This window comes from Clytia hemisphaerica, unplaced genomic scaffold (assembly GCF_902728285.1).
Source record: "Clytia hemisphaerica strain Z4C2 unplaced genomic scaffold, Clytia hemisphaerica genome assembly, whole genome shotgun sequence".
Taxonomy (NCBI): Eukaryota; Metazoa; Cnidaria; class Hydrozoa; order Leptothecata; family Clytiidae; genus Clytia; species Clytia hemisphaerica.
This window is the reverse complement of record NW_027104551.1, coordinates 1041098-1091745: the sequence shown is the minus strand read 5'-3', so window position 1 is coordinate 1091745 and position 50648 is coordinate 1041098. Positions and strand designations below refer to the sequence as shown.

The 50648-nt window shown below is 34.8% G+C and overlaps 3 protein-coding genes across 4 annotated transcripts; 1 reads left to right on the top strand and 2 right to left on the bottom strand.

Moving 5' to 3' along the window:
• The first annotated feature begins 879 nt into the window (after positions 1-879).
• LOC136822908 (uncharacterized) lies at positions 880-35234 on the top strand. The gene is made up of 7 exons (XM_067079215.1): positions 880-932; positions 14334-14693; positions 15254-15382; positions 16761-16889; positions 30104-30205; positions 33813-34009; positions 35007-35234. The coding sequence occupies exons 1-7, from the start codon at positions 917-919 to the stop codon at positions 35232-35234; spliced, it is 1161 nt and encodes a 386-aa protein (XP_066935316.1). The 5' UTR covers positions 880-916.
• A 1210-nt stretch (positions 35235-36444) lies between these two features.
• On the bottom strand, positions 36445-40852 carry LOC136822957 (uncharacterized). The gene is made up of 7 exons (XM_067079259.1): positions 40800-40852; positions 40364-40444; positions 40126-40173; positions 39650-39772; positions 39044-39097; positions 38476-38713; positions 36445-36992 (listed from the first exon to the last, which is right to left on the bottom strand). The coding sequence occupies exons 2-7, from the start codon at positions 40413-40415 to the stop codon at positions 36752-36754; spliced, it is 756 nt and encodes a 251-aa protein (XP_066935360.1). The 5' UTR covers positions 40416-40444; positions 40800-40852; the 3' UTR covers positions 36445-36751.
• A 1-nt stretch (position 40853) lies between these two features.
• Positions 40854-49201, bottom strand: LOC136822958 (uncharacterized). 2 transcript variants are annotated; one of them, XM_067079261.1, is made up of 8 exons: positions 49091-49201; positions 48717-48791; positions 48013-48081; positions 46292-46336; positions 44553-44638; positions 44191-44267; positions 42057-42119; positions 40854-40910 (listed from the first exon to the last, which is right to left on the bottom strand). In XM_067079261.1, exons 2-7 carry the CDS (start codon positions 48774-48776, stop codon positions 42058-42060), a joined length of 399 nt encoding a protein of 132 aa, XP_066935362.1. In that variant the 5' UTR covers positions 48777-48791; positions 49091-49201; the 3' UTR covers positions 40854-40910; position 42057. The 2 variants fall into 2 exon arrangements, with proteins under 2 accessions (XP_066935362.1, XP_066935361.1); XM_067079260.1 differs by lacking the exon at positions 40854-40910 and having other exon boundaries at positions 41685-42119.
• Between the last annotated feature and the right edge of the window lie 1447 nt (positions 49202-50648).

Below are 50648 nucleotides of genomic sequence, written 5' to 3'. Positions count from 1 at the left end.
TCAATGTAATAGATCATCCTAGTATATTTTCCTCACTGCATCTGTCAGTTATAAGTTAATTTAACATTTATCTGTAGTAATACAAGAATCCACTTGGACGTTGGACATCACGCACGCGTGCCGTGCACAATTTCTCCTCGTGAATGTAAATAATCCCAGACCTAATAGTCCCAGACCTTCAATAATTCATCTCACATAATTATTAAACCAGCCTCCAGGCTTTCAATATCTTTAACACTTGGATCTTTGAATAGATACATCATTAAATATGCCTTCGGTCCATTAAAATTTGTTCTTCAAAGTTTTTTGGTGTTCATCAGAAACGTTGACTTTGGGAATCAAGTCTTTGGTTTCACCTAGCTCAAGCTTCCTTAGTTGAGAAAAATGACATCAAAGAGCTAAAAATGTCATCAGTCAGTCCAACATTTCCAAATTAAAACAGCTTTCATAGTCAAAAAAACACTGCTGACAGCCTCCAAATTTGTGTGTTTTTTAAAAATATTACTTTTTCGGTTACCATCTTTAATTACGTCATATTAGGAAATCCCGCGGAAAAAAGGCGGTATTGACTTAGACGCCCGAAAAGGGCGTAAAAAGATCTTTCGTTTGGTATGCCATGATCCTATGTTTAGATCAGCCATAAAGAAATTGGGCCCTAGCAACGGGTATGATTTTTCGTTGCTAAGGAAAATACTTCAGATCAGGGTCTAGAAAAAACCTTATATCTCAGGAAATATAAATGCTACAGCCTTAAAATTTTCAAGGTGTGTTCAGAAAGGGTATAGGGTCATGAAACGCGCAAAATCTCGAAATCGATAATTTTTTCACCAAATCTCAAAGCTTCATGTGACTCCCACCTTAATAGGGTGTATGAGAAATTTCGTCGACCGGCAGAAGCGAAAAGTTTGAAAAAAAGATGGCGGATGTTCAAGGTTAGATTTTTGTTTCATTTCAGGTTTAATTTATAGTTTTTACATCTCCATTTCATTAATGAGAACTGCTATTTAAAGAAGTCTGAAAGCTTTTTTTTAAATTACTACCACCCATCAAATTTTACGTTATACAACGGGTGAAAAATCCAGCAAACAAAGGGCTGATCATCCATTTCGCCATTTTACCCTACGCAAACGCACGTGTATGGCTGGCTGGCTGGGATTTCTGCGCTGCGGCGCGCGCTAAGGTGAGGGGAATTAGAACGAATATTTGATGCGGCAAAAGTTCATTATTCATTATTTATTATTTTCAATACACAAAATAAAGTTACACCAAAAACCTCTTACTTAAAATTTTCATCGAGTTACAGGAATTAATTCCTTGTTTGTTTTGATCTGAAATTTTCAGTAGAGGGGTGGCCAACATGGTTCCCTCGCTCATATCAAGGCAGCCTGGGACGGGGGTAAGAGAATTAAAGTTTCTAAGTAAAATCTTTTAATTATCACCCAAAAAAAGTGCCTTTTTTTGTCCATTTCTTTTAAATAGATAAGATAGCTAGCCAGACGATGTCAATCGAACGAATCGAACGCCGAATCAATTGAACGCAATTGAACACAATAGACCTTTTTTCAAAGAGGCCACCCTGTTGAATAATTATGTAGTCCAGCAGAAAAACAGTGATAAAACCATGCATAATCATTACAATATGCATGATATGATACAGTAATTATGGCTCTCTCTCTCTATAGTATTATAGGCTCTATCATTTTTTTTATGGCTGGACTACATAATTATTCAACAGGACGTCCTCTTTGAAAAAAGGTATATTGAATAATTGCAATTCGATTGTCGAACGCAATCGAATTGCAATCGAATATTACCCAGGATTTGCCGTTCGATTGCTTCAATTACGTTCGATTGTATTCAATTGCGTTCGATTGTATTCGATTATCAGGATTATGTTCGACTGATTCAATAGTACTAGATTTTATTCACGCTAAAAAGCTCTAACGGGGTAATCCAATTTAATTTAATCGCAATCAAACTCGAACATAATCGTAATCGAACGAAATCGAATGTAATTGACAATCAATCGAACCAATTGAATATAGTCAACTCTCAATCGAACCAATCTAACCTTACTCGAACGCAATCGAACACAATCGAATATTACCCAGGATTCGGCCGTTCAATTAAGATTCGATTACGTTCGACAATCGAATCGCAATTATTTGATTGATTTGATTACATTCGATTGGTTCAATTGAGATTTTTGCTCAAAGTTGTTCGATTGACACCGTCTGGAGGTCCAGCTGCCTTATCCCTCCTTCAGTAAAGCTTCCTATACCTTTCTTCCTTCAGAAAAACCAAACATATTGGCCTTAATTCTTTGCTTTCAGTTCCTGTAGCCAGTAGTATGTGACCCCCTGTTTTTCTATTTTATTCCGCGTGGGTTTTTCAATAGAGATGTCACATGACTCAAATCCTGCAGTCTTACCGTGAAGTGGGGTAACTTGCATTAGTGGAGGGAAACTTGCATAGCCATCAAATGACTGATCAATCAAAGCAGCAATATCTCAAAACAAATAAACTATGCAGCTCCGATCGCAGCTCTACTCTACCATTTTGTTTTGATTTAACTTTATATTTTAACTTTGTATTTTAATGACCAGCCAGGTCATTTATTTGAGGGGTATGCATTTTATTTAGCCTCCACTGATGCAAGTTACCATACTGTATCTCACGGTATCAGTCCATCACAAAGTGCCATATAATAAACAAAACTCAACATTCTCACAAAAGTTGTCTCTTTTATTTCCCAAACATTTGTCTAAAGCGTTCACTTCCACAATAATTTATGTAAATTGCAATTTCTGCTTATTGGACTAGAGAAAGCGAAAGTGAAATCGCGCATCTGATTGTATGAAAAAAAGACCATGTGAACTGGAACCGAAAATAATTCTCATTCTAAAGATTTCAAGATGGCGGCGGGAAAAGCACATCTTTTGCTTTGGACAAAAGGTTGTAAATTCTGGTTGATTTTGGAAATATTTCTGGAAAAAAAAAAGAACTTTTATTAAAATAATGAACTTTTTTGAGCGGCAGCTCGAGGACATGCAGGCGGTTGACGGTAAACCTGTTCATTAATTAACCTCGCCTAAGCTAAACAAGCGAGCACTGTCAAAAACAAAAAAAATCAGGAGTTTTTAATTGCCATACAGCAGAAATAAGACAGAGAAATGGTAAAATAAAAAGTATATAAACAAACCTTTAACCTTTTGTTTGTGAAAATAAAGAAAATATTCTAGCTGTTTTAATGTTTACATTCAGAAATAGATCCATTTCCACCAGATGACCTACAACAAAACATCTAGCAAGGTTTCAAGCGGTGAAGGCTTCTTCATAAAAGCAAAAGGCGTACATCTATTTTTTAGATCCGGCATGTCGGAAAAGTGTCAGGACCTACTACAGGCGACCTAGTAAGTAGGGTTGGGTATGGGTGTGGTTTGGGTGTGGTTACGTACCAGATTGGCTAGGAATTGGGCTATTATCAATTAGGGTTAGGGTTGGAGCTCGAAGAAAGCACTCTTTTGTGATTTTCTCTTCATATAGGGCTATGGGCTTAAAAAATTGTTGGTTTGCCGTCACCCGACCCTAGATTTTGGAGGTGGGTCGGTCGGTCGGAATTTTTTTTATTTTGGCGATTTATGAAATTTTCGTCAATGGTAGGGTAGGGCGTCAACAATCATTTTTGGGGCAAAGTCAAAAAATTCAAGATGTAGTGTTTTTTTATGAAAATTTAACCTATTGTGAGGCATTCTGCGCAATTTTTAAGGTCAGAAGTCCAAAATTGGCCGAACCCCCCTGGGGGTACTGATTCGCACTACAGGCAAAAATTGGAAAAAATGGCATTTTCTGGCCTTTTCATGCCTGTAAATATGTCAAAACTATTGCAAATCTTATTTTTTTCATTTGCTGTACTAAACTTTATGAAGAAACAACAAAATAATCATATTGGGTTGAAAACTGTGCCCATTGGAGCCCTAAACGAGCCGTTTTAAGCCAATTTTGGGTAGCAAAATGCTTTTTAAGGGCAATTTTGCAAGTTCATAAACTTTAAACTGATTAAATCACATGTCTGAAATTTTCAGGGATGAAAGTATTCAATAAAGTCTTTAAGCAAAATGAATTTTAAATTTTTCACTTTTTTCAAAAATTCATAATGACGTCTTCAAAAATCGCTTTTTAGCAAAAAAACTGAGAATATGAATGTTGCATTTTAGCCAGTTTTAGCACATATTTCAATTCCATAATGGCGGACATACCCTTATCCTAAACCCAAAGGATTTTGATTTCCCTGGAGTATTTCCAGAAGGCTATCACTGCAAAAAGATTTTAGGTTCATGTTTATTGCCATTTTTAAGATTTTTTCAGTCAAAAATGGGATTTTAGCTTGAAATATTGCGTTTTAGCAGGAATTTCAATTCCAAAATGGTGGATGTACCCAAATCCCAAACCCAAATGATTTTGATTTTCCTGCAGTATTTCCAGAATACTATCACTGCAAGAAAATTCAGGCCCATGTCTATTGTCATTTTAGAGATTTTTTCAGTTCAAATTTGGGTTTTTGCCTGAAAAATGGCTCTTAACAGGGATTTTCTTTCCATAATGGCAGACATAGACGCATCCCAGACCCAAATGATTTTGATTTCCCTGGAGTATCTCCAGAATACTATATCACTGCATAAAAAATTTCAGTCAGCATTTAAACTCAGTTTGTAGAAGCTTGCCTTAAAAAATGCTATTTTTTAATAAATATGATTTTTTTTTGCTAAAAAGCGATTTTTGAAGACGCCATTATGAATTTTTGAAAAAAATGGAAAACTTAAAATTCATTTTGCTTAAAGACTTTATTGAATACTTTCATCTCTGAAAATTTCAGACATGTGATTTAATCAGTTTAAAGTTTATGAACTTGCAAAATTGCCCTTAAAAAGCATTTTGCTACCCAAAATTGGCTTAAAACGGCTCGTTTAGGGCTCCAATGGGCACAATTTTCAACCCAATATGATTATTTTGTTGTTTCTTCATAAAGTTTAGTACAGCAAATGAAAAAAATAAGATTTGCAATAGTTTTGACATATTTACAGGCATGAAAGGCCAGAAAATGCCATTTTTTCCAATTTTTGCCTGTAGTGCGAATCAGTACCCCCAGGGGGGTTCGGCCAATTTTGGACTTCTGACCTTAAAAATTGCGCAGAATGCCTCACAATAGGTTAAATTTTCATAAAAAACACTACATATTGAATTTTCTGACTTTGACATTTGACGCCACACCCTATCAATGGAAGGGTTAATTTGTTTACATTTAGGTAATTTTGAATATGGCGCAGTAGTGTAGTGGTTATCAATCTTGACTGCCGTCCAGGAGGTCAGGGTTCGATTCCCGCTCGGTGCTGTGATTCACTTGGCAAGTGAATGTACCTTCGCCCAGGCCAACCCATGCCATGCGAGGGGAATTGGGTAGACAGAAACTCAAGAAGCCTGTCGGTGAATGTGCTAGCAACGGATTAGAATAGGTGGATTAAGAACTCATAGAAAACACTCCTCGTTAGGTTATCAAACTTTTTTACGAGTTTGCTAGCAATTAAAACTTGATAAGTTGTAAAAAAGTTGTAAAAAATCATTACTTTCAACATTTTCATTGGTCATTACGTATCACGTGGTACATTTTAAATAAGAAAATGCACTTTTTTAGCCCTTTCTATCCAATGCAGAAATTAGCCAAATAATTTGAAATTTATTTTCCTAATTCTAAATACAGTCTTCTTTCACCAGTATGCAACCCATTCGTGACCCATCGATAGTTTCTTAGTTATAGACCATACGTTAATTTTCACTTATCTGAAGATTGCCATTGACAAAAAATAAAAAATTTACATTAAAACTGGTCTAGCGTTTGTTGATGCTAAAACTTAAGTGCAGGATTTAAAATATTTGCAAAATCATCAAAATTGATCGAATCATAGGACAAATTCGTTTTCGAAACTGTATAAATTGGAAAATTGTTCTTATAAAAACAATGAAAAAACTAAACGAGGAGTGCGCAGAGTCATTTACAGATTTTTCTTGTAACAATGAGAAGACAATGGATCTCTCTTGGGAGCAACAAGAGAAGTTAATCCACCTATTCTAATCCGTTGGTGCTAGGTATCAATTCCACAATCCATCGTGGATGAGGTGAGAGTGCGCTGGCCTTGTTCCCTAGTGGTTCACGCTGGACTTAACGCACTCGTTCCTAAAACTGTGTGTCAGTGTCTCGCAAGCTGGTTGCAATATAAACCATCGCGCGAGTAGACGGTTCTAATGAGACGACTCCTAGACCGCTCAATACGGAACCGGGTGTCCTCTGCAAAGAGCAGCCAGTCATCAATTTTGAATAAAAAACAGAAGTGCTAGCAGGGAATTTACGATTCTTATGCTTGAGACAAACAAGATACGAGTTTTGAATTGTTTGAAGTTGTTGAGGGAAAAAATCTTCTTTAAAATTGCAATAAAATTTTTTGGGTCTGCAGGTTTTGAGGGAGGGTTGGTCGGGTGACGGCAAACCAACAATTTTTTAAGTCCAGCCTAGTCTGGTCTGTAGTTTTCCACGATATTCAGAACCTTTTCGATTTTACGTTGGTGCCAAACAGGGGGTTGAGCCATATAATTTTCCTGGGTCTAGATTTTGTTTCTTTTGTGTTTGATGGTTCGTAATTTTTTGTGTGTAGCCGCTTGACTGAAGTGCATCGTTGCAGGATCGTTGTACAGTTGTGATGTTTGGTCGAAAATCTCTTTGTTTGACAAAATTTTGTTTATCCTATCAGATATCATTGTCGGTATATGTTTGATGATATTGGGTGGATGATTCAATTTTGAGTGTACGTAGACCAGCAGAGACCAGGTTACTGTTTGGTTTGTTATATGGTTTGGTTTGTTGTACGATTTATATGACCCGTCGAGCAGATTTATAGTGATGTCAAGAAAGTTAACTGTTGTCAAGTTTTTGTCTATTGTTATTTTGAGATCAAAGTCTTCTTTGAAGAGCTGAATGAATGAAATCCTTCCTGATTTTATCGGCGTTGTTCCATTGATTATCATTGTGTTCTTGGTGATCTTTGAGGGTAATGAACGCATTATTTTGAGCAAGATATTCAACTCTGTCGGATAGGTTAAGTTTTTTCGCACTTTCTTTCGCTTCCATGTTGATTTCATTGTAGAAGGTTTTGTCTGAGTTTTTGTAATTTTGTGTGAGGTTTCCGTAATAAAGTTTGATGTGAGAAGATTTTGTCATTTCGTAGAAATTTCTTGTTTTGTCGGCAGGTATGAAGGCTTTTTCTGATAATTTGATTTTGTCTTGGAATTGATTGCAGGCTGGTTTGATGAAAGTTATCGTTTTGATCATTTTCAATTATTATGTTTTTAAGTACAATAAACTGAGTAAAATCCCAAAATATTTTGGTCTGAAAATCCATAATGGCGATCAGTTTCAAAAACTGTGACATTTTTTAGAACACCAAAAAATGGCAAAAATATTAAAAATTAAATAAAATCTAGTGAAATTTATCAAAAGCTTTGAAATTTTAACAGGTTATAGGGAATTTTATTTAATTAGGTTTTTAAAAATATATTTATTAAGTCATTATTTGTGACTTAACTATATCCAAATTATAGCTACTAAGCATAAGGTACCCTGCTTCTATAAGATATAATGTAACGGTCTTCAAAAATGTCACACACTCAGTACTGAATTTTTGAAACTGATCTGGCAGATTTATGCCAATTTCAAGTTTATGACATTTTTGGACCTAAAATTCAGGTGGTACCTATTTTCTTAGGGGATACCTAAACCCCTGGTCCATGCCATGCTAAATTTTCACAAAAAAACAACTGCATTTTGTATTTATTGAGGTTGTCATTTGACGCCCAACCCTACTGGAAGCAGGGGGCCTGGCAGTTACTACCAGACATGATGTGTAGTAAGTACCTTTTCAGCACTTTTAACCATTGCAGTTACTACACCAGGGCAGTAACTGTTTTCAGAAAAAGATTTTAGACACCACCCCTGTTTCTATTTACTACAACAGGGTAGTAACTGAAAAAATTCAGGTACCACCCCCACTTTTGGGTGGAAATATCAAAGACGCCGCTCCTATGCAACTTTGTGACATTGTGAAGAATTATTTCTGTTTACTTTCACTTTTATTTAACTATGGAAGTACACCAATACATTATAGGCCTGGTAACTGCTGGTAAACAAAATTCTCGAATTTCTGCTGTGGAAAGTAACCCATACATAAGGAAAACTCCCAAGTTGACTGTAAAAGAAATTTTGAACCAAACTTAACTTGCACCCATTAGTTCTTAATTGCCAGACTGAAATATGCCAAGGGGCTTTTTCCATGATAGAAGGTTATCAGTTGTGGAATTGAAATTAGAATTAATTAAAATTCCCCAAAAGAACCACAAGTCTGCACAAGTGGTTATTTAGCAGAAGACATAACAGGCATGCTAGCATTCCTTGTGATATGATGATTTAATTTGATATCTTCTTGAAAAAGTTGAAGAGCAAAACTCATTGAACCTTCAATCTTCAATCTCAGACATGAAAAAAGGCCTGAAGACTTTCCAAAAGTTCATTTCATTCAATGTTGAGTGGATTTGGCTTCTGGAATTATCACCCAAACTCTCCAAATCTGATAAAAAAACATTGGCCCTGGTAGAGGCCCCCCCAGCGGACCCTAAATTCACGCATTCACGCAAAAATTTTTCGCAATTCACGCATTCATGCAAGTTTTCCTCGAAATTCACGCAAACCCGATTTTTTGGGAAATCGGGGAAATTTTCGGAAAATCGGGGAAATTGTCAAACATTTCTACAAATTTGGGTGAAAATCAGTTAGCAGAGTCTGAATTATCAGAGAAATCGTTTGTTTTTGTTAAGTAGTCGAGAGTGGGGCAGACGTTAGACATTACAATCTACTATAAATGGTAGAATGCCCTCGTATACGAGGCCCCCCAGCGGAACCAAAATGGCAAGGCTGCTACACTCGAGATATTTTTCGACCGGATCTGGTCATGCACTTGAGAAAAACTTAACTCAGTAGTGATTTTTTTCCTGTACACCTGACTATACGCACATTAGCTTAAAGCGCTACGTAAGTTTTTAACTTTAATCACATGCCATCACGCAAAATATTTGATTCTTCTAACATGTCACTGTCGTTTAGAAAAGGTGAAACTTTTCCAGTTAAGGTATCGCGATAGTAATTGAAAAGATTGTACAAAAAATATCTTAATCATTATCAAAAATAGGTCAAACAAACTCCAGGGTGACACCATAATGCTTAGCTAAGGGGTAAGGAGGCGCAACCATGGTTTGCGCAGAGAGGAAATTTTTTGCATTTCTGTCACCTCGCGTTTGGCTAAAAATGCTATCTTTAACACCATTGAGAAAGAATGTAGTCTAAATTTGTTAAGAGGCGAGGTACGATCGCTTGATAGTTTGCAAAATGAGGTAAAAGGATGAACATTTGTTGCGAGCAAAGCGAGGAAACAAAAATTTTAAAAAGAATAGTTTTAATTAGGGCTCGCGTGTTGATTTTTTAACGTGGAGGGGGCGAAAACATAGTGACTAAGGGAGGCGCAACCATGGTTTGCGCCGACAGGGGAAAATTTCTATTTTCACACTCTGATGTGCTTAAATACGACTCCATTTCAGACTGATTTTGCCAAGAAATGAGGTTCTCAAAAGTCTGCATCATGGGTATTAAATATTTCTTTGTGTTGAAGCCTGACTAAACTATACTTGCACTCGACTTTTGGCGAGTGCTGCACTCAAAATCTCGAACAAACGTGCCACGTTCTGCAAACTGGATGAAAAGGGAAATTCCCCGAGTTCACGTAAAAAACAGGGCAGATTCACGCATTCACGCAATAGAAAATGGATTTTCACGTTCACGCAAGTTTTTTTAATTCACGCATTCACGCAATTTTTTTTCAATTTTCACGCATTCACGCAAACCGCTGGGGGGCCCCCTGGTAAAAATGGGTTTTCAGAGCTTATTTTGAATTTTTTCGCAGCTAATGGAAAAAAAAGGCACCACCCAAAACAGCAGTTACTGCACTGTGTAGTAACTGTTTGAAGCTACTTGGAAAAAAAACACCACCCTATTAATTTATATATAAAATTGTCATTTGCATACTTCCTTAACCTTGTTTTTTTACCAATTTTAAATCTCATGCTTGTTGTATGTTACTTTCCATCCCTCGAAAGTAAAAATGTTTTCTTTTACAGGAAATGAATAATCAAAATGAAGAGGATGAAATTGATGCACTGCTTACTTATCATGTTCAGTTTTAGTATGTTTACCATACAAGCTCTGAGTATGAATATCGATTGCCCAATAAAATGTCCTGGATTATATTGCGGTCGGGCACCGGCTGAACATAACCTATCCAGTAGCTGCAACCAACCATGTGAAGCATGTAGTCGTGGTTTCCGAACAAATTCCTTCCATTGTTTAAAGTGTGATTCATTGTTGGTGTTATATGATTGGTTGTTTCTTGGCTTTATGATGATTTGCATTATGGTTTTGAATTTTTACGCGGTTGACATGTTTCACTCGACAGAACGCAAAAGTTGGTTATTCCATTTATCAATCATCTTGGAGTCTGTGATTTCTTTTATACTTATGATATTATCTTTCGAACCAAGAGGCAAATTCTCTTTACATTCGTGTGGTGTTAAATCTATCAAAGATTGGTATACAGTTTTTTATAACCCCAAACCAGACTATGTGACGGTGATTCGATGTACACAGGAAGCTGTTTATCCGTTATATACAGCCATATTTATGTACTTGATATATTGCCTAGTTTTAATGATAATATTCAGAGGGGTGATACTACCAAAAGTGACTAGAATGAGACCAAACAAGTCCTTATATGCTGGGCTTTATATTATACCAATTGTTGGAGTAGTACACACTTGTTTTGCTGGTGTTATTTATTTCATCTTTCCTTATTTGATGTTATTCTTATCAGTTATTGGCGTTGCAATATTTCTAAGTACTTTAGATCAAGAAAATTATTTCAAAGATTTAAGGACACCGAGACATATGGGTGTGCTAGCATGTTATTGTGTTGCTCATGGTTACGGGATTATATCAATAACAGAATTATCAGTACCTATTCGAGATGGACCTGTAATGTTATTGGTTTTTCTACCAGTTTTATTTTATACCATATCAAGGAGGTTTACAAGAGTTGAAAGGTTTACTGGGAATTGGAATTTTTGATTTGTTGGAAACCGTATTGTTTGTGGTGTGACTGGTTAATTTTACGACCAATTATGGTATACCTTTTTTTAAAGCTAGGACGTTTTTTATTCTCTCTATTATAATTTCTTTTTGATTTTTTCATTTCGAATTTCACGCTGATCTCAATCTTTCAGAATCGATGGCCTTTGCTGAAACTTTTCTTCATCTTTTTTTCCACAAATGGTAACAATTGCTGTTAAAAAAGAAACATTTGTCATTTGTTGAAATTCTTAGATTTCGTTATTTTAGGTTGATAGCTTTTTTTTGGTGTACATAATACTTATGAAGGTTCAATATTTGATTTATTTTTTTAAAAAAAATTTTGATTGTTAAAAAAAGTCCTTATATCATAGTTAGTTGATTTTTTAATTATTATAGAATTTATTACAATATTTTTTTTGTTTACATTTTTTCATAAAAAGATTCGTTTTTTGTATAAAATCTCTCCAAAAAAAGTTAAAGATTCAAACATCACCGTGGTTCAAAGTTCTCTCTTTTGTAACACTGCTTAAAATTTGAAATTACTTGTTCATAAGAACAATTTCAGAATAACGACTTTATAAGAACAACGAGGCTCAAAGTCGTCAAAGATAAGAATGATTTTAGAACAGCTTCTGAATTTCAAGCAAAAAAAAAAGTCAAATTAGTAATATTTGGGTATGAAGACTCAGGTACTCAAGGTTTGCACCAAATAAAATTTAAAGCTCAATGTATCAAAAACCCTTGAAACGCCCTTAACCCTATTAGCCCCAGGCGGGGGGGTAGAATCTACCACGCTGGAGTTCTTTTGTTTATATCTCGGAGAAAAATTTTTCAAACGACTTGAAACTTTTTGACTTTTAATAAAATCTTATTAAGAGTACTTGTACAAAATTTTAGGGTCATAGGTTGTCCAGATCAGGTTTTATGACTTTATTGTGAAACATGACATAAAACCCAGCTAAAATCCTTAAAACTCAAAATTTTAAAGTGCTGATAACTTCTAAACTATTTATTCAATCATTTTCAAATTTTGACACGTGATAGGCATTGATAATACAAATTTTAAAAATCTTTATGACGTCATCAAATTTTGAAAATTTTACTCATCTTCAGCATAGATTTTAAGAAAAAACCTTCATGGAAATTGCAAAACCGGCAATTATGTTAAAGAACAGTCTTTTACCTTTCAGAATCTTTAAACAGAATTGAAATATCTTTATTGGTTCGACTGTAATAGACATTTTTGTAAACCATATATTTGGGCTTTTTTCCGACAGCTGGAAATTTTGTGATGACGTCATCAATTTTTTTTTTCTTCCTGAAAAATTGTATCATGATGGAGAACATCTGTACCAAATTTCATGGCCATAGCTCTTCTAGATCGAAAATAATCGAGGGTGGTAGATTCTACCCCCCCCCTGGGGATACAAAAGTCAAAAAAGCTTGGGGCTAATAGGGTTAAGGGCCTTTGATTTTTCTACCATTGAAAATTCCTCGAAATCCTGGAAAATATGATAATTTCTTGAATGCCCTATGAAATTCACTTTGTAATTCAGAAGCTATGAAGCTTTTTGTTCATAAAGAGCTCTCCAAATACAAAATTATTAAACTAAATGTCTAATGTTTGATCTTCTTTATCTATGCTGCACAATCTCTGATTATTTATTTTGATGCATGTTTAACTTATATTTATGTGTTTAATTTTTTTAAGCAGGCTCTTCAAGGGAATGACGAACCAGCATTTTTAGTTTTCGAATTATACAGTGAACTTTTTAAAACTTTTTCCTTGAGACCCAGAGAGTTAAGCCGAGTCAAACCCTTTAGTGGGGGCCCTAAAATGTGGGTGACAGCCGAGCCGAGCCTCAACAAACATTTACTGACTCTTATAAAGAAAATGTTTGTTACTAGTCTCTCTTCAAGAAAACAACTTGAGAACTTTTCAGCTAAGTTTAAAATTTGCAAGGCCAAGAGATAATAAACATTCGATGTGCCATTATACACTTTTTTTTATAAGACCATCCAAAATTTTTGAAGTCGTCGAATGTTCTTAACTTTTTGTGCTTTAAGCCTAAAAATGTTCTTAAAATGTTCTTATTTTCTCCATTTTGTGACAATTTTTACCCCTTTTCCTAATAAAAGACCGGGTGTGTTCGAGTCTGCATAGCCTTAAAATGTTCTTGACTTGTTCTTAGCATTTTGGCCATCGAAGCCTTATGTTCTTATATAAAAAACGTGTAATCTTGATCTTTTCATCTTGTAGAATACTTTATATGAAAAAATAAGTCGGATAACTCAATAATTGGCGATATGAAGGAGATATTAAGAGATGAAAACATTTGAAAGCCAACCAACATCCCAAGATTTGCTTCAAATGAAAATGACCAAGGTTTGATTTGTGTATTTTTTTAACAATAGATAACTTTTTCTCAACTTTTTTTCTCATAGATAAAATACCAACTTCAACTTTCTTCAGACGAAGGAATTAATACTTATTGACGTATATTTTGATATCAATTTGCATCAAAAAATGTCAACTTTAAACAAAACTTGAGCTCGTTAAATACTGATAGTTTAGTTAATGTCTCTTAAATAAAACCCAGGTTTTCTTCTTTTTTAATCATCATTACTTTTACCGAAAGATGATATAAATAATAACAATTTCAATTCTTCGAAAAAGAAGCACCCTTCAAAAAGTTTTTCAGGAAAAGTAACAAGTTGAAATCAGCTTTCTTTTTGGGTGCCATTGAGAATAATATATTGATTTTGTGTTACCAGTGGTATTTTTGAAAACTCTTCTTCAGTATTAAATATACCCCCTGATTTTTCACTTAAACGTGTTAATTTTTACTGTATTTTGGTTTCTTTTTCCGGGGCTTATGTCTTCTTAAAAAAACAATCTCATTGACAAGTGTTGTTCTTTTGAAACGAATAAGAATAGATTTCTAACAAAATTGAAAATTCACGTCCTTGGAATGAAACAAAGTTACATCGAAATTTAAAATGCATTTCAAAAAATTACTTATACATTTTACTTTATTCTATATTTCGTTTGAAGTTAATTCATGGAAATGTCAAGGATCTGGCAATGATACCAATTCGTCAGCAAAGACATTAAAAGAACGTACTGAATTTATCAAATATTGGAATTTGCATCGAGAAACACGTTTTAATTTCCAGAAGATTCTAGAACCGTGTCGTCATCAATTTAAATGGAAACCGTACTACAATGAGAGGACGCCATATTTGATTACGTCAGCAAATTTGAGTGGTGTTGAATTGGATATTAAACCAGCTGGTCAATACAGTCGAATATTGATCGAATCTTTCAGTTTAATGAACACTCGAAAAACTGTGGGTGGAGACTCATGGAGGGTGTTCATCAAGGGCGTTCGATCTGTGCCTTCGCTCACTATTGGTAAGAATGGCTTGTGTTCTTTGTCCTAGAAATGATTGTTTGATTGAGAAATTATTGAATGAAGAAAACTTTTCTCAGATGTATTCATAGTTATGAAATCAAAAATAGTTTCTCCTTCAGTTCCGAATTTTTGCGTTTATCTCAAGAAGATTTCGGGAACTGTTGAAATGCTGGTGAGAAACTTTAGCTTGACAATTATTTTTGGATGATAAGGTGATCGTTCTTTTTCTTTATCAGAAGGAAAAGTTTTAAGGAAGTTCATTTAAGTTTTATGATACTGTTATCCAGTACGAGAAGAAAATTCTTGACATCCAATAAAGTTATATAGCTTTTGCTGTATGTGTCTGTGCAAGCGGCTTTAAATACTGGTTTAGAAGCGTTTTAGAATGTTCAGGGACGCCTCAGAACCGTTTCAATAATCATATTAAATATTAACCTTAGATACCGAGGATCGTTTCGCAGGCGTTCAGGAACGTTGTTGGACGTCCCTAGACCGTTCCATTTAATTTTTATAATATTTCAAGTCGCTTGTGATGACACGTCTTCTTTCACTTTTTCAGACAATTTGGATGGAACTTATGAAGTGAGCTTCTTACTGACAGAACCAGGATATTACAATGTCACATTGTCACTTGAATACACTCTTTGTGATGGCTTCAAAGACCCACCACTCAGATGGTTCAATCTAGGTAAATACTATGGCTTGCTTAAGAGTCGTCTGTAACAAACTTAGTATCGAAGTCATAATTTCGTTGCTGTAATATACACCCTTTTTTATAAGAACACGAGACTGAAAATTAGCCAAAACACAAGAACAAATTAAGTTTTTAAGTAAAGAAAATAAGCGTATAAAGAACATCGTTTAAGCCTAAAAATTTCAAAAAATTAAGAACACTCCAGCTTGAGCCCAAATTTAATGGTTTCATCATGGTTATGGCTACAGGATATTTCGTTTAAACAAAGCTTCTTTCGATAATCTCCTATGATTCATAATTCTTGACAGATATACCAACGGTAGAAAGCCCTGCTGATTCGATTTTTTAGATTACTAGTCATTGCATTATAAAGAATATAAATTACTCTAGCCCACCACACGAGCAAAAATAGGCCTACCTTAAGTATTTATATTTTCGCGGGTACTAAAATTTCGCAAATTGCAAATTTTTTTCTGAGAAACGTGTTTCGCAGGTACTTACTAAATTTCGCGATTGCCACTTTCTGGATTTTTTTCGCGTGTATTAAATTGCGCGATTCATTTAATTGGATATTTTTAAAGAAGAGGGTTAAAACAACAAAACGACTGAATTTCCTTTAAAATAGAAAGTATTAATATTGTAGCAAAATACCGCTGATCCCTTTTTTAAAAAGTTCATTCTCTCTTCTATTTTTTAAAATTTTGCTATTTTGAAAATGTTTCCGTGTATTTAATTCCTCCATTTTGTGTTTTTTGAAAAATTCAAACCGCATTAAATTTCACAAAATTTTGCCTAAAACTCGCGAAATTAAGTACGCACAGAAATTTAGTACCCACGAAATACATAGTGTGCAAGTTTGTTTTAGGTCCCACCTAAAAATTTAGGTCCCACCTTCAATCCAAACTCCCAGATCCCAGCTAAAAATGCTATCCCCACGAAAAATTATACTAATTCGATTAACTAAACAAAAATTCTTACTGTTTAAAAATAAAAAGGAGAAAAGTTTAGTATAGTGAAATAATTATTTATAGAAAATGAAATTTAGAAAAAATTATAATTAAATTGGAAATAAGAAAAAACTAACATTAACTTTTATCAAAACACCAAAAATCCCACCTAAAGAAATTAATCCCCATCTTTTAACTTGTTTCTCCCACCTAAAACCTGAAAATTTCCAAATCCCACCTGGAAATTTCCGACCCAAAGCATCAAACCCCCCCCACTATTCTGGGGGGGGGGGTCACACTATGAATACACTACAGGTATACTTGGAATTTGCGAAACAAGAACTAAGAAATGACACTCATGTGTTCTTGCCTATAATATGATGCGATGATGTCTTCCTACGAATTATCGACTTCATCTTTTTCAGGTGATGAGCAAGGAAAGAATCAGCCACCAGAAGCGTTGCCTGGTTACGAAAAAGCATATTTGGAAGATGTCTACCAAACAATACCATTGGAATTTTCTGTCTACCGTAAAGAATATTCAGTTTTTGAAGGTGAGGAGTAATTCTTTATACGCTTCCAAACTAGCACACAACTCTAACAGTTTATGAACGTCCCAGGTGGACGCTGTTATGATGTTCTGTGCCAGTTTACTTGGTTTAATTTGATTAAACACACACTGAACTTTTTTCGAAGTAAATCCAGGTAAATATCGTTACAATGGAGGGGCTGTGAACTGTTTTCGCTTGGATTCTTTGCTTTGAGGTTTTGAGTCAATTGATCAAATTAGCTTGGAAACATAGGGTTTGGTTGGAAAAGGAATGTCCTGTCTGAAACAAGTTACATTTTGGGTTCTCCTGATTTCTTAACCAATCAATGATCGTCGTGAGGTCTGTTAGCACAAAAATACTTCAGATGGTGATTTTAAAAGCATGAAATTTGGCACAGATGATCCTTAGAGGGTCTAAAACTTAATTTTAAACAGTAACACCAAATTTTTCCACCTGGCCACCTGCCAGATGACGTCATCAGGTGGCTTAGCAAAAATTTATTTTTTTGAAAATATTCATGATCTGATAGTATCAGCGGAAAGAGCATGAAATGCTGATGAAATCGAGGTATAAAACATGCCTTCAAAATCTTCCTATCAAAAGTTATGAAGGTTTAAAGTTTTGTGATGACGTCATATTCCTGATCTGTTTATCTAGGATAGAAAATATTTCAAGCTGGCAAGGTAAGAAGAGATATCTTAACCTTTAGACACCGCTGTTTTTAAAAACAGCGCGCGCTGCTGCCGCTGTTTTTTTCATGAAAATGGAGGTTTCGCGGAAAATTTCATAAAATCTGAACCGCTAAAGCTTAAGTAAAAAGTAAACCCATTTTGAAAAGCTAAGGATATATTTTTTCAGATAATACCAAAAAGACGCCTCATCACCCTTTTAAACCTGACTACACAGCCTCAAATCAAAACAGTAAAAATTCCATGTTTACGATTTGTTCACTTTTTTTCTTTTTTTTGACAAATTGAATGAAAAAAGTGGGTACAAGGTAAAGATTGGTCCCAGAAAAATTATTTTGTTTTAGTTTATGTTATAAGCCACCATTGTGTGAAATTTCAGGGCTGAAGAAGCTCATTTCATCTCAGAATCTAAGTTTCGGTGAAGCACACTTTTCCACCAAAATCGACACTCTGGCCACAACAGGTAAAATAAGTGGTCCCGTTGCTCTAAAATTGGCCCTGCACTTACCCTAAGCCTGTAAAATTACTACAATAATCATAACAGACTCTCTATCATGTAAATTCAAGCAATAAAACACCAGAATAGTGGAAAAACTGAGGCAAAACAGCCCTGAGTTGTTGGAGCTAGAGATAGGCATGTATGTCAGGAAATACCCCCTAAAACCCCTTCAAACCACATAGAAACTGCCAATAAAGGTTCTCTATCTCATATAATGATATTTATATGCTGAAACCAAGAAAAAACCAGACATAAACATAACTTTTCAGTCCAATAATCCATCAAACACCCTCTGTCCACCACTAAAACAATGTTTTGTTGACATTTGAAAAATACACCGACATTGAGTTCCGATATCTTGAGATGTATAAAAGCAGGACCCGTAAAATTTTTAAAAAATGAACCTTCACCCCTATCCTGTCTGCTAAATTTTACAGAATAGAAAAATTCAAACTGGTCTTTATTTTATTAAACTTTGAAAGGACCCCAGTATCAAAACGTACGTGGTACGTCTCTCGGCCTGTATATATGACGTACGTGGTACGTCTCTCGGCGGCTAAAGGTTAACAGGAAAGTCGATTTTTTATCTGTTTTTTTTTCCTGCAGAAAGTTTTTTCTGTTCTAATTAGTTTTATCTATTCTTTGCTGGAGAAATACGATATGCTTTGCGATGCGACCTGTTTTGTGTATAGAATTTAGTGCCTTGGAAATTGACGGATCTGTTCTAAGAATCGCTGGCAAAAAAGAGCAGATATTTGTGAGTTTTTCGAAACACAATTTTCACGTCACAAATTTACTTTCCTTTGTTTGTTTTCTCCATCGTAGAGACCAAGTACACGCTTTCTTTTTTATAAGAATGGTGTAAATCCATTTCATCATGGATATTCTTAACTTTTTTGGGAAAATCATCCTAAAATATTCTTACAGCATTCTTATTACTTGGGGGTAATTGGCAATTTATGATTTAGAATGCTCTAAAAATGACATTCTTTGCTTGAACAGCAAAATTCCATGATGGTGATATTCTTAGCATATTCTTAATTTTTTGGCCATTTTCATCATGGACATTCTTATAAAAAAAAAAGCGTGTAAGTTGTAGAGACAAAACAATTAGAATTAAAATTTGAATACAATAAATTTTTGTTCGTTTTTTTGCAATCACTTTCTTTTTTATCGTAGGTATCTTCTCTAAAAAAATGGTAAAAGTATATTCCAAAGCTGACGTCCCCTTCAAGTTACCCTGTTTATTCAACTCAACCATATATAGTAAATGCTCGCCATCTGAATATAATCTGTAGGAGATAAAAAAGAGGGTAGCTGTGACAATATGACTCTCGTGCCAAAAAACCGTTTCAAAAGATGAGGACGAGTTAAACTTTCTTTGCACTGAGGGAATAGTAGGCTACGTCATATCTTCCTTCCTTTCGAGCGTAAAACTCCTACTCTTCGGGATATGACACTGCTCTTGTTTTGAATATTGAAATTCTCCAAATAAATATCATGCGCACTGAAGTTTTAATTATTAATAAGCAATTCCCGGTGGGGGTTACTAGTGGCCGCCTATAGCAGTGCCTATAGACCAAGAGTAAGGCCTCAAAGCCTGGGACTGTCTATTTTGTAGACTAAGGGAATAGGTACTAAACTCAAGCAGGTTCAAACTAGCATTTTCATGAATACTCGGTTTCTAAAATCTTTGTTTTATTTTCTGAAGAGCCTTGTACACTTTATAAAGACTTTACATAAATTGTCTATGGAAGACAGCGAAGACCAAGTCAGCTGGCGTATTTTAACCCTGGTATTCCAATCGAGGACAAAACTAAGTACACTATGGACAACCAGAGTGTACTTGATATCCCTAAATTTTTAAAAGTAATAAAAAAAAATTAGGTATAAACTATGGATAATCTGGAGTAGCTGAATCTTGTAAAATCTAAGCATCAAAGACAATTTTGGATAGAGTTTTCTTAATCAAGTTAAATTCCAGTACATTTCAAATTATCTCCAGGAGAGAATATACTCTGAACTTGGCCTTGAAAGCCTTGCTGACAGACGCTTTGCCAGAAGAATGATATTCTTCTATAAGATTATGAATAACCAAGATCCGTCTTACTTACGTAACTATATCTGCCAGCAAGGCTTACAGCGCTAGTTACCATAAGAACAAGAAATATCCTATTTATCCTCTTAATGTACGAACTGAGCGTTTTCATAATATTTTTTCCCTCACTGATTATCCCAGTGGAATTTCCGGGACGGTAATATAAGAAATCTACCTTCTGTTAAGACCTTTAAGATTGCAATTTTTAAATTTTTGAGACCCTAACAATCTCGTGTTTTTGATGTTTCTGACAATCAAGGTGTAGTCTTTCTAAATCGACTTCGGGTAGTGTTTAGTCATCTCAACGAGCAGTTTTCGTGATACTTTAGACCCTTTTTGTGGTTGTCGAACTAACTCAGTTGAAAATACTCAGCACTTTTTTCTGCACTGCTCTATATATTCCCATGTGAGACAATCTCTGTTCGACAAACTACAAGACTTAGGTATTGTTTTCCTCCCACCAAACCTTTAAACCTTCAAATCAAACTATAATCTTTGCTGTCGTTATCCATGAATTAATTCCTTGTTTTTAACAATTAAGTTTGGCGATGAAGTCGCTTTTGGGCTATTTGATAATTTAATCAAATATTTCAACTTGGGAGGGGTTTATAGGTTTCCAGGCTATATTCTGAATATTGAACCATTCTTGAACTTTTTTATCTGAAGTCTTAAGTCTAGGTATTGTTAAAACTCAGAGCTAAAGTCCCAAAGTCAAAATCACAGACTGAAAGTAGCTTTCCGTATGAGTAAATCGAAATCCCCAAGATTGGGAATCAATGATTTTTTTCCTGTGAATGCCTGCATTCAAAACTTAGCCTTGCACTACTAGAAAGTGCTGTTACATCACATTTGAATGATAATGAAGTTGCCGTTCTTTTGTGTCCCTTTTGTGTTATTTGTGATCACAAACCAGAGGGAGCACTATTCATCTATTTTCAAGTCCCAGTAACTTACCGTCTGGATCAGATTATTGTCCAATATAATCTAAGCTAATCAATCGGTGAGTTGGCAGTGACTGGGGAACTACAACTTGTTAGGCGTAAACTCTATTGACTGACCTACCCGTCCGTGAAAGATCATATGTAGAAATAATGTTCCAAATAAATCCTTGTGATGATAAAAATATCTCTATTAGATTTACAATTATTCAGCAATGCCTATTAGTTTATAGGAAACATTATTTAGGTTTAAAAAATATCATCACATGACTGCTCTGCTTCGTAGGAGCTTATTTGCTAATTAGCCGATTTTCTAAAAAGTTCTTTCCATATTTTTAGAGCTCCCAAAATGCGTTGGAGAGCGGCCATTTTTGGTGGACATGATGCCTATTAGTTATAGGAAACATATTATTTGGTTTAAAAGTCCATATTATATCTTTATTTTCGTTGCACCAGTAAAGAAAAGATTTGACCACCTACTGAAAACTTTTCAAATACGTGATGAACTTGTAAAACACTCCATTGTCTCTAATAACGCAGATTTGGGGTTAAACAACACAAGAAAATCGTCTAAACGTTACAAACCCACGCGCCAGAGGCTAGTTCGTACCTATATAACAATAATAGTAATAATAATAAAGCTTTACAGGTTTGCAGGCCACCGTGAAGACACATGGGCCTCTATAAACCGCTCGTACTTTTTACAATGATCTTTTTGAAATAAAGTTTTTTTTCGTGGGCTCCCCCGGACTTTCCATTTTGTGTTGTCTCCCTTGATTTTAGCATTCATTTTTTCGGCTTCCTTACACCATTCTTTGATTATTTGTCTTTCATTTTTGGTCGGTATCTCGCTTTATCTTCTCTTTCTTTCGTAAATTTCCCGATCCGCAGCGTCTCGGTAATCTTCATATTCCTCAGATGGAGCCGCTGACCAATAATTTTGTCATGGATAAATTCTTCGTCCTCGATTTTTGTTCCTTCTTCAGTTTCATCTGTCGATTCATCAATCCCATGAAAAATTAGGTTACGTGCTGTAGATCGAATCAGCTGCTCCTCCTGCTTTTCTTTTCGAATCGCATCTCCAATGTTTTTCTCGGTGTGTTTAGATGTGATTTTAGCGTAGCTCATTGGTGGTCTTTCCTCTTCTTTCTTTTCGATGATGCTTTCAATCTTCTTTTCAAGCGTGGTTATTCTGGTATCCATAGTTTCTTTCATTACTTTATTAAGAATAATGCTTTTTCTTTCCAAATCTGAAAAATATTCAATCAAATAGTTTCGGGTGGAAAGCGCTAAGGGAAAGTTAATGGTATGGTGACCATTGCCTGTCTACAGCTCGCACTACGGAAAAACACTCTGACCCCTACCTCCCGCACAGATTTTTTTGTGTTAAACGCTTTCGATTTCAGTGCTATAGAGATGTTGAAAGACAGTTAGTCACACTAGCGTCCCGCCAAAATGTGTATCAAAGATTAATGCTGCGAAAGCGCGTATATCGTTTACTTGACTCTCAAGCAAAAAAATACATTGCAAAACTTCTAAAGGGATTCATGAAAAAATAACCCATAACCATAACATTGACGTCTTGTGCTTTCAAATGGTTTATTTCTTCGTCCTGCCTTTTCATTATATTCTCACAGGCTTTGATTTCGTTTTTGAATCCTTCAATTTTTTATGTTTCATTTGAATTATACCTTTCCATTACCTGTGGTGCGATTTTGGTACAGTTTTGACACTGGAAACTTCTTGATTTGTATGACAAGCATATCTGGATCTGGTAAAGTGGCAGTTCTGTACAAAGATAATGGACTAAACGGTGGTACTTCCTGCATTGTAGGGTATTTAGTGCGTTTTCTTCATTTATGATGCACTTTGACGGGCTGCAAAAGTCGTTTATTGATGGTGATTTTTTATCATTTTCTTGAATTTTTTCCGTCATCTTTGTGCATTTTTCAGACGACAACCGTTCAGTTTTGTATTTGACGTCAATGTCATGAAAATTAACAGGACGCGAATACGCGTCTTTTCTATGTACGTTCATTTGAGCAATGATATTTAGTTTTCTGTTGTTGCGAGAATCAAATGGTTATGATATTTTAAAAGAGCGATAAATCTCCATTCCGGAAAGTATAGGTTTCAAAGGGTTAGGATCAAGTGCGCAATCATTTGAAAAACGTTCAAATTCAAAATGGAGGCGGTGAAATGACTGTAGGAAGAGGGTAGGAAGAGGTATAAGGATTTGAGATTTCTTCAAGCTTTTTGATGTCTTCTAAGTTCTGTAAGTTTTTTTATTTGTTTTTCACTAAAATAGCTTTGGAAAAATAGATTTTCATCAACCCATTTTGGACTTTTTTCGGTGTCGTAAAATATAGTGGTGTTGAACCTTTTGAAGCTTTGACTGAGATAAAATGCAGTATATGAGCAACGACTTAATAAAATAGATGGACCAAGAACTTCATACAATGGCGGATTTCCCTTCGCACAATTCAATATTATAATAGTCAATTTAATTTGATTCAATAATAAGCAGATATTCGACAAGAAAAATCGGATATCGAAAATTATTCAGTCGAGCTTGATGATATTCGACGAAGCGAAGCTGAGTCGAATACCCGTCGAATATCAGTAAAGCGAGACTGAATAATTTCGATATCCGATTTTTCACGTTGAATATATGGTTTATCGTTCACCAATTAGCATGAAAGCATTCTAATTTTCCCTATTGCGTCGGGTATATTGCGTATTGCATTCAGTCTTTCTCTCTTTTTACGACATTTTCGAACGTTTTACTATCTTATTTAAGGATGTCAATTTCTTGTTTTTTTCTCAAAACGTTCGAATTTCCTTTCTGTTTTGTTAAAAAGAACTTTCTTTTTATCTGTTTTTGTATATGTGACATTTAAATAATTATTTGATCAAAAAACTATTTTCTTTATGCTCGCTTTTACAGAAGAGATATTTTGCTATCGGATATCTAAAAATATTCGACAGTGCGTTTTGCCTAGAGGTGGACGATAATAGTATATATTAGTTGGTATAGGTAATATAGGTACGTTGTATCGTACAGGTATATAGGTGCGTTGTCTCACACAGGTTATAGGTACGTTGTCTCGTACAACGTATTATTAATATATTACAAATTCAATTCAATTGTATAATCAATATAAGTATAGTTTCAATTTGGTTAAGTAGCAATATATCGGTGCAGATTTTAAACCCTTGCACAAGGTATTGCGGATATTGAATCCGCAGCCTTGCTTTTAAAACAGGACAGACCTCGAGCTCGACTACCTTAAAGCAGAAAGTAGTATCAGAGAGTCCTTTTAAGGTTGCTTGTCCTGAAAAGAGAACAAACACACCTTGTTGATGAATAAATTCAACACACTTAAAAAAATTCACTAGGAATCAGTCAGCAGAGCCATACATATAACTATAAGATCTGGACTAATTTGCTTGAACACACCCTCTATTCTACAGTCACATTACAACCAGAAAAAGATCTATCTTGTTAACCCATTCATCAAAATAACCACAAAATGAACAAATTCCATAAATCATTTTGAATAAAACTGGTCGAAAACGGGCCATTATTTATATTTTTGACTTGATGATTCAAAATGATATCCACACTATGCTTGTGCGGAAAGAACGGCAATCGAGTCAAAACTACTTTGGGCCTAGTATTTTTTTAAGAAGGGTGGTCTTTCAATGGGAGTGGATGGAGGGCGGCGGAGGATTGACTTTCGTAGAGTGAAGGGCGGGCGGAAGAGGGCGGTTCAAGGTGGTGGGCGGTAAAAAGTAAGCACTGGAAATGGAGAATAACGAGAAGAAAGCGCATCGTTTTAAGAAAAATTTCTCTTAAACGAGAAATTTTTAACAAATGTATCGAATATCAAACTGTTGAATATTCATTTCAATTAATCTTTTTTTTTTATAAAAGAGATTAATTTAAAAAAAAGTAGTTACACCGTTAAACCATATTTTGTTTTGCCACTCCCTGACTTTCAAAAAGTGTAAGGACTGTGATGGACTTTTATTTTCAGTTGCACCAGTAAAAAAATATTTGACCACCTACTGAATATCAAACGAATGTATTGAATAGCAAACTGTTGAATATTCAATTCAACTAATTTTTTTTTGATAAAAGAAATAAATTAAAAAAAGTACTTGAAACATATTTTGTTTTGACTCACTGACTTTCAGAAAGTGTTAAAAAGGAAATAATTTTGATGGTTAGAAACTTATTTCTGATAATACTAATATGATTTGGAATTGATTTGAAGAATGTATCTGGGACATATTTTTGTTACGATTTGTTGCCTTTTTAATGTAGTTTCGTCCCAGACTTTACGACCTGGAGGTGATCCTATGGTCATTATAGGACTTTATCATCAGTGCGACGAAAATCGAAATTTGAATTCCTCATCCAGTTTATGCCAAGCTGCAGTTAACTTTGCGTATCAACAGAAAAAACTGAATTGGGAAAAGTACTTAATAAAGAATGAATTTGATCGCGTTATCGGTTTACTTACAATAAAGGATTTTGTACATCGAGTTTTCAATTTTTGTGAATTCGAAGATGCTATTTCGATTGCTGATGGCTTGAAACTTAACCAGACATATTTAGTCTCCAATACAAGTCAAAACCCTCCCAAATGGAATAAGCGTACGATTAAAAGATGGAAATTTTCGTCAAGAATTGTTCTGGTGTTAGTTCATGCTCCTCAAGAAATTTCAAAGGTTTTACAAGGGATATTATTTGGTGAAGATTATGCGGTATGGATTGTCAATAGTGAATATGGAATCTCAGATTCATTAAATGGGAAAAATGTGCAATCCAACATCAATCATTTTCATGAAAATGCCAGAAATCTCTATTGGGAAGTTAAATATGCCAAACGTTTTGCGACCATCTTCATTGATGATGGATCACCGACTTACCGGATAGAGTATGAACTTTTCCGTGATATGGTTTTAACGGATTTACGTGAATCTCAATGTCCCAGATTTCTTACCGTAAAATTTAAAGATATGAACCAAACACTGCCTTCCATCTTTAAATCAATCATTGGCGATGATGTATCAGTAATTGTTGTAATCAAGGACACTTGTATAGCGTAGCTGGACTGAGTACAACGGCTGTTTCTCTTTCTCTTTTTAACACATGTCTGTCGTAGCGAATCTGCGAACCCCGGTCAGCGGTTGAGAATATTTTTTTCAAATTAATTGAAATAATTAGTTGTTGCAAAGTTTATTAGTTTTCATAAAGGACTTTTTTGCAAGATTTTATATTTGACTTTATCCTGAATGGAGATTTTTAGAATAAAATATAAGTTTGATCAATTTATAAGCCAAAAACCTTGAAAAAAGGGTCCTTCGAAAAAGTTAAATTGTAAATTACGTAAGTTATTTCAAGGTGTAACAAATATTTTAAACAACTCTTAGAAGGTTGAAGTTGAAAATGACGAAGAAAAAATGAGTAAAAAATAGCCTAAACTCGCCTAAACTTTCACCAAAGTACCCAAATCTTATAATGGCTATAGCAAGATGTCGAACAAGGATATTGTATTTTTCTATATTCCTTTTTATATTCTTCTCGATTTTTCACCAATCGAGCTTGACTATCCATTTCGAGTGTCCGAACGCGTATTTATCATGCAAAAGACGAACAATAATCAACAATCTTTTGACACCTTTCTACATACGTTGAACACAACGAGAAAAGAATATGGAAAGACTTTATTGACTGGTTATAACTGCATGGCTACATTTGAAAATCTCATTTTAAATTCTCTTCAACTCATTCAAATATACAACTATCCTTTGAATTTATTTCAATATACAACTTTTCAAAAATTTAAATCTTCAATGGTCAAGCGAGCCAGCAATAAGAAGAACGAGTTAAGAGTTAGGTACCGGCTTGTTGAAACCAAAGACAATTCTTACAAATTTGTGCCTAATCTAGATCGAATTCACCCCGGCTACAACCGCTACAGACTGCCTTCATGCCGTATTCCTACATGTGGTCTTGGCAAAGAAAATGTCTTTGGACGCCTCCATAAAGAAAAAGGTATATGGGGTAATAATTCTTATGGATGGAGCTGTCGACAATGTCCTCTGAATTACTTTCAATCCAATGATACAGCTCTAAAAACCTCTTGTTGGCCATGTCCTGGGTTTTCACTATCAACTCAAAATCGTGATTCTTGTTATAATATTCCATATTCTGATAGATTCCTGAGTATTTATAATCAAGTTGGATTGAAATTAGCATGTGGAATGTGCATCTTAGGTTTTATGATGTGCTGTTTTGCAATGGTCGTTATGGTGACGAAGAGATACACACCTGTTGTTCGTGGATCAAACTTCCCAATAATGATACTACATGCCACATCAATGCTTCTCTTATTCCTGGTTATACCACTACCATATATTGGACTTAAAATGTCAAAACTGACATGTTTGTTGGAGCTGTTAGTCACGTCATTGCTGGTGTTTTCACCTTACACATTGATCTTGATCAAATGTCAAAATTTATTGCTTGCATTCAATTCAAAGTTACGTTTATCGAGAGAAACTAAACGAAAAGCTTTGGTGAGTCAAATATTTCTAGTCCTCGTTTTAATTACAATAAACGTTGGTGCATTGTTGATGAGTATCTACGACCAACCGATCGAAGTAGAACTTGAACACGATTATAAAGAGTACAAAAAAGATTATCGGTGCAAAACTAATAAGCAAATGAATGTCCAAATCGTCTTTCTCATTTTATTGCACTTGATATCGAGCATCCAAGCTTATCGAGGCCGTAATCTACCGGGACCTTTTAATGAAGCAATGCCAATTGTTTATTCGTCGTTTACAAGCATCGTAACATACATGACGTACTTTCCATTACAATTTCTTCAAAAAGACAAAGACATTAAAATAGTCGCTCGTGTGTTGATTATAACCATCGCGAACTTGCTATTTGTAGCAATTTTGTATGGCAGCAAACTGTACATTATACTTTTGAAACCGAAGAAAAACACGAAGGAATACTTAGCACAAAAAATGTTCAACATCTCCAACGCTCGAGTTGCCAAAGAGATATCGAAATAAACTCTGATGCTTTTAGAGGTTTAATTATCTTTTGTAAATCCATTACTTGTAACTTTTCGTTACATTTAAAATATTTAAAACAATGCGGTCAAAACGAGCTATATATCATTTAAAGTTTTTTCTCAATGCGTAATACATAAATAGATGTTTGAAAATGTCCCTTCTTTTTGGACCTGGCAATCCATGCCTTTTTATATGAGTGATGGAATGAATTTATTGTCTTAATGGATAAATGTGTGTACTCGCTCACCCAGGTCCATTTACAGTTAGTGAGTGAGGCCAATTAGGTCTCTGTTTCGCGCCATGATTTTTATGGGTATTATTTACAGTATGTTTAAGCAGTGTTTTAATATGAAAGATTCATTATAATGCCTCTACTCGACGTTCACTGGTCACCTGGTGAATGGCATTGATGGTATAGTTAAATTTGATTGGTCTCAAAATTGGGGGATCATTGCAGTGAGACGTGGCATGTAATTAACGTGCTTATTGCTCGAGACATTTCCATTTTTGGATCAGGACTTCTAAAGAAACCTTTATTTTCTAAATTTCATCGTATGAATAGAAAAAGGACCTAACTCCAGCAGAAAAAGTGTCATCTGTTCTGTGAAGTGATTAGCTGTTTTAAAAACCTCTGGATGTTTTCCAGCTTGCACTCTAACTAGCTGGTATGTCAATGAATAAGAACAGATACTTATTACACAAATAATACTAAGCAAGTATTTACGGCCTTGAAATTTGCACGATCTGAAATTAACACGGATTTGTATGCTTTTTATTAATAAGCAATTCCCGGTAAGAGTAAGGCCTAAAAGCCTGGAGTTGCCTATTGTGTAAAGGGAAAAGGTACTAAATTCAAGCAGGTTCATGAATTTTTCATGAATACCCACTCGGCTTCTAAAATCCTTGTAAATCCTGTAGAGTCTTGTACACTTTCTAAAGACTTTATATAAATTGTCTATGGAAGACAGCGAAGACCAAGTCAGCTGAAATCTCTGATAATGTGCTCATTTTAAGGATTGTGGCAGTCTTAACCCTATTAATACTTGGCTTTTAAGGGCGATTCAAAACTAGGGGAGGGGAGCTTTTCCTGTACCACCCCTTGACTTTTGATCTAGTTGGTCTTTTTGAATGAAATTTGTCACACAAGATCCTTGTCACATATGGTAACTTTTGGCAAAACATTTTTTGATGACGTCAGTATTATCATGTCTAAAGTGAGCAAAAACCGAAAATTTCCTTTGTTATTGCTATTGTATTCTAACAAAGGCTTTAGAAAAAAGTTGCCTGAGTCTAAAATGTTTATTTTATCCTAAATATTCAATAAATTACGGTTTAAACGATATATTTGAAATAAAAAATAAATTCGTATTGGAAAAGTGTCAATTTTTGTGATACCCCACTGTCAGAAATGTCATCATGAAGGTGTGAACACTTTTAGGTGTCAAATTGTTTTTGTTAGGAATTCACAGAAATTTCATGCCAAAAGCACTATTATTTCAGGAGCTATTAACATTAATTTGACCTTCGAACAGAAACCCCCCTACTACGAATATGGTTAAATTTGCTTTTGTTTTGATCATTTTATATAGTAGGCTAGGAACACTTGACAATGGTGTAACTATTTCTTAGTAATAATACCCCTGTCCCATTGCCCTGATACATTTTTCTTACATTGAGGATGAAGATTTATACTTACTTGGAATAGCCAATCTATCGTTTCAGATACGCGCATTTTAAAGGAGTGCACTATAATTATAGTGGTAAGTATACCAAGTATCAAATAAATATGGGTCATAACGATGGGTCAGGAACAGAAATCGCATATACAGAAGTTGGGTCATGCAGGGAGATTCATTAGAATCAAACAACCTTTACTTTTCATGTTATTATAGATATGAAAGAGCAGTTGACAACCATGGATCATAATCCGTGTTTAATGTGGGATGGCTTCGGTGAATGGACCAACCAACCTAAATGGATTCCTAACTTATCAGGTATGTGTGTACACCATATCAATCATTAGTATATGTAATCACACGATAACGAGTATATTTAATTAGTATATGTAATCACATGATAACGAGTGCAATTCGAGAATAATTGCACGAGTGATTTTTTTGTTTTAAATTTTCCGAGTCGGAAAGGACGAGACACCGAAACAAAAAATCAAGAGTGCAGTTTTCGAACTGCACGACTTATCATGTGATAACGATTTAATCGCACAATGGGTATCGCTACTTTTTTCCGTTGTGAAAGAAAGTTACACTGAAAGTATTTCTTTTTCGCTGTCTCTCTTTGTTGGACCTACCTTAAGGTAGTCCAGCTTTTCTCGGGACCGGCCTGTAGTACCGGAAATGTGCCGGAAATCGCCGTTTTTCGTATCTCCGTGACACATTTTCAACTTATTTGATCGTTTTTTTACAAAAAGGTTCTCTATGGTGATACCCAAAACTTTGCATCATTTACTTTTCAATAAAATCATTTTTTCAATCCGGAACTCCTTAAAAATCACTGGAACCGCCGAAATCGGCGTAAAACAGATATCCTTCATTTTTTCGAGTTATACTTGACAGATTTTCATGATTTTTTCTCGAGATTTTATCATTAGTTTTTTCTGATTTTTTGCTCAAAGATGCTAATTAACAATGCCCAAAACATGGCCGAGTCCGGTTTTTGAGAAAATATGCCGGAAATTGCCGTTTTCTGGATTTTCATTGGACTTTTTTCTTATAAATGGTTGTTTTTTAATTCAAAAACATTATTAATAGCAATGCCCACCATCAAGCAAGTTTTTATTTTCAATAAAATTGATTTTTGAAGCCGGAACTATTGTTTGACTGATTTTTGGACCTACCTCCGGGTACCCCGGTGGTTGTTCTATAAATTAACCCATGTCCGTTCGTCCGTCCGTCTGTTACCAGCTTTTCTCAGGATTGGCTCATTAGTTTTTTCTGATTTTTTGCACAATGATGCAAAATGGCAATGCCCAGAACGTGACGAAGCCCGATTTTTGAGAAAAAATTTATTTAGGCAAATTTGGGCCAAAAACTACCTAAAGTCTATTCACGATAAGTGTGCACTCTTTTTTCTTTTACCTATAACTTTTGAAGGAATTCTTCAATCTTTATAAATTTGGTATCATTGGAAAGATATTAGTGAGTGGAACAATTTGAAATAAAAAAATCTTTAAAAAAATTCTAAAAATGAAGATGAAAATGAAGAAGAAAAATATGAAGATCGTGTAGAAAAGTGCTATAACTATCATTTTCACTGAAGTGAATCCTTGATCATCGAACGTTATCACTGTGAAAAAAATTCCCAAAAATAATCATTCAGTCAAAAGATATCAAGCAAAGTTATAAGCTGATTGACGTCTAAAAACGCTGTTTTCTGCAGTTTTTTTGGGGTCAATCACTTATTAACTTTGTATCATAACTTAATATTGAATAAATATTTTGATAAAATTTCTTCACAGTGATGATCTCCTAAGATCAAGGATTCACTTCAGTGAAAATAATAGTTATAGCACTTTTCTACAAGATCTTCATTTTTTTCTTCTTCATTTTCATCTTCATTTTTAGAATTTTTTTAAAGATTTTTTTATTTCAAATTGTTCCACTCACTAATATCTTTCCAATGATACCAAATTTATAAAGATTGAAGAATTCCTTCAAAAGTTATAGGTAAAAGAAAAAAGAGTGCACACTTATCGTGAATAGACTTTAAAAATAGGGTTTTTTAGACTTTGTGCAAAATCCTGTCATTACTTTTTTCTGATTTTTTGTACAAAGATGGAGGGCAAGATTCTCTAAAGAATGGCTGAAGTGGGTTTTCCCGGAAAATTCTTATTCGCCTTTAAAAACGGATTTTCATATTTTTGGGGAAATTCCCTTTAACCAAATAAGAAAATATAGCTTTTCTCAATGTTGACTCATTATTTTTTTCTGATTTTTTGCACAATGATGCAAAATGGCAATGCCTAAAATGTGCCGGAGCCCGATTTTCGAAAAAAGATATATTTGGGCAAATTTGGGCCAAAAACTGCCTAAAAATACGGTTTTTTGGACTTTGTGCAAAATCCTGTCATTACTTTTTTCTGATTTTTTGTACAAAGATGGAGGGTAAGATTCTCTAAAGAATGGCTGAAGTGGTTTTTCCTGGAAAATTCTTTTTTGCCTTAAAAGACGGATTTTCGTATTTTGGGGAAATTCCGTTTAACCAAATAAACTCATTATTTTTTTCTGATTTTTTGCACAATGATGCAAAATGGCAATGCCTAAAATGTGCCGGAGCCCGATTTTCGAAAAAAAATATATTTGGGCAAATTTGGGCCAAAAACTGCCTAAAAATAGGGTTTTTTGGACTTTGTGCAAAATCCTGTCATTACTTTTTTCTGATTTTTTGTACAAAGATGGAGGGTAAGATTCTCTAAAGAATGGCTGAAGTGGTTTTTCCTGGAAAATTCTTTTTTTCCTTAAAAGACGGATTTTCGTATTTTGGGGAAATTCCCTTTAACCAAATAAGAAAATATAGCTTTTCTCAATGTTGACTCATTATTTTTTTCTGATTTTTTGCACAATGATGCAAAATGGCAATGCCTAAAATGTGCCGGTGCCCGATTTTCGAAAAAAATATATTTGGGCAAATTTGGGCCAAAAACTGCCTAAAAATAGGGTTTTTTGGACTTTGTGCAAAATCTTGTCATTTATTTTTTCAGATTTTTTGTACAAAGATGGAGGGTAAGATTCTCTAAAGAATGGCTGAAGTGGTTTTTCCTGGAAAATTCTTTTTTGCCTTAAAAGACGGATTTTTTTTATTTTGGAAAAATTCCCTTTAACCAAATAAGAAAATATAGCTTTTCTCAATGTTGACTCGTAATTTTTTTCTGATTTTTTTCACAATGATGCAAAATGGCAATGCACAAAATGTGACGGAGCCAGATTTTTAAGGAAAAATCTTTTTGGGCAAATTTGGGCCAAAAATAGCTTAAAAGGTCTTTTGGGCCTGAATGGGAATGGTTTAAGTGATTTTCGTATTTGGGGAAATTCCTTTTTACCATTTTACATTATTCAAAACACAAGCTATATTTTTCCATTCTGAATTTTTGTACAATTATTGTCACTTTTTCTTATTTTCATCTGATGTTAATCATTAGGTAGGTCCATTCAGCATGTTGCTTGTTTTTCATTTTTCTTCTCGCATTGCTATCTAACTTTCATCATCAGGTCCATTCAGCATGTTGCTTGTTTTTCTTTAATTATTATTCATAGTTTTTCTTTCCGTGCGATTATGGTGATAATTAGATATTTGACCTGCAGATTTTGTTTTATCATGTGTGATTCTAAGTAAACTAAATTTACCGAGACCTAATTTTGGTGAGCAACAAAAATCTTGCCAGAGTCAAATTGAGCGTGATTTTATTTTGACAAGGCTGTAATTTTTGCTAGTTTAATTCTCGAGAATTTAATTCGGCGAATATTGAAATCTCTCAAAAATCGTTGGTAATCGAAAGAAATAATTCACTGGTCCAATTTGAAAATCTCTTCCGGTGAAATTGAAATTTCCGCTTGTGAAAATCTCTATCGTGTTTTTGTAATTCAGAGCCATTCAAAAAGAAGTCTATTAAACGAACCAAAGACAACGCAGGCACATTTTGGATATACGGTGATTCGGTTGGTCGAAGGTTTTTCAATGATATCGTCAATACTTCTATTCTTTGCAATGAAATTTTTGCCAAGTGTGAACATATCGATTTTTTTAGTCAAAGCACTTGTTATACATTTTTGGAAAGCCAAGGGGTAGGGGAATCGAAATAACTTGGGTGCCAATTTTCTTTCGGACACTTTGGTGTGATTTTCGGACAAATACGACGGTCTCAGGCAAAAATCATAGTCGAAAAATTAATGAAAATTTTAGCTTGAGAAAACAGAGACCTGTTGTATATTTTTGGAAAGCTCTCAAAAAATTAAGATTAGTGATATATTGTGAGTATAGGTGATTTCTTTACCTAACTCGAGATATTAATCCTTAAAAACAGTGTTTTTCGGTGTTTTTCAGCCAGAAACAGCAGTTTTGTCCAGTTTTTGCGCTTTCGTAAGCTCAATATCTCGAGTTAGGTAAAGAAATCACCTATACTCGCAATATATCACTAATCTTAATTTTTTGAGAGCTTTCCAAAAATATACAACAGGTCTCCGTTTTCTCAAGCTAAAATTTTCATTAATTTTTCACCCTATGATTTTTGCCTGAGACCGTCGTATTTGTCCGAAAATCACACCAAAGTGTCCGAAAAAAATTGGCACCCAAGTTATTTTGATTCCCCTACCCCTTAGCTTTCCAAAAATGTATAGCAAGTGCTTTGACTAAAAAAATCGAGCGATTTTACAAATTTCCCCCTACTATAGGTTAAAGCCTTCGCTTTGCAATCTAATGAATCAGGGGTTGATGTCCGGCCAACTCCGTGTATGATATTTTCATTTTGCTAAGCTTCATCAGAATCCTATCTCCCATCATAGGACAAGGTGGAAAGCTACGTTGCTCCGTAGAGCCAGATGTAAATTTCATTGGAACCATGCCACAATGTTAGGCCTTTATGAATATTTCTAAATGATTTATACCTGAGGTTTTTCAGATTGCCGTATTACACCCATCAATACTAATCCCTAATAAGCACCGCACTTGGATTTAATTAAGGAAATGGGCTTTTCTAGAAATTTCCCGTACGAAAGTCCAATACAGTAAGCAATATTACTGTACTTTTTTTTAATTTCCAACAATTCTTTTTTCCCATTTCAGCGTGTGGAGCTGTTCAATGCATATTCAACATGGCGCTTGTGTCAATCAAAAATTGACGTCATCGATATTTTTCCGATGACGCAATCTTATCCTTTCGGCACCGGAACATTGGAAAGACCACATAACGATTCGGTACATTTTGTGCGGACTACTTTTCAACCGATGGAGGATTATTTGACCAACTTCTTTAGAGTAAATTCTACAAACTTTCTAAACGCACAACGTTGATTTTAATACGAAACAGCCAAGGTGGTAAGAATGAACTGAACACTTTAGGAAATGAAAAATCTCTTTTTTGAAGGGGTTTATTGATACCCATGATAGGACTTCCAAAAAGAGACTTTGAAAGCTCATGCTACAACATAGACTATGCTATAGTCTAACATTGGCTTTAAAACCATTTTGATTCTCAAAGTAAATGCTGCAACCAAAAAATAATTCAGACGTATTAAATTTCGCGAGCAAGAAGAACTGTCGCGAGGTTGCAAAAACGCGTTTGAGACATTTACTTCCGCGAATTCGATGAAAAAATCTTTTTCGTGAGCATAAACTTTTGCGAATCAAGACGTAAAAAAGAAAATTCTCACATGGAAAAATGCATGTCTTAGAAGGGACAAATACTTCTTGAATTGGATTGAAACTTTTGTTTCTTGACTTATTAGCCTTTAAACAGGCGAAAAAGTGCCATAGATCTTACACTTTATTCAAAGTTTGAAGCACAGGTTTTCCATTTGGTCAAGAACTTTTTGCGAAAATGGCCTTTCCAAGAAAGACATTTATTTTCGCCAAAAGGGCCTAAATTTGTGAAAATCGTGAAAGTTTCTGCTCGCGAAAGTTTGCACGCCTAAAGTAGTCAAACAAAATTGTTACTGGCAAATTGTCCAGCATTAACGAAGTTGAGTATTCTTCCTGAAAACCGGATTTTGAATTTAACGATTATTTGCTAGAAAACGTATCGATCGAACGTATCTTCTGTTTAGGACAAGAAAATTTACTATATATCTATCTTACGCTCTGTATAGACGATTGCGGGTCGAATCTAGTGGTTTTTACAATGTTCAACATCTAGCGAAAGATTTTTTTGAAGATGCGACTTTTATATTTATCTGAGAAAAATATCTTCTAAAAAAAGTAAGAATTAGGAATATTAGGAATTCTACGAATTTTCTTCAATTTTGAGATATCAAGTTCGGGCAATTTTAGCTTTTGGAATTTATTTCATTGGATATTTCGATTTGGGAAATTGAAAGCCAATTTTATTCTAAGGCTAAGTTAAACTTTGAACTTTTAGATCCTGAAATCTTGAAATCTGGGGTCGTAAATCTAATGTTACCCCTTAGAGTTAAAATTCTTCTTTCTAACCTCAACCTGAAAATCATTTGCAGTTTTTAAATTTTTGCAGAAATTCCTCTTCATTTCCAAATATTACGGCCAGCATTGTAGACTTACTAATTCATAAATTGAGCATTGTTATACAATTATTAAACTTTTTCTTCTGGAAAATATATTTCTTGAAATAAATTTTATACTTATCAAAAAACGATGAAGCAAAATACAAAGAAAGGGCTAGGTAAAGAAAAATAGAACTTAACTACACTACAATAGACCTACACCCTTAACGCCACAAAGAGCTTTGGTCGAGTTCACCAGTAAGGAATGACGTCAAAATTCTGTGTGGGAACACCCATGTATTGATTCCAGATATTTGACGTCAATTCCGACTCTCAACCATTCTTTCCTCACACTTAGGAAAGTGTTTCCTCATGAATGCCTTTCAACTCGTGGACACGAATTGTGTAAGAACCATCCATGTTTCCAGCGGGCAAATATCGCGAAACAACATAGGTCCCCTTGTCAGATTTAGCCATACCACAGCCCAATTTGGTTGAAGATGCCCAAACTAATTGTGTGAAATGGCCGATGTCTCCGCCCTCTGGTGAAAGTTTGGTACCAGTGGCAAAATTGTAGTTGTTGATTTCGTTGTACCTAAAATTATACAAAATAAACTATTTTTAAGTGCTCTCGGGTAACTAATAGCCGTCCCCCCCGCTAAATTTTTTGGGGGAAAATATTTCCCCGAAAGCTTTTTTGCTTTTTTGTATGTTTTTGAATTAAATAGTCGATTCAAATTTTTCTTTCTCCTCTTTTCTTTTTGTTTATCTTAATTGAATTAGCAAACAAAACTCTCAAGCAAAGACGAAAAACTTTCAATCAAAGTTTCTTCATTCAACCTTTTTTTGGTTAGCAGATTTTTTGCTAAGTTCGGAAGCGTTTTCCTGATTTCCCCTATTCAAACTTATCAGAGGGGATGTGTGCTATCCCCCCCCCCGTATTAAATTTTTCGAAAATTTTCCGGACATTCTTATTCAAACCCCCCCCCCTTATTAATTTTTGGGAAAATGTTTTTGAAAGTTCCCTTTTTTGTCTTAATTCTGCTGTATTAGCCTCCTTTTCAAACATTTTCCACCCAGGACATTTTTATTCCAACCCGCTTATTAAATTTTGAGATTTTTTCCAACCCAGGGGGCTTATTCCAACCCCCCCGGCTATTAGGTACCCGAGAGTAGCCATTTTGATTTCTCTATGTAACGGTTTGTTCCCGTTATTGTTGAAATAGTTATTTGACGGACCAAAATATTGAATAAGGGGTCAAAAGCATAAAATGTTCAGCAAATTTGGCCCGAATTTGCTCGAATTTCCAAAATGATCATCTTTCATGAAGTTCACAATCAAACTGATCAGTGTCCGTCAATTGCCCCGCATACCTCTGATAGATATGATTCCTATACCTAGAGGAATCTATAAGAAAATATTTCGTTTGAGAATGAGCTCAAGTAGATTCCAGTTGGAATATAGGTAGAATTCAGGATTAGTGTACATAATTCACTAAAAATTGCAAAATTGGTGGGAGAGTCTAGGCTGCTTTGCATTCACTAACGGATTCTTGCTCTTTATACTACCTGGGGTTTTGTAAAGGTCTGCAATTCAGACTAGGGAAAGTATCTAAGACTGGCAAACTCTACCGGTTGTTAAGTTTTTTCGGCAAAAAAAGCGTTTGCGAATTTTCTTCAGCTTTGGGCTTTTTTCTTACTCTTAGGTTCCAAATAAACGGGCTCTCCGCTTTTTAGTTTTTCGAAACTTTTCCAACCCCCCGGACCTTATTGGGACCCCCCGGACCTTATTAGGACCCCCCCCCAGGTTATTAATTTTTAAGAATATTTTCAGCTGTTAAAGAGAATACCCCTTATTTTGCTCTAAATAGCCTGATTTTGGCCTATAATTACCTTATTTTTGAGTTTTCAAAAGTACAATTTCCAACCCTCCGGCAATTAGATCCTCCCCGTTTATTAAAATCTCGAAAAATTTCCAACCCCCCCCCCCCCCCGTTTATTCGAACCCCCCGTTAACTTGGAACCTAAGAGTAGATTGCGATTTGTCTTTCTTATAGCATAGTCTAGGTGTTTCTTACCACGAAGTCACAGCATCAGCTGAAGTTGCATCAGAGGAAGAAGACCCGAAAAGGTTTTCACCAACTCCATCTTCATAACCATTGTACTTTCTGAATCCATCGTGATCAAACTTCATGTTGTTTTCAAGAACGTATTCAACATAGGTTTGTGCACGTCTTGCGAGGGCCATGTCATAGGTCATCAAGGGTGTCATTTCGTGAAGCGATCTTTTCGCGTTATGAGCTGCCAGACAAGTCGCTTTCGGTAAAATAGTAAGAGAAAATGATTTAAGTTGGATTTGAGTCTGTTTAATGAAGCCTCTTTTTTTTCCTCTACTATTTTGGTAACTGACCAAACTTTTGAGTTTTGATACAGGGCTAACACGATTTTATTTTGACCAAATTTTAAAGGAGAATTTTGTACATTTTAGGTAATTTTTTACCATCTTTTAAGGGAGAACGGTTTTTTTTTGGGAAATTTAAATTCAACTTAAAAGGAAATCCTAAGCTTTGTCCACGTTTTTGAAGAAAAAAATAACTAAAAAATAACGGAATGCTACAGAAAGAAAGAGCGTTGTCAAATTCTCACCTTTAATATTTTCCATCTCCTCCACTGTGATCTTTGGTTCAGCAGTCACATACGCTATAAGGAAATACATTTAGATCGTAATAAGATATTTAGCCTTCAAGTTTTAAACAGTCTTCCTCAAGTCCAGAAAGAATAGAAAAATTTGGCTAACCGTGTGTCCTGAAAAAAAGCAGAACATGTTTTGAGGATTTTTTCTCCGAACACATGTTTTACTTAATTACTTAACAAAATAATGGCTTTAACTTCTGAAAACAATTTATTAGAACGTGAAGCTCAAAACCGTCTAAAATAAGAACGACATAAGAAGAATGATGAGCCTGGTTTTGCTAAATTTCAAAAAAACAGAAAGTAAAAATCGGGTAAAAATGCATAATCAATTTTATCTTGAAAATAAGCACATAATGAGAAAATTTGAGGATAATAGTATAAAAAATAAGAACATTTAGTCAGGGGCTGAAGTTAGGATATTTTCGGGCCTCAAATTTACTGGTTTTTATAAAAAATTGTAAAAAATTAAATATGGTTTAATGATTTCGATTTGACACAAAACTTTCCATCCATATAACGTCAAAAAGTTAAACGGGCGTCAAATGACACCATTCTTACCTGGGGGCGGATCAGGTGTACAAAAACCACATGTTTTTTGGCAATAATCCTCTTTCACTATAGCATGACTTTCACAATAAGCGTGCAAATCACTGACACAATTACTCATTCTATCCTTGCATTCTGTAATTAAAAAGTAATGAGAAAGGTTATTGTGCTTGTTGAAAATATATTTGTAGGTGGGATCTTTACAGTATGTCCGGAAAAGAGGTGGAATAGCTTTATGTAAAATTATAAAGGGGGTTGAGAATTATTGAAAAACGTTGCAATTTCTTTGTTAAATCAATCAATCAATCAATCAATAGTTAGCCAATAGCCAATTATTGTTTTGATAGTTAGAATCTTCCAAAAATGAGGTTTTTACTGCCTTTAACAGTCATATAGTCCGTCTGCATAGCGCTTGCATTGTTTTAAAATCTTGTATCCTTATTAGAAAATAATGTACATCTGAAAAGGTTACAAAGTTATAAACTTACTAGGACCATCTTGGAACATTTCCTCTGCCATAGCTCCATCACCATAACCTTGAAAAGGAAATTTTTAATTCAATTAATTTTAGGAGTGACTACAACTGAAAGAACCTATAACCAGTACGGAAGTTGGAAGAAATCCACGCCCTGCATGGATATAAAATGGAATGGCCCATTACACTTTCAATCTAGCATTAGTGTGAAAAAGGAGATTCTTCTCTAACCTTCATCTATATCTCATTACCTTGACTGATGGTTATCAATGCAACAAGCAAAACCAGAATCCTTTGATACATTTTGTTCCTTTGCGTAATTCCTCTGAAACCTATCAAAGTAATCTAAACAGCAGTTGTTATCTATCATGTGGAATATTCACTTATTTATAGCATCGAAAGATGACGAGGTTTCTCAACAATGAACTTGATTTGCATAACAAATGGTTAAATCCAAATAAGGTCAATGGAATAAGGAAAACAATAAAGTTGAACGCCCCAAAGCCTGGCTACATCATAATACACGTGAAATGGCTAAATCATAATACCAAATAATACACGTGAAATGTTGAGGAAGAACGGGAGTATTGGGAGAGGAAGAATATGTATCTCAATATTTACTTGGTGAATAAGACCTGTTTATATTTGCAATAAAGCCTAGCCATAGACAAATATATGATTTCATACCATGGTCGAGACAGTTTTCGACGTCTGGAAATAATATAACGCCATCGGCATGAGACTTACAACGTAGGAGTTTTCTGACGAAAGTTGGAGTGTCCACAACTAGTTAGAGACCTAACATAGGAATAAAACCAATTCTTAGATCTTTTACTGTATGCTCACTCCGGACAATTTTAAAATCTTGTTAATTTCATACAATTAAAGCTTCTTTGATCTTTGAACATTGGGATTAATGTGAAAAAAAAATTCAAAAAAATTTATTCAATCGAAAATATAGTCAGAAGTTTATTAGACTGGAGTCGTTTATAATGCGTGTAATACTAATAATAGGTTTTCAAGATTTGCTTCTGCTAATTTAAAGTTTTTAAGTATTTTAAGACTGAGGGGTCGTTTTCAAGGATAAGATTGCCCATGCATAGATACCCTGCAAAAAAATCGAGCTTGAAAGGTTTTTGTCAAAAAATCTTTTTTCTAAGAATTTTTTTTTTGCATCAAGAAAAATCGGACATCGAAAATTATTCAGTCGAGGAGCTTGATGATATTCGACGAAGCGAAGCTGAGTCGAATATCATCAAAGCGAGACTGAATAATTTCGATATCCGATTTTTCACGTTGAATATATATTTTATCGTTCACCAATTAGCAGGAAAGCATTTTAATTTTCTTCTATTACGTATTGCATTCAGTCTTTCTCTCTTTTTATGACATTTTCGGACGTTTTACTATCTTATTTAAGGATGTCAATTTCATTGTTTTTTATCTTTAATTACAAAACGTTCGAACCTCCTTTCTTTTGTTAAAAAGCACTTCCTTTTTATCTGTTTTATGTGACATTTAAATATTTATTTGATCAAAAAACTATTTTCTTTATGCTCGCTGTTACAGAAGAGATATTTTGCTATCGGATATCTAAAAATATTCGACAGTGCGTTTTGCTTAGAGGTGGACGATAAATGTAAATATGTGTGAAAACGAAGAAATAAAATATGTCATTAAAAAATATTCCGGTTAAATTTCAAAAAGAGTTACGTGGCTTATTTTGAGATTTTAGGATTTCTGTTATCCATTTCTTGAGATCATGTATTGTGCGTGTAAATGTCTGCATTCATATATTCTGTATGTTAAAATCTGCAGCAAAATATATCATCGCGCATTTTTCAAGGTTCGATATACTATCACATCAAAGTCTGGTCCTTTTTTATGTTAATTAACTCATCGAACTTTGCATCAACGTTTTCAAAAGTCTCGTTCTGTTCATACATTATCTGATCAATTGACGTCTTATTTCAGTGATATCTTCTGTATAAGTTCGACAACATCCACCTTTAAAGAAACAACGGACAAATAGTATCATCCAAATTCGCTTTAAGTACGTGAACTAATCTTTGTTTTGCTTTTCCTTGCTACTGTGCTAACATATCATATAGCGTTGAAAAGATAATTCTGAGCACTACAATTTCCGAGAAAAATTATTCAGAATTTTTTAGAAAATGAAGAAGAAACAAGCAACATGCTGAATCAGGCACGACGGAAGCTTTTTATATCTGGTACGGCGAATGAGGAAATTTAAGCGATTTTATAGCGATTTGACCGACGAAGAGGAAAACTTCGGGTATTTTTATGAAAATCTGGTACGGCGGCCGCCGTACCTGCCGTACCCGTTTGCGTCGTGCCTGGCTGAATGGATCTACCTAATGATTAACATCAGATGAAAATAAGAAAAAAGTGACAATAATTGTACAAAAATTCAGAATGGAAAAATAAAGCTTGTGTATTGAATAATGTAAAATGGTAAAAAGGAATTTCCCCAAATACGAAAATCACTTAAACCATTCAGGCCCAAAAAACCCTATTTTTAAGCAGTTTTTGGCCCAAATTTGCCCAAATAAATTTTTTTCGAAAATCGGGCTCCGTCACATTTTAGGCATTGCCATTTTGCATCATTGTGCAAAAAATCAGAAAAAAATAATGAGTCAACATTGAGAAAAGCTATATTTTCTTATTTGGTTAAGGGGAATTTCCCCAAAATACGAAAATCCGTCTTTCAAGGCGAATAAGAATTTTTCGGGAAAAACCACTTCAGCCATTCTTTAGAGAATCTTGCCCTCCATCTTTGTACAAAAAATCAGAAAAAAGTAATGACAGGATTTTGCACAAAGTCCAAAAAACCCTATTTTTAGGAAGTTTTTGGCCCAAATTTGCCCAAATAAATTTTTTCTCAAAAATCGGGCTCCGTCACGTTCTGGGCATTGCCATTTTGCATCATTGTGCAAAAAATCAACTAATGAGCCAATCCTGAGAAAAGCTGGTAACAGACGGACGGACGGACGGACGGACGAACGGACATGGGTTAATTTATAGAACCTCCACCGGGGTACCCGGAGGTAGGTCCAAAAAATGAACTTTTTATCCTTTGGTGCTATAATATTCATCTGTTCAGAGATACTTTGAACCCTCTTGATTCTAGTTATTTAGTCATTTTAATGGTAAAATTCCTTCATCGAAGGTTACAGTCTCGAGAAGAAAGTTCGTCGGAGTCGAAAAACCTCGTTTTCGCTGTTTTTTTTTTCACTCCAACGCAAGCAACCTTTTAAGGCCTTTATTTTTTTATTATGCACTCATTCTATGTGAGAAATAATTGTATATCTGAAAAAAGGAGGCTTCAAAGTTAAGGCTTGGGGACACGCGTTGGTGCAATGCAACATGCTCAGTCCCACCAACCTGAAACACTTCTTCGTGTCTCCACCCCATTTTTCTTTTAATAGCATTTGTGCTTCTCTCACTTTTGTTCCAGGGACAAAATCAGCGTGTCTTTTGGGTTCTTCCCTCACTTTTTGTCCCATGAAACAAAGAAAGAAACCATGAGACACGGACTTTCTTGTGTTGGTGGGATAGAGTATGTTGCATTGCACCCCTGGATTTCTTTTCAACGGTATATCATATGTTAGATTAGAAACAATTGTTACAATTGACAAGCAAAACAAAGATTAGTGCAAACTCAAAGCCAATGGACTTGACAATAAAATATTTGAAGTTTTTGGAAGTAGGAAATATATCTTCGGCTAACGGGAGTCGAGATTTCGTTTGCAGCTAATATACATCTTTAAATATTTTTCTTGGCTTAAGACTTAATTTTAGCTTACTAAAGTTCCCGAAATGGAAATATAATGAAGCTTTTTTTGAAAGGGAAAAGCCAAAATTTAAGCTGTTTTGTGGCCATATTTATTATCAGACTTTGAAGCGGCGTAAGTGGGACTGTGAATAAAGCATTGAAAATTACAAAAGTCAATTGTATTTCTCAGAAAAAAGTTTGCTTAAAGTGAACTGAATCGCGCATATTTAACATTAATCGAGACAGCACTCATTCAAATCTATACTCTGTACAACATTTTACCTATCCAATTCGCTCCCAAACTCCTCCATTCTTCCACGTACTCTGGGAGATTTTTCACTTTTTCGTTTGAAAGCCAACTATGAAAGAACATTGAAAATTATAAGAGCTAATTCAGAAAAGAATCAATAGTAATGGTATCTCATTGGTCGGTGTCTGAAAATTGACCGCTGTCCGGAAAAAGTCTGCTGTCCGGTGAGAATGACATGTGTAGCGGAAAACTGTGGGAAATTTAGACCACGTATATTTTAGGTTGAAGTTTAAAGATATTTTCGATTTTTTAATTCTTAGCCCACCCGTATGGTTTCTTGTCCTTCCTCGAGAAATATGATTGAGCAAATGAAATATTTGAACAAAATACTGACCCTTTTTCACGAGTCCACTCTTCACCGCTGTTTGCCATCACAAGAATATTTTTTGTAAAAACACCTTTGATGCTTCGTAATAAATCCTGAATTAAGAATAATGGAAAGAATAAAGAATTATGAAAATATGATAGAGAGCAGCATGTAAGAGGATGAATTATCACGTCTAATTTCCTCATCTATTACATAGGTAAGAGCCGCCAATTAGCGCGCGGGCATTTCTATGTCTGTTTTACCACCCTAAAACCGTCCTAGTCTTTTTCTCGCGCCTAAAGACAATAGAAACAAGTGATACTTTTATGGACCTACCTGGTTATGCATGTTAACACATATAATTGATATCTACGCCAGCATGACTGTAAACAATCATTCAGAACACAAATAGTGACGATCTATTGAAATTAGTCGTTTGTTTCTTATAAAAAAACGTTTAGAAACCAAAATTTCATACTCTTAAAATATTCTTTCATATTCAAGACTTCGTGAGCAAAAAAAACATCTCATCAAAGAATTGAGTAATTTGGCTAAGATCATTGATGTATGCTTATTAATAGTGATTCTTATAGATAAACATGCGTTTTTTGAGCCAACAAAATTATTTTGCAAAAATCTACTTCAGCCGTCTTTTACCAATGATGTTAGCCTACTTTCATGCAAAAAATCAGAAAAAATTAATGATCCAATTTTTCACAAAGTCCAAAAAACCCGTTTTTTAGCCGTTTTTTAGCCCAAATTTGCCCAAAATAATTTTTTTTCGAAAATCGGGCTCCGTCACATTTTGGCCACTACCATTTTGCACCTTTGTACCAAAAATCAAAAGATTCCTATGATTCAATCCTGAGAAAAGTTGGTAACAGACGGACAGACGGACGGACGGAGGAACACAGGTTAATTTATAGGACCTCCAGGTAGGTCCAAAAAGTTTAAAAAAGGATTGAATCGAATTTAGGGTGGTAAATTAAATAATAAAGTGGCACGCGCCTGACCGCGCGACTACGATCGAAAAGGTGTATTCTTGTCTTCAAAGTCTATGAGCCTCTAAATAAGTATTTCGGATCAAAGCGGTCAAATATGTCTTCCTTATAGCAGGAATTGACCTTCATCATAATTAAACAAGAAGCCCAGAGGGCATGAAGGCCCAGCGAATAAAAGTCGAAAAGTATGAACTGAAGAAGCAGAACTGAAGAAGCATGAACTGAAGACTTGAGTAGCAGAGGGGATTTGAACCTGGAGTCGCTAATACAAGCCATAGACGCCTTAGACCATTCGGCTATCTCTTATTCACAACAATAAGAAATAATTCATAATATTTAAATCTTATATACAGAGATGTTTTTTTCCTAACACGTGAACAACTGAACTGTTCACATGATAGAGAAATGTAAAAACAACTTTTTTTTAAAAGAACATCTTCCTAAAGAGAAGAAGGTTTGTTACGGTTTGTTACATTGTTTTTCTTAAAACACACTACATCTGTTATGTTATTATAGTTTTAATAGTTAATTGTATTTTCTCCTTTTATGTTTTTAACCAATAAAGACGATTTCAATTGTTTTTTATTCTGTCAATCATGTTCTAACAGCCAATCAAATCCTTCACAATCTGAATTAGCCTGTGCTTGAAAACGCCATATATGAAAACGCGTATCGCCTAGTAAATTGTTACACACTGACACCGGGCAGAATGCTAATGAAAGGCCCAGTACGCTAAAGCTAGCTAGGCCAAAAAAAGATACTAACAGACACATATTGTGGCGATGAACAATTGACTCCAACAGCTACAACCTACAAATAAACAAAATGAATAATAACATGCACTCGATATGATGGTAATAAGAGGGAAAGTAAAATCTCGATAAAATCCCAAAAAACTCGGTTTTCCGAAATATTTCCCACATTTTCGGTGGGAAACTCTAAGATTGAGCTCCGTCACATTTTAAGTATTGTTGCTTGGTATCAGTGTTTAAAACTTCATGGAAACACAAATCGCAAGAAATTAAAATCGCCATATCTTAGGCATTGCCATTTGCATTTTGTTGAAAAAAACAAAAAAAAACAGAAGAAACTAATGGGCTAATCCCGAGAAAAGTTGGCAAGAGATGGACGGACGGGCGAGCGAGCGAGCAAGCAAGCAAAGGTTAATTTATAGAACCTTGCTCAGCGATGTCAGGAAAAAATGGAACAAAACATAGAGAAATTTTAACCTATTTCTAAATCAATGGGATTAAAATCATATTTCAAGGCTTGTTTGAAAGATTTTAGAATTAGGCCGTTCCAGGTTATATCCCTGCATATACAGGGGATAGGCGAACATTTCCAGGGGGTCCGAGGAAAGTTTTTCATTTCTCAAGGGATTAAAAATTATTCAAAAACTTCAAAGGGGTAAAAACCTTACTTTAGTTTATCCACCCTCACTTTGAGGTTTAAAGAAGAGTTCTTTAAAGGGTTTCTTTGCAAACTTTGCCATTTTAGGGTAACAAACATATTTTCAAGAACTGCTTTTGAAAAGGTTTGTTCCACCCCTGTATGGATATTAAATGGCACGACTCATTCTCACTTGAATTCTAGAATTCTAAAACTAAGATTCAGGTTCAGGTCTGCCAATTTTTTTTTACGACGCGTGGAGGACTGCGTTCTACGAGAAAATCCATCTAGAGAGCAATTTCGGATTAAAAAAAAGGAAATCTTACGTCACGCGACCTTTTGCCTGAATACCATCAGTAAAGAACTAGGAATTTCAATCGTGGTTGACATTTTCCCGAAATTGTATGATTGCATCAAATCAGAGGAATGTAAAGAGATGGAAAAACAGCTTCTTGAAAACAATGGAAAAACGGCTCGTCATATACCAGGTCTCTTGCCCTTAAGGGAGTTTATGTCGAGTAAATAGGTTTCTTTTGTTGTCGCTATAAAAAATCTGCATAATTAGCATGTTGTGACAAAATTCTTTTGTTTCAAGCCTGATTATGCGCAAACTTTTAGGGCCTATATTTTGGGTACACCTCTCCTATACGAAAAGGTACCTATATCTTCTTGCTCAGAATTTCCTAGCGATTCTACTGATATAACCGCATCATGACCGCACCATAATATGGAAAGCATAACTTCATCTTGATTTTACTCTGACTTCTGACAGTTTCACAAGAACCAATTTAATATCATTGCGCTAAGAATTTATTTTGCTATACATTGGTAAAAATATTGAACTAGTAAAAATTGAACTAGTAATCGGCAAAAATGGAAAAACAAATTTGCATTTTTATCATCAAATCATGTAGAAACCGTCCGATTTGTATGGCGAGCCGTCTTTTCTGGACTTTCATTTAATGACCTAATCAACATTTTTACAATAGAATTTTCAATAAGTGATCGTTGAACTTTGAGTAATCAGAAAAGCTGTTTTCCATCTCTTTACATTCCTCTGATCAAATGTACATAACAATAGCATACAAATAACTTACTTGTGGTAATGATTCGACAAACTGAGCAGCCTCACGGAATGATTCACCATGACATAAAGAATGACCATCCTGAAAGAAAGAAACAACACACTAAAAAATATCTTAAAATACCATTTGAATGCCGGCCAAGGACATTATCTTTAAGCGCTCTACTGTGTCTTCCAAAAGCACAAGAATTCAACATAATCCAGCATAATCAGAATGAACAGATCTAGTTCAGGATGGTTTCCCCAGACACTGATATCTATATTTCTATTGAGCTAATGGCTATCTCATTTTTACAAACCTGGTTATAATACCGAAAAAAGACTAGGAATTCCCAATTCAGGCTTTTTACCAAATTTAAATGATGATAAACACACCCCTGTGTCAGAACCGCTGGGGCCCCAGCCCCACTGGAAAATTTAGCAAACATTTCGTCCCCGGTGGGAAAAATACCCTAGAATTTCAGCCCCACTGAGAAATTGACTTTGATTTCATCCCCATTCAAAATTCATTGTTTCAAAATTGCACTCCAAAACCATCCCCACTGGATTATTTAACCTTGAAACAATAGAATTTTTATCCCCATTGAGATTTCAATTGAGATTTCAATCGAAATTTCTATCCCCACTGTAGGAAAATTTTTCACCGGGGTTGTGAGATAGGGGTGTATAAACGCGGTTTTCTTAGAAATTTCATTATCTTCAAAAAATAAAACGAACCTTACAAGTGAAAGAAACGGCGAATTTCAGTTCTTTGTATTCCTCAATTAATGGTACCATCGCCTGCACTTCTGCCTATGAAAATATAAAAAAGTAATTTGTCATGTAAAGACATCTAGAATTAGAAAATGTTGATATCATGCTTGATTACTTTTCCCTGGTGGTAATTTTCTTGTCAAAATTTCAGGGGTATCAAAAATTACTCAGATCATTATTTGCTTTTTTTCATCCAACAAATAGCTCTTACTTAGCTAGAGAGAAGGAAAATCTTCCAAAGCCACGACGCTAATGATAAATTGTACTATGAAACTAAAAACCAGAAAATTTAAAATGAGAGCACAACGAATGGCTGAAGTGAAAGTTAGTTAACTTACTAAAGCTGGGAATGTTTCAAAGAGATACAGGTCGAGATTGAAAGGTGCCAGTAATTCAAGACGTTCTTTATGCCATTCCCTCAGCTCCTACTGAAAAAAAAAATCAAACTGTAATTCTACATGAAAGATCTTCTCAAACATGTGTTATTATACCTTATCGAATAGGCCTTACTGGAAAAATATCCAAAATTTTCTCAAAAAAAAATAAATATTCTCCCTCACTCATTCTCATTCTCACTTTGGTATCATATTAGTTTATCTTCAATCCCCAGGAGCAGTAGTGTAGTGGTTATCAATCATTTTTCAAACATTACCCTCATCACTTGTACGAAGTCGAACGGGGAATCTTATTTGTTCGAATTACAGAGAAACTCGAATTAAAGAAAGTATTTTAAGAGGTTTTCTCCTTGACGGGAACTGTGGAAACAAGTTCGAATTATAGAAAGATTCGAATAAAAGAAGTTCAAATAAGCGAGAGTTTACTGTATTACAACACCGGCAAAACCATGTACGACAATACAACTTGTTCAGTTATTGTTAACAGTCGGCTTACTGAAGGGTTTAAAGTTACAATTGGTGTACGACAGGGATTTTTATTATCCCCTACCCTATTCAACTTCGTTCTCAATTTCCCAATGAAAGAACTAAAATGTCTACAAGAAACAATTACGTTTGATGATGAGTTATGCTGCCATGTTAGATATGCAGACGATACAACCCTCATAACTGTTACTTTTCTTCTTCTTGAACTTGCTACCAACCAACTGGAATCAGCATGCGCAAGATATAGACTCAAAATCAATGGTGACAAATGTAAAATCCTCTCCCCAGAAAATAAAAAACACATCTGCATTGATGGCAAGCTGGTCAAAAAAGTTGAACAATTTACTTTCCTGGGATCGGTTATTCCGGGAACTTCCAAAGATATGGACAGACGACTTGCACTGGCATACACAGCCTTCGGAAATTTAAACAAGAAGTCTGTTGGAGTCTTTCTTAGTGAGTGTTCATGTAGAACAAGCGTATGCAGCTATTAGGTAAATAAGGGCATGGAGAAGTCTCGTTTTAAGTTTCATAGATAAGTTTCTGTTTGACCAAACATTCTTGTTTAAATTTCAACTGTCTCGGGGGTTAGTTTCAATTAAAACACTGAACACAAGAGCAGGCACAAAGCCGTACATACAAAACTTCGTCAAAAAACAAAGACTTTCGTGGTATGGCCATGCACTCCGAATGGATGACAACAGTCTTGTTAAAAGAGCTCTCCTAAATGATTTCACTAAGAAGAGGAAGCGAGGGAGGCCACCAAAGCGATGGGAAGACCAGATTAAAGAGTAAACTGGATTAGACTTCAACACCTTAAACGTGATCGCGAATGACAGAGTAGAATGGAGAAGACATGTTAATCAAATATGGGCGAAGTCTCAGCATTGAGATGTGCTTCAAAGTAAAAGTACTATACTTAATCTTTTCAAAAATAGACAAATATGAAAAGATTGAGCTTTTTTCGACTCACTTCATTCTTTAGAGAGTACATGTTAGAATGGGATTTACATGG

What these genes read in the sequence shown, in the direction of transcription:
- LOC136822957 (XM_067079259.1), bottom strand. Translation starts at nt 40,415, where the DNA reads ATGTATCAAAGGATTCTGGTTTTGCTTGTTGCATTGATAACCATCAGT. An exon ending in ATTGATAACCATCAGTCAAG is followed by an intron (nt 40,174 to 40,363) that starts GTAATGAGATAT and finishes TTCCTTTTCAAG; the next exon opens with GTTATGGTGATGGAGCTATG. An exon ending in TACACCTGATCCGCCCCCAG is followed by an intron (nt 39,098 to 39,649) that starts GTAAGAATGGTG and finishes ATTTCCTTATAG; the next exon opens with CGTATGTGACTGCTGAACCA.
- LOC136822958 (XM_067079261.1), bottom strand. Translation starts at nt 48,776, where the DNA reads ATGGTACCATTAATTGAGGAATACAAAGAACTGAAATTCGCCGTTTCT. An exon ending in CCGTTTCTTTCACTTGTAAG is followed by an intron (nt 48,082 to 48,716) that starts GTTCGTTTTATT and finishes TCTTTCTTTCAG; the next exon opens with GATGGTCATTCTTTATGTCA. An exon ending in CATCGCCACAATATGTGTCT is followed by an intron (nt 44,639 to 46,291) that starts GTTAGTATCTTT and finishes TTCTTAATTCAG; the next exon opens with GATTTATTACGAAGCATCAA.
- LOC136822908 (XM_067079215.1), top strand. An exon ending in ACTCAGATGGTTCAATCTAG is followed by an intron (nt 15,383 to 16,760) that starts GTAAATACTATG and finishes CATCTTTTTCAG; the next exon opens with GTGATGAGCAAGGAAAGAAT. An exon ending in CATTTTTGGAAAGCCAAGGG is followed by an intron (nt 34,010 to 35,006) that starts GTAGGGGAATCG and finishes TTCCCATTTCAG; the next exon opens with CGTGTGGAGCTGTTCAATGC.